General features: G+C 47.2%; 3 protein-coding genes across 3 annotated transcripts; 1 reads left to right on the plus strand and 2 right to left on the minus strand.

Annotated features, from left to right (window-relative positions):
• Positions 1-22,398: 22,398 nt before the first annotated feature.
• On the plus strand, positions 22,399-25,574 carry LOC123132551 (ALA-interacting subunit 3). Its single transcript, XM_044552382.1, has 8 exons — positions 22,399-22,743; positions 23,075-23,133; positions 23,243-23,317; positions 23,405-23,518; positions 23,700-23,770; positions 24,433-24,730; positions 24,957-25,246; positions 25,326-25,574. Exons 1-8 carry the CDS (start codon positions 22,659-22,661, stop codon positions 25,378-25,380), a joined length of 1,047 nt encoding a protein of 348 aa, XP_044408317.1. The 5' UTR covers positions 22,399-22,658; the 3' UTR covers positions 25,381-25,574.
• A 154-nt stretch (positions 25,575-25,728) lies between these two features.
• Positions 25,729-29,926, minus strand: LOC123132550 (ribosomal RNA large subunit methyltransferase I). The gene is made up of 8 exons (XM_044552381.1): positions 29,678-29,926; positions 28,517-28,742; positions 28,302-28,436; positions 27,744-27,966; positions 27,174-27,360; positions 26,798-26,982; positions 26,382-26,519; positions 25,729-26,051 (listed from the first exon to the last, which is right to left on the minus strand). Exons 1-8 carry the CDS (start codon positions 29,805-29,807, stop codon positions 25,923-25,925), a joined length of 1,353 nt encoding a protein of 450 aa, XP_044408316.1. The 5' UTR covers positions 29,808-29,926; the 3' UTR covers positions 25,729-25,922.
• A 3,276-nt stretch (positions 29,927-33,202) lies between these two features.
• On the minus strand, positions 33,203-33,879 carry LOC123132552 (histone H3.2). Its single transcript, XM_044552383.1, has one exon. It carries the CDS (start codon positions 33,779-33,781, stop codon positions 33,371-33,373), a length of 411 nt encoding a protein of 136 aa, XP_044408318.1. The 5' UTR covers positions 33,782-33,879; the 3' UTR covers positions 33,203-33,370.
• Positions 33,880-71,779: the final 37,900 nt, after the last annotated feature.

The raw sequence follows: 71,779 nt of genomic DNA on the forward strand, positions 1-71,779 counted from the left end.
CATACTTGTCTGCAATTCTAGATGCAGTAACCAATCTGTTGTCTCTCCTCTGTGGGCATATGTGGTTGTCAACAAGTGTTATGACTTGAAACCAATCATTTGAGCTCCTCTTTGCACCATAAATCAACCAAGGACACTTAGGCCAAGAACATTTTTCCCTAATCCTACCAGCCTCATCTTTTACAAAGCAAATATGCCTCTTCATAGCAAGGCCATACTTCACCAGTGCCCTCTTGAACTGACTTCTTCCCCTAAATGTCATGCCCAAACTAAATATTGGAATTGTAGCCTTGCTATCAAATCTTGGAAATCTAGATTTCATCCTAACTGAATTTCCATGCTCATCCTCATCATAACTGTATTCCTCACTGGAGTCCATGTATGGAGTGTCATTTCCTTCATCCATTTCGTCAAAAGGAATTAACTGTGCCATACTTTCTTTCACTTCCTTCTCTTCATCAAGTGGCAACTTCATTCTGATCTTTCTGAGCACTTCCTTAGCATGCTTTCTGAGCTCCTCTGCCTCATCATCTTCACCTGAATTGTCTTCATCTTTAGGGCACCAATCAAGATCTTCACATTCATCACTTATTTCATATGGTGCAACATCTACTGGAGGAACATTTCCAGTTTCAGGTTGCAATTCATCCTGTACGGCATACTCAGTCTTGTCACGCTCATTCCCATCTTCCTCTGAACTATGATCCAGGTCATCCTCAGCAGAGCAATTGTCATGTTCATCTTTCCAATCACTATCACTCTTCTCTTCTATCTTCTCTTCTTCAATTGCAGCATTAGTTTCCTCTTCCTCTTTCTCTCCAATATCAGACACACTGTTCTGTCCATCTTCATCAACATCATCTTCATAATTCACATACATATCCACAACCCCACAATCTGTGATACACCTATCCATGAAGAACACATTTCTATCAGTGTCCAGTCGTCTTAGCCCATCTCTAACATTTTTTCCAGGAAACAACCAGTAAAGCCTATGCTTCTCTGTTAGCTCTTCACCATGGTAGGCCATCTTTATATCTGCTAACTGATCCCTGACAGTAGCTAAGGATATATTGTACCTCTCAACAGATGTGAGTTGTATATTACCACCAACATATGACAATTGCTTGTTTGACTTCTCAAATTGGCCATTGTAAAAAAATGGATGCCTAACCAATCTAGATCACCCATTGCTTAGCCTACAGATTAAAACAACATTCAATCTTGAATTAGAACCTACATACAACAGCTAACTAGAGCAGAGAAAGTACACCAAGGGAAGGGGATTGGAGGGATGGGACTCACCTCAGTTCGTCTGCGCCGCCGCGAAATCAGACAGACCGCAGCAACCGCCGCGAAATCACACAGACCGCAGCAGCCGCCACCGCATCGACAAAGCCGTCGACCTAGGGTTTGAGGACGGGGGAGGATAGCGGCCGTGGGAGAAGGAACAGGTCAGGGAAGATTCACGGGTTGCACCGCCGCCGCCGCCACCACCAACACTCCGACCACCATTGCTGGTCGGAGTTCAGCGCCGCCCCGAGGGAGCCATCAACGGCGACATGGGGGAGAAGAAGAAAGGGCTTTCGGATCCAAAACGCAACAGGGAATGACAGTGTTTAACAGTCAACCTGACAAGTAGGCCCCACCACGGTCAAAACCGCCCTTTGATTGTGCCACATCAGCATCGAATGGAGACAAACCAGCCGGGGTGTTTTGTCCGGTTTGGTTTTGTTTGGGGTGTAAAAGGAGCCAAAATATAGATCAGGGGGTAAAGCGAACCACCCACTTTGTTCAGGGGAGTAAAATGGACTTTTTCGGTTTTGATTTATGTTGTAGACATCGCACATTTTGATTTCAGAAAAACTATAGCAAAAATTTAAAACACAAAACTTGTACTCCCTTTGTAAACTAATATAAGATCATTTAGATCATTAAAGTAGTGATCTACACAATATTATATTGGTTTACAGAGGGAGTACTTATTACTATGGTTCGCATGTGGCAATGGGAGCACCATAGGTTATGTTAAGCATAAATAAATAGAAAATGTTGGCAAACATACAAAAACCTAATTAGTATATATTGGGTTTTTAGGGTGCTTGCTACTATGAAATGTACTACAATCAAGGGAGGTGGCAACTTATATGTTATGTTTAAGCTACTATGAAGCAACTCATATGAGATAGTATAAGCTACCTGGTGGCAAAAAAAAAAGAAGTTGCTAAACTGATTTTCAAAAACCTGTAGTTCTTGCAGATTTAAGCAGAAAAGATGCATACACTTCTGAGCAAAAAAAAGTACATGTGGAAGTAAGCAACTTGCATGTCCTGTTTAGGCAAAAATGGTTTCCTGCTTAGGGAAAAAGTGCTCCAATATGTACTTTGGAATTTTGTAGGTGGGTCATGCAAAAACACATCGTAGACAGCTGGCAATTTGGTAAGGGGTGAGAAAAACACAGGTGTTCCATGCTTCCCTCGACGAAGCAATTGGTCACAGGAAAAATAATAATTTGAAATAAAGGAAAAAGTCTCCACGGCTGTAGACTGGAAAACATGGATTGCATCGTCACGCCCCCGACTACTACTACTTTTAAGTATTTTTGGAACCAAAAGAACATGCTCGGCACATGGCGGCCATGATTTGGATCCAACGGCGCGCAAGGTGCATGCTCGGGAGTGCCAGAAAGTGCAGCTGCATTTTTTAGAATTTAGGATACAAAAATTAAAAAGAAATATCCAACCCGATGGGTGTTCGATTGGGTCAGGTTACCCTATGGGTTCGGGCATGAGTTTGGTCCCAAACCCATCGGTAGGGTCGTGGGTGAGCGATCAACCCGATAATTGATTCGACCATGGGTCTGGGAGAGATCGACCCAACCAAACCCGACCCGATTGCCAGGTTGACGAAGGAGGGAGTTCCTATGTGACGCATTCTGCGTCAAAATGCTGCACTTTCGCACAGGCACATCGTCGCGGTGCACTGATTGGGCCGGCCCATTGCAGTGTGCTGCAAATACCAGGTGATAAATTGCAAAAATAGTAGGGTGTGATTACTGGTAATCGAACACAGCACTTCCGAGTTGCACTCACAGGGTACTAGCCACTAGGATGAAAAAGCTCAGTTGACCAAACTACAACGAAACTTAGAAGAACTAAAGAAAGTAGAAGACCAGCTCCAAAAAAAGTATAAGACTGTTTGAAAGACATACTTTACGATTTTCCAAATAGCAAAAACAAAACTTGAATGTTTTATCAAACGTGAACATTATTAGTTTTTTTTTACAAATTTTGAGAAAACTCAAACATTTTTCAACACATAAACGAATTTTGGAGACGCGAACATATTTTTTAGAATGGGAACATTTTTCAAACTACCCAAAAAACTGAACAGGAACAAGTTCTCAAATTTCAAAACAAAATTGGGAAACACAAACAAATTTCGAATTTCCCAAAGATTTTTTGAATTTGTGGCATTTCTTTAAAGCACAAACATTTTCTGAATCTTGAGAACAAATTTTGAAACGGAGAACAAATTTAGAAGCACGAACAATTTTTTAAAGCACAAACATTTCTTGAATCTTCAGAAAAATTTAGAAATAGAGAACAATTTTGGAAGCGCGAACAATTTTTAAAGCATGATCATTTTTTGAATCTTGAGAACAAATTTTGAAAACTCCTGAACAAATTTGGAAGCGTGGACAATTTTTCAAAGCACGAACATTTTTTGAATCTCGAGAACAAATTTTGAAATAGAGAACAATTATGGAGGAAGCGTGAACAATTTTTAAAGCACAAGCATTTTTTGAATCTTGAGAACCAATTTTGAAATAGAGAACAATTTTGAAAAATCCTGAATAAATTTGGAAGCGCGAACATTTTATGAAGTCTGGTATATTTTCTACATTTCGAAAGTTTTGAACGTTTTTGTGTAACGGGAACAAATTTTGAATTCGGAGAACATTTTTTTCGAAAACTGGAAATTTTATAAAAATACGAACAAAATTTGATTATTTTTAGTTTTTTTTCACAAAAGAGAAGAAAAAGAAAGAAAACAAACAAAAAAATCAGTAACATTTTTCGATATTGTCAACAAAATTTTGAAAATGTGAACACTATTTCAGAAATATGAACAAAGTTTGACAAAAAAGAACATTTTTGAAAATTCTGAACCATATTTGAACTTTTTGAAAAGCTTAAAAAGAAAAAGGAAAAATATTCAAAAAGAAAACGGTAAAGAAAACGTGAAAAAAGAAAGAACAGAATAAGACTATGAAGAAAAACCAGAAAGAACCAGTAGAAGGAACAAAAGTTTTTTGGAATTACCGCAAACTGGTTTTATGTTTGCCGTCTGTCGGGGGTTGGGTGCGACATATGCCAAATGATGGCTTATCATGGTGGGGGCGAGTAGAACGTCCCCGGTGCTTGGAAACGGGATGAGGCGAAGACATGCACGCCGGCGAATCTTACCCAGCTTCGGGGCTCTCCGGGGAGATAATACCCCTACTGCTGCTCTGCGGGGTCTCCGCATGATCACTATGGCAAAGTGTTTACACGATTGCTCCTAGAGCTGTTTCCTGAAGGTAGGAGAAGGCAAGGCTAGCTCTCTCCTTCCTGTATGGTCTGGTCTAGTGCTAATGGATTACAACCCTTTGCATGGGTGCCCTGGGGGTTTATATAGGCCTACCCCCCAGGGGTACAATGGTAATCCAGCTGGGCGCGGGCCCAGCCGTCAGTCTCTCTGGTCACCGTCTTATCCGCCGACTCCTGGGGCCCGCCGACTGGTGGGCCCCACCGACTGGCTCGGTACGGAGCCGACAGGCCGCGTCCGCCGCGGGCGGGTCTTGCCGGCTGCAGATTACTGTAGCCGTGCTTCTAATGACGCGGGCTCGGTCATGGGGTCGTGGCAACAGCTCCGTCGTCTGGCGGGCGATCACTGTTGCCATTCCCTGTCACATCTGGTTGATGGCGCGTGGGACCCGAGGGAGGAGCTGGCCGACTCCCGGGGGCCGACTCCCAATGAGTCCGACTAGTGGCGCACTTGTCGTCTTCTGGGGTTCCGCTGGCTGGTGGGACCCGCTGCCCCAAGGTCGTACGGAGAAGCCATCATGGGTGCAGGATTCGGTCCACCGGTGCTGATGGCAGGGCTGGCATGGCAACCGTGCCACGCCGCACGGAGATCTCCGCGAGTACGGCGTACTGTAGCCATGCCTGCCTCTGGAAAGGGGCGGGAGCAGGCTTCACTGTAGCCACTCCCCTGTCATGTCCCTCTTGATGAGGACAGGGGGTTTGTTGGAGTCGCGGGCCGACTCCCCAAGGCTGGCTTCTCGGGAAGCCGTCAGTCAAGAGTCAGCTTATCCTGAAGTCGTTTCTGGGACTCGTCTGCGAGTGGCTAGTCGGTTGCGATAAAGTCGGTGGAGATGTGGTAGCAATCGTACTTCTACGTCAAGAGCGTCTTCGCGGGGGGCGATTGGGTCAACCTGCCGGCCTTCGAAGCCGGCCCGCCGACTGGGAGATTGCCCAACTGGTCGTTCCAGGCCAAGTCGCTGACACCTGCGGGAGCCGGCACCGTCACACGACTCCGAGTGCTGACGCAGTCGGAGGGCCTGACTGGTCCGGACCTGCTGGCCGCCTTCGTGGCGCGCCGAGTTCTCCCGCTCCAAGGCCGCCCCCACATGATATGTCAAATGAGCGGGTGTCATGACCCGAGTCGGATGTGCACCAAGGACATGCCTCACGAGGAGGTGGCCTACATGGTGAACTACCTCTCGGACAGCAAGCTGCTGGAGGACTAGCGGTTCGGCAAGGAGCCGTACTCCCGCGCCAACCCCCCACCTACAGTGAGTTGCCCTTTCTTTCTTTCTTCGAGTTGTCTTCTTTCTTGCCAAGTCTATTTTGTGCGACCTGACCAGTCGGCTTTGGTCAGAATCCCCTCCTCCATCCACCAGCCGGCACCTCGGGGCCGGCCCGCGAGTTCCTTGCTGACCGGGCGGAGAGCGACGTCGACGACCCCGATCTGGGGGCGGCGGCTTTGGAAGACGACGCCGAGGGAGGAGGCGGCCCGCGGCTCGGGGCCAGTCTAGAGGACTGGCCTGACGATGATGAGGAGGTCGCCCCCCGCCCCCGGCCAGGAGCTAGCGATCCTGGTGCGGGCTCTTCTGCCATGCTGGGTGCTCTGGGCGGTGGAAAGAAGCGCAGGGCCGCGCCGACTTTGTTCGGCAGTCGGCCGAAGAAGCCCAAGAGTTCGGCTGCGGCGACCAAGCGGGACGAGGCAGCCGCGAAGGCCATCCGCTTCCGCAAGGAAGTGAAGAAGCCGCCACTGGTCTCCGCGTGAGTATTCCGTCTTGATGCTTTATTATTTCTCTGTAGCTTTGTCTGAGTCTTTTACTTGCTTCCCTCGCTTCAGGGCTCCCCTCACTCTTGAGAGGGTTGTCGCCGCCTCCGTCATGGGGTCAGCGGAGACGTCCACCACCACTCGGCGGATTGACCCCGCTGCTGACCTTCGAGAGGCGACGGAGCGGAATGCGCAGGAGAAGCGCAACGAGGAAGAGGCCGCCTGCCTGGAGAAGGTGGAAGCCGATAAGGCGGAGGCCTCCGCCAAGAAGAAACTGGCGGAGGCCAAAGCCGTCGCCGCGACGAAGCGGCAGGCCAAGGAGGCCGCGCACCGCCAATCGGCGGTGTTCGTCACCCCATTAAACTCTGCGCCGCCGCCTCCGGAGTTCACGGGGCAGACTGGGGAAGCCGACGGCGAGAACCCCATCCTGGAGAGGGAAGGCGGCGGCTCCTCCACGCCGGACGGGATCGTTCCGCCGCCGCCTCCACCGCCGTCTGGGGGCACGCAAGGCAAACAGCCGATGGACCCGCCGGTGCCGCCGACTGAAGACGAGGCCGTGGCGAGGCTACTCATTCGAGTCAGCTCGCCAACGCGCCACCGTCTTGAGAAGGCGACTTCGGCGCCACGCCCCCTGGAGACCGGCACCATCAGCTCGGCGATCCCAGACGCCGAAGCGACGAGCGCCGCGCCCATTGGGTGGGTGCGAGGAGGCGGCACAGGGCCGCTGAACTAGGCGCTTCTGGACATCCAGACGAAGCTATGAGCTGAGGGCGACGCGATCCAGAATTGCACCAAGGCATACCTAGCATCGCGAGCAGCCGTCCGGGTATGCTTTCTCCTTGGTCCTCTCTCTTTTTTTCTTGTTTTTGTTCCTCTCTGTGGGGGCGCGCCAGCGCACCCACTGGGTGTAGTCCCTGAGTTTCGGGCCGGCTGCTGAGCAGGCGGCCCGGAACTCCAATTGGTGAGTTCCGTGTACTTACTTTTGTTTGAAATATTTTGTCGCAGGACTACCACAACCTCCGTGTTACTGCCTTCAACCGTAATGTTGAAGAGCTGGGCAAGCGGACCGCCGACTTGTCGGAGAGCCAGAGTGAGTCCTTTTTCTTCTTTGCGGGGGCGCGCTGGCGCACCCACGGGCTGTAGTCCCCGAGGTTCGGGCCGACTGCTGAGCAGTCGGGCCGGATCTCCCCGACGACCTTCTTTACTGATGACTTAACGCCTTCTTTCTTCCTTCTCTTCAGAAGCCAACGCTGTTCTTCAACAGCAGCTGAGCGAAGCCAACTCCGCGTTGCGCGCCAAGGGGGAGGAGTGCAGCAAGCTCGCCACAGAGCGCGGTCTGCTGGCCACTCAATTGGCAGAGCAGAGGGAGCTGCTTGCGAAGACGCAGAAGGAGGCGGAAGAGGCGGAAACCGCCCTCCTGACCGAGTTCGTGAGCGAGCGCTCCTCCTGGACTGACAAAGAGGCAATACTGGCCTCCAGCTTCCATGAGATTGAAGACATTGTTGACGGTGAGTTTCTTTACTTTCTTTCTTCGAGCTGCCGATTATAAATCGTGCCGACTCCCGGTTTTTGACTTATTTCTTCGTTTCTTTCGTCTTGGCAGACTTCTTCCCTGGGCACTCGCAGGCCGCCATCCAAGCCATCGAGGCTGACCGTGAAGGTCGGAGGGCGGAAGGTGCAGAGATCGCCGCCGACGCCCCCCGAACCCTTGATGAGCATATCCTGAGCATCGAGGCTCGCCATCGGCCGACTCACCGGATGCTGCGCCGGTTCAACGTGTCGGCGCCCAAGCGATTGCTGCCCTGTGGCCGGACATGCAGGCTCCGCGCACCCCCAGTCGGGCTGCCGACTGGCTGGAGGTCGCGGCTGGTCGTCTTGAAGCCTGGAAAGGTTCTTCGGCCCGAGCTGGAGCGCGCCGGGCCTTGGAGTTTGTCAAGGCGTGGTATCCGGGGCTGGACCTAGACCGACTGGCCACACTCCGGTCAGAGGCCCAGCCGGAGCTGGCAGCTGCGGAAGATGCCCTCGTCAAGCATGCTGCAGCGATCGCCGAGTACACTGACACCAGCATCTTCGTCCCCGAGCGGTCTGAAGACGGCGAGGAGGTACCGCCAGAGTGGTTTGGGATGAACCCAAACTACGGCGAGGACTCGGCGGAGGTGATCGGTTCCAGCGCCGAGGAGGAAGGCGAGGCGGAGGACGGAGGCGAGACGGAAGAATCAGAAGACGGAGCAGACGGCCAGCCTCAGCTCGACCGTGCCTCCAGCAACGAGCCACGTGCGACCGAGCCGACTACCACCGGGGACGATCGAGCCGAGACTGCCCAGCCGGCCGCCCCAACGCCTGATGCTGTCATCTCCTCCGACCCTCCGAATCTGTCTGCCGCATCTTAGGCTGCCGCCTTATCTTTATTTTATCTGCTTTAGTAGTCTTTGAAGAACTTGTTAATTTGCACAATTCCACCCGCGGGGTGTATTTTGAACTTCTGCTCGAAGATTCGGCCAAGGGCCTATGCTATGTAAATATTTATCCGGATTCTATCTTTTCTTGCTCATTGCTCTTTTGGCCTTTTCCTTTGCCACTTTCCCTTAGTTGCCTGCCTTGCCAGTCGGACAGCCGCTCTGCAGACTGCCGTTGGACCAAATGCTTGGCTACTTTGGGAAGGTAAGTACTTAGCCGTTTTTAGAGTTTTTGAGCAAGTTGAATAGAAGGCGGTGAGCCGACTGCTTAATAGTCGGTTTTGCGAAAAGAAAAAAGGGAAGGTTGGAAGCCGTCTTAAGCTATGTTTTATGCTTTGAGTCCTTAGACATTTTTCATGTGAACGCCCATTCTACCTTACTCCTGTCCACCGTACAGTCGCTCTACGAGCTGCGGCTTCTGACAGGAGATGGCTTAGGCGCCACACACTACTTGTCCGGCTGCAGGAAGCATTTCATAGTGCAAGGCGGCAAGTCCCCGGGCCGACCTGTCGAGCCCGGTGCCAAGCGGCATAACAAAGAGTAATATACTCGTAGGCATAATTTTTATCATATAGACAAAAGAGGGCAGTCCCCGAGCTCGTCTCGGGGGGCCCGAAGCCTTGATACTTTAATACAAAAGGTAGCATGGTACATACTGCATCAACTGTAAAATCTTCGGAGGAGATTTGCATTCCATGGCCGCTCCGTCTCTTTGCCGGAGTCGTCCCTCTTGCGTGCTCGGGGCTTCTGAGCGTCAATCATGTAGTAGGAGTCGTTGCCCAGTACTTTGCTGATGATGAAAGGGCCTTCCCAAGGCGCCGACAGCTTGTGCTGGCCGGCTGTTCGCTGGATCAGTCGGAGCACAAGGTCGCCCTCTTGGAAAGATCTCGGCTTGACCTTCCTGTTGTAGTATCAGCGCAGGTTCTGCTGGTAGATGCTGGACCGGCTGAGTGCCAACAGCCGGCCCTCTTCCAGCAGATCGACGCCGTCTTGACGTGCTTCTTCTGCTTCCTCCTTGGTGTACATGGTGACACGCGGGGAGTCGAACTCTATGTCCGTTGGGATGACGGCTTCAGCACCGTAGACGAGGAAGAAAGGCGTGAAGCCAATTGACTTGTTTGGAGTCGTGCGCAGACTTCAGAGGACGGCTGGCAACTCGTCGAGCCAGCAGCCAGCCGAGCGCTCCAGAGGCTCGATCAGTCGGGGCTTGATGCCGGACAGGATGAGGCCATTTGCTCGCTCCACCTGGCCGTTTGACTGTGGATGGGCGACGGACGCTAGGTCCAGTCGGATGCCCTGTGTTGCGCAAAAATGGGCCAAAGCGCCTTTGGCAAAATTTGTGTCGTTGTCGGTGATGATGTTGTGTGGTATGCCGTACCGAATTGTGATATTGGAGATGAAAGTCACGGCAGTCACCGTTCAGTTTCTTGATTGGCTTCGCTTCTATCCACTTGGTGAACTTATCCACTGCGACAAGTAGGTGAGTTAAGCCACCTCGTGCCGTCTTGAATGGTCCCACCATGTCTAGACCCCAAACTGCGAAAGGCCAGGCAATGGGGATGGTCTTGAGTGCAGAAGCCGGCTGATGCGGCTTGGAGCGGAACTTCTGACACCCTTTGCATTTTTGGACCAATTCTTTGGCCTCTTCTAAGGCCGTTGGCCAAAAGAATCCGTGTCGGAAAGCTTTGATGACGAGTGCTCTTGAAGCCGCATGGTGGCCGCACTCGCCTTGGTGGATGTCTTTGAGAATTGCTTGGCCTTGCTCTGGCTCTACGCAGCGCTGGTAGACACCAGTGACGCTGTGCCTGACCATCTCTCTGTTGACTATGGTGTAGGCTGCCGCTCGACGTTGTACTTGCCGAGCTGAGGTCTCATCAGTCGACAGCTCTTTGCTCACCAGGAATTTGAGGATGGGCTGGGCCCATGAGGGTGCTGCTATTTCTTCGACTGCCAGAACTGCGACTTGGATGAGGGCGGTTGAGCTGGGAGGCGGCGGGTTGGAGTCAACAACCGCTTGCTGGGTTAACGAAGTCCCCGGGCCGACTGGCGCGGCTTTTGGACCGAGTTCTGGAGTCTTTGAGCCCGCCGCCGCAGTCCCCGGGCTGGCCTTGACTGTGGTGACTTTGGAGCCATCTGCCAAAATCCCCGTACCGTCTGCCGGGGCTCTGGAGTCGGATCCGACTTCTTCGGGAGGAGCCGGCACGAAGATGGAGTCTGATTCTGGTGAAGGCTTGACAGACGGCTTGAGGAGGCATTGAAGGGCGACGCCGGATGGTATTGCTTGGCGGGTAGAGCCGATTCGTGCCAAGGCGTCGGCTTGGTCGTTGTCGTTTCTTGGCACATGGAGGAATTCGCACCCCTCGAAATACCCACTGAGTTGCTGCATGAGGAAACGGTAACTTGCCATGTTTGCATCTTTGGCGTCCCAGTCGCCAGATGACTGCTGGACCACTAAGTCCGAGTCGCCATAACACAGGATCCGGCGAATGCCGAGTTCTTTGGCAAGCCGGAGCCCGTGAATGAGTGCCTCGTACTCGGCGACGTTGTTGGAGGCGGCAAAATGGATTTGCAGTGCGTATTTGAGCTTGTCGCCTTTAGGAGAGGTGAGGACGACACCGGCTCCCAAGCTGGCGCGCATCTTGGAGCCGTCGAAATGCATCCGCCAATGGGTGGAGTCGGGCGCTGGAGGTAGGTACTGGGTCTCGTTCCAGTCGACGAGAAAGTCGGCCAGTGCTTGTGACTTGATGGCGGTGCGGGGCTGGTAGTGAATGGTGTAGGGAGCCAGCTCTATGGCCCACTTGGCCACTCGGCCAGAAGCATCTCGGCTTCCGATGATCTCGGCAAGTGGGGCCGTGCAGACCACAGTGATTGGATGCTCTTGAAAGTAAGGCTTCAACTTCTTGGCGGTAAAGTGCACGCCATAGCACATCTTCTGGTAGTGGGGGTAGTTTTGGTTGGAGGCCGACAGTACTTCGCTCAGGTAATATACCGGTCTTTGGACAGGTAGTGCCTTGCCTTCCTTCTTGCGCTCCACTACAATGACCGTGCTGATTACCCGGCTGGCGGCGGCGATGTACAGGAGCATAGGTTCCTTAGGAGTTGGAGTCGCCAGAACGGGTGGAGCAGTCAGCATCTTTTTCAACTGGAGAAAAGCTTCGTCCGCCTTGTGGTTCCACTCGAAAAAAGTGGTCTTCTTCATGAGTTGGTATAAGGGGAGAGCTTTCTTGCCTAGCCGACTGATGAATCGGCTGACGGACGCCAAGCAGCCGGTGAACTTTTGCACGTCCAGCGGTCGGCTGGGTACCTCCATCCTCTCGATGGCCTTGATCTTTATAGGGTTGCATTCTATGCCGCATTCGGAGACCAGGAAGCCAAGGAGTTGGTCGGCTGGTACTCCGAAGACGCACTTCTCGGGGTTGAGCTTGATCTGGAATCGGCGCAGGTTCTCAAAAGTCTCCTTGAGGTCTTCCAGCACTGTTCCATGCTTTTCCGTCTTCACCACCATATCGTCCATGTAGACGTGGGCGTTTCTCCCGAGTTGCTTGAGGAGGCATTTCTGCATGCAACGCTGAAAGGTGGCGCCGGTGTTCCTCAAGCCGAACGTCATGGTGAGGTAGCAGAAGGCTCCAAACGGTGTGATGAAGGCGGTCTTCAGTTTGTCAGCCGGGTTCAGCTTGATCTGGTGATATCCTGAATATGCATCCAAAAAATTCAACAGCTCGCATCCGGCGGTGGAGTCTATCACCTGGTCAATTCTTGGTAGAGCAAACGGGTCCTTAGGGCAGGCCTTGTTGAGGCTCGTGTAGTCAATACACATTCGCCACTGCTTGTTCTTCTTTAGTACCAGGACCAGATTTGCTAGCCACTCTGGAAAGAATACTTCCATAATGAAGCCGGCTACTAGGAGTCGGGCTATCTCTTCTTCGACAACTCTTCTCTTCTCTTCTGATAGGCGGCGCAGGGGCTGCCTGACCGGCTTTGCATCAGATCGGACATGTAATTTGTGCTCGGCGAATTCCGTCGGTACACCTGGCATGTCTTTGGGGGACCATGCGAAGATGTCTCGATTCTCACGGAGGAAATCGACGAGCTTGCCTTCCTATTTGCTGTCGAGGTTTGCGCCTACGACAGCATACCTCTCTGGGTGCTCCGGATCCAAGGGTATCTTCTTTGTCTCCTTGGCCGGCTTGAATGAGCCCTCGGCCTCCGACTCCTTCGGGTTAGGCGACACCTCTGGCTGCTTGCCGGCCATCGCCACAACCCATTCAAGGAGCCGCTTCTCGGTTGCGATCACCAGGGACTCGGCTAGCCGACTGCTCTCAGCCGCACAAGCAGACGACTTCCGGTAGTCGCCGGCTACGGTCAAAATTCCCCTGGAACTAGGCATCTTCATTTTGAGGTAGGCATAGTGGGGGACCGCCATGAACTTGGCCAAGGCGGGTCGGCCAAGTAGTGCATGGTATGGGCTCTCAAGGTCCACCACCTCAAACCAAACCGACTCTCCGCGGAAGTGATCTTTGTCTCCAAAAAGGACGTCCATCAGGATCTTGCCGATTGGTGAGCAGGAAAGCCCAGGAACAATGCCGTGGAACACAGTCCGGCTGTTCTGAAGCTGTCTTTGCTTGATTCCTAACTTCTCCATGGTGTCTTTATACGGGATGTTGATGTTGTTGCCTCCGTCTATCAGAACTCGCGAGAAACGAGCAGCTCGTCTATCCGTGGCAAAGGTGGCATTCAGGACCAAGGCATAAGAGCCCGGACTCGGCATCACCTCTAGGTGATCAGCCATGTTCCAGCTGATAGGTTTTTTGGACCAGTGCATGAACTCTGGCGTCTCTGATGCTACTGCATTCACCTCTTGTCTCTGCAGCCGCCTGCTGTGTCGATCATCAGCCATACTGGTAAATACCACATAGGCTCCATGTTCTTCGGGGTATTCGTCTTGTACTGCGCCGACTGGCCTGACAGCCGGCTGCTGGGGCGGAGGCGGCGGCGGTTGCCCAGCAGGCGGGGGAGGTAGGAGGTCGTCTCCTTTGGCGATCCTGGTGAGCCAGTGGCACTTCCGGATGGTGTGATTCGACGGCTTCGCGCCGCTATGGAACTTGCAAGGACCATCCAGGGTTTGCTCGTACGAGAAGGCCGGCAACCAGTTGGGCTTGCCACCTTTCTGTCGCTTGGGTGGAGGCTGCCCATCCGGCTGCTGGGCTTCGACTGTCGCAACCTGCCGGCTGCTGGAAGCCGGCTGCGGGGCCTTGCGCTTGTGGTCGCTCTGCTGTTGCCGCCGACTGGCATCTCTTGCCGGAGTTCTTGGAGCTTGAGGGGCCACTTTGCCAGTTGTGCTAACTTGAATCTCCACCTTCATGGAGGAGTCGGCTGTGGCATACTTGTCTGCTATGATCAGCAGCTCGTCCAGGGTTTCTGGCTCGTCGCAAAGGAGCTTGTGCTTGAAGAGGGTGCCTTCTCTGCACCCGGTGGTGAAGTACTCGATAGCATGCACCTCGTGCACGCCCTCGCAGGAGTTCCGAAGCTCGGCCCAACGCGTGAGGTAGTCGCGAGTCGACTCGTCGGGGCCTTGCATGCACAAGGAGAGCTGGCGAGGCTTGGGAGGACGCTTGTACGTGCTGGTGAAGTTGCGAACGAATGCTTCGGTGAAGTCAACCCAGCTGTTGATGCTACGGGGCTTCAGGCTGTTCAGCCATGTCCGGGCCGTGCCCTGGAGCATGAGCGGAACGTATTTTACGGCGACACGCTTGTTGCCATTCGCTATGCTGACAGCCGTGGAGTAGTCGACTAGCCAGTCTTCCGGCTTCACGGAGCCGGTATACTTGGGCGTGTCTCTTGGGAGCGTGAACCCTTTGGAAAAGGGCTCGTCTCGAATGCGGGGCCCGAAACAAGGCGGACCCAACTCGTCTTCTTCTTCCAATGCCAGGGATCGGTGAAGCCGGTCGATCCGGTGGCGGGCGTCGTTTTCCCCGACTCCCTCTCGACGGCCAAGGCGGTCGCCAAGAGTCAGATGATCAACAGGCGGCGGGGAGACTTGCCTTTCCTTGCGAGGAGGAGGAGGCGGATAGTCATCCCGTCGTTCTACTGCTCTCGGGCGGCTGTCTCGGTCGCGCTATATGGTAATGTGAGTCCGACTATGGCTGATGGTCGGATCCCTGTCCTTTCTTCCTCGGGCGCCGCTAGTCGGCGTTCGAGACGTCGTGCCTTGGTCTCGGCGAAGGTCGTCGTTTTGCCGCTGCGGCGCCTCTGTGCGGCAGCCGGCCTCGTTCTGCGCAGCAGCCGCGTCGAGGAGCCGTTGGACTCGCTCCATCATCAGACGACGCTCTTCGCCCTTAAAATTGTCCAGCTCGTCCGCCGCCACCTGGGCAGCTCAAATATTCTCCGCAGGCGTAGCGTACACAGGGCGACTTGCCCCGAACAGGCTGGCGATGGCTACGCCGCGCTGCCGGACCGCGCCGAGACGGCTGGGCCCAGCTGGGGCTGGCGAGCCGCCAACAGCGCGATCCATCTCCCGCTGGCAGGCTTCTGACAAGCGTCTCATGCTAGCCAGCTTCTTCGCGCCTTCGACGAGCTGAAGGCGGCGCGCCTCCAACGTTTCCGCGTCAGCATCTTCCAGAATGGGCGCAGTCAGGTCTTGTAGCGCTGCGCCAAGTGGGTCATGCGCTCCTCCGCCGGGAGGCTCGTCATGACTAATGACGAGCACCTCGGTGACGGTGCTTCCGTCGCTCTCCGCGCGAGGGAGAGGCTCGTCATTGTAACACCCTCGATGCGGCTATATCTCCTACGTGTCGAAGCACGACTTAGAGGCATAACCGCATTGAAAGCAATGTCGCAAGTAAGGTAATCTTCACAACATCCCATGTAATACATAATAAGGGGAAAGGTACATAGTTGGCTTACACTCGCCACGTCGCACAAAGTACATAAATAGCAATACATCATCAAATACACTCATGGTCCGACTACGGTACCAAAATAAAAGATCAACCCAACATGCGACACGGTCCCGATCGCCCCAACTGGGCACCACTACTGATCATCAGGGAAAGACACATAGTAACGGCGTGAGTCTACGTCGAACTCCCACTTGAGCTTAAGCGCGTCATCTAGAACGGAATCATCAGGCCCTGCATCTGGTTGGAAGTAATCTGTGAGCCACGGGGACTCAGCAATCTCGCACCCTCGCGATCAAGACTATTTAAGCTTAATAGGTAAGGCAAGGTAAATATGTGGAGCTACAGCAAGCGACTAGCATATATGGTGGCTAACCTGTTCGCAAATGAGAGCGAGAAGAGAAGGCAAAGCACGAACGAATAACTAGAGAACAACCTATGGCAAACATTACTCCAACACCGTGTTCACTTCCCGGACTCCGCCGAGAAGAGACCATCACGGCAACTCACACAGTTGATTCATTTTAATTAAGTTAAGATTCAAGTTATCTACAATCGTACATTAACAAATTCCCATCTGCCCATAACTGCGGGCACGGCTTTCGAAAGTTCAAATCCCTGCAGGGGAGTCCCAACTTAGCCCATGACAAGCTCTCACGGTCAACGAAAGATATACCTTCTCCCGAGACATTCCGATCAGACTCGGCATCCCGGTTCTACAAGACACTTCGACAAGTTAAAACAAATCCAGCAACACCGCCCGAATGTGCCGACAAATCCCAATAGGAGCTGCACATATCTCGTTCTCAGGGCACACTCAGATGAGCTCTCCATACAACTAAAACCAAACCTCAAGTTTCCCCGAGGTGGCGCTGCACAGGACTCTAGTTTGGACCAACACTTAGAGGAGCACTGGCCCGGGGGGGTTTAAATAAGATGACCCTCGGGCTCCGGAAACCCAAGGGGAAAAAGAGGATAGGTGGCAAATGGTAAAACCAAGGTTGGGCATTGCTGGAAGAGTTTTATTCATGGCAATTTGTCAAGGGGTTCCCATTATTACCCAACCGCGTAAGGAACGCAAAATCCGGGAACATAACACCGATATGACGGAAACTAGGGCGGCAAGAGTGGAACAAAACACTAGGCAAAAAGGCCGAGCCTTCCACCCTTTACCAATATATAAATGCATTAAGATAACAACATAATATAGTGATATCCCAACAAGAAAAATAATGTTCCAACAAGGAACAGTCTCCAATCTTCACTTGCAACTAGCAACGCTATAAGAGGGGCTGAGCAAAGCGGTAACATAGCCAAACAACGATTTGCTAGGACAAGGTGGGTTAGAGGCTTGGTTCAACAATATGGGAGGCGTGATAAGCAAGTGGTGGGTATCGCAGCATAGGCATAGCAAAAGAGCGAGCAACTAGCAAGCAAAGATATAAGTGATTTCGAGGATATGATCATCTTACCTGAAATCCCGCAAGAAAGAAGAACGAGTCCATGAAGAAGATAAACGGGCGTAGTCGAACGGATCCTCACACACACAACGTTATCGGAACCAACCCGAAGAAGCAACACCGGAAATAAGCAAACAACATAGTAAACAACCAACACATCAACATGGCATGATGCACATGCATGTCCGGTTTAATGAAGCATGGCATGGCAAAGTGCACAAGCAACCCTACAAATTAAGTGGAGCACAATATGCAACCGTTGCATATTGACGAAACACCACATTCAAGTTATTTAGTTCGATCTTGTTTATGTACCCAACAATATTAAATGTTGTTAAACATGGCAAGAGGGTGAAGCAAATGAAAACTACCTATCTAGGCAAGTTTAAATGAGGCCGGAACAACAAACAACAAGTCTAGAAAACCCTCATATGCATATACTTGGTTATGGTACTGTTCTGCCCTAAACGTAATTTTAGAGTTGTTAAACGTGCTAGATGAGTGCATCATGTTAAACTAGGCATTTTCCTACCCCATTTACATATAAAGTTTATTAAATTTGGAGCTGCGGTTGAATAGTTATGAATTAAAGTATTTTAGCATGACATAGGAGCAAATTATATGTAACCAACATTTTAAACATATTAAACATGGATGAAAATGACATATTATGAAACTAGAGGAAAAACTAAGCATATTTCATATATAATTCATTTTAGTCCGATGCACGAATTGTGAGTTATTATATGCATGTTATGCAAGGGGTTTTCTGTAAATCTGCGTTCTCTGGAAAATTAGCTAAAATGTTCTGCGGAAAAAAACATGTTACAGGCCAAAACTGGTCAGCCCAACAGAAGGAAAAAAAGGAGGCACCGGGGGTTCTTCACCTAGTGGGCCTCGGCCCGGCTTGGCAAGGAGGCCAGTGACACTGGGCCTTGCGCTGCACAGGGGAGCGGCTGGGGCGGCTGGACCACGCGCGGTGTAGATCTGGCGATTAACTGGATCGGGTCAACGAAGACGATTAGGAGCGGGGTCAATCGAGCTCCTCTGCTTGATGCGTGCAGAGCGAACAGAGGTCGCCGGCGGTTGCTTGAACTTGGCGAAGGACGACGCGATGGGCAGTGGCGGCGGACCAAGGCGAAGTAGGGGAGGTCCGGCAGAGGATGCAGAACCCGGGCGGCGCGATTTGAGACTCCCAACGGCGGCTGGTGCTGCAAGGGGACGGGTGTCCATGGAGCTCGCTCCTTCTGGTTCGGTGAGGTACGACAAGGCGGCGTGGTTCCAAGACTTGCGACGCAGACGAGTTCCGGACGGTCGAGATCCCACTGGAATGCGGTAGGGCGAGGTTGGAGCTCCTGGACGGTGAGGACTTGGCGTTCGAATCCATCGGATCGAGACGAGGCGAGGGCGGTGCTATGGCGTTGGTTCTTCTGCGAGGAACACAGGGAAGAGAGGTTAGAGACCAGAGGCAAGAAGAACGGGAGGAAGCAGGGTGCGAGGAGGCCCGGCCTGGATCTGGCGGCGCACAGGGAGGTCCTATAGGCGCTGTTGCTCATCACCGGCGGGGACGGCTGGCTCCAAGGAAGACCCGAGAGGGAGGGGATCCAGACGCGGTTCCTACCGATCCAAAAAGTGAGGGAGGCTGCGAACGGTTGGGTGGATCGATGGATCGAGGGGAGATGGCGGGTGGTTGGTGCAGGGGGAATGAGAGGATCCTGAGGTGGGGAATGAGAGCATGCTTGGATACGTTTTAGTCCCATGACTAAAAGTAGTGGGACTAAAACTTGCTAGTCTCACCCATGCTTGGATCCAAATACTAAAGAGACTAAAATCTAGTTATTGAGCATTTATTATCCTCCAAACCCTCCAATCCAGAACTAAGGAGAGGAATTAAATGAGGAGAGAGAGAGCTAATACATATTTTAGTAGGTTTCCCATGACTAAAAGATTTTGGCCTCAAGACTAGTCCTAACCTCTTTTTAGTCAGGGGTGCTTGGAACTTTAGCCTCTAAAAGAGACTACTTTTAGTCAGACTAAAAATAGTCCCTTGTATCCAAGCACCCTCTGAGTGCGGCGGCGGCTAGGAGGATCCCTAGAAATTAGGGATTTGGTCTGAAATTGGACCAGGGGTGGACTATATATATACATCACGGATTAGGTTAGGGGCTATCTCGACCCTACGATCGCAATCGGACGATCACGGATAAAATAGCTAGGGAGTCCAATTGAGATGTTTTGTAGACGTTTGGGGATGATCCGGACCCAACGGTGATGACTGTCCGAGTCGGGTTCGGGTGAGTTTCGGACACGCGCGAGGGGTCGATGCACTGTGCAAACAGGGGTAGGCTGGCCTGGCGGTCGGTAGTGAAATGTGTAGAGAGGCTTGGGCTGAGAGGAGAGGAAAGAAGACAGCCCGGCAAGCGTTTCCGGAGACCGAAAACGTCCGACGATAGACCGGCTATACTGCCGCTATAGTTATCCATTGGGGCATCAAACGATCTTCGGATGCGATGAAACTTGACAGGCGGTCTACCTACACTATAATAAGACCACACGTCAACTCTCATCCCATTCCGAGAACATTTTCCGGCCACTTATAAAATACTATTTCGGACTTGTCGCGGGCGCGTGCAAGTGTGTCTGGGCTCAGAACAGACAACAGACGAACTGGGGGAACCCAAACGAATACAAGTTTTGAAAACATGATGATGCAATGCACATGATGACATGACAAAGATGCAACACGCAAGCGAATGACATGGCAAGGATAGCGAATAACTGGAAGACACGCGGCACATCGGTCTCGGGGCGTTACAGTCATAGACCACCACATTAGTGGGGAATGCGTCGAGCGACGCGGTGTCGGAGTCGACCAGCATCGGGTCGGTGGAGCCTACAGACTCCAAGTCCACGGCAGACTCGCCGGAGACGTGGAGTTGGTCGAGGAGGCCCGCGAGGAGGCTCTCGGAGCCGCTCATGACTGCGTTGGATGCAGGTTCGTCGGAGAGGCGAACCTCGCCGACAAGTTCGGCGAGGCAGCTGGCTACGCAGGCGATCTCAACGCCGTGCAGCGTGTCGGCGCAAACTCCGTTTGGCGTGCCTGGCTGGCTACGCTCGCCAGGGAGGAAAAGGGTTCCCGTCCAGAACAGGTCTCCGGACGGCGGTGCACCAGGCCCCACGGTGGGCGCCAAATATCGGGGGTTGGGTGCGACATATGCCAAAGGATGGCTTATCATGGTGGGGGCGAGTAGAACGTCGCCGGTGCCTGGAAACGGGATGAGGCGAAGACATGCACGCTGGCGAATCTTACCCAGCTTCGGGGCTCTCCGGGGAGATAATACCCCTACTGCTGCTCTACGGGGTCTCCGCATGATCACTATGGCAAAGTGTTTACACGATTGCTCCTAGAGCTATTTCCTAAAGGTAGGAGAAGGCAAGGCTAGCTCTCTCCTTCCTGTATGGTTTGGTCTAGTGCTAATGGATTCCAACCCTTTGCATGGGTGCCCTGGGGGGTTTATATAGGCCTACCCCCTAGGGGTACAATGGTAATCCGGCTGGGCACGGGCCCAGACGTCAGTCTCTCTGGCCGCCGTCTTATCCGCCGACTCCTGGGGCCCGCCGACTGGTGGGCCCCGCCGACTGGCTCGGTACGGAGCCGACAGGCCGCGTCCGCCGCGGGCGGGTCATGCCGGCTGCAGATTACTGTAGCCGTGCTTCTAATGACGCGGGCTCGGTCATGGGGTCGTGGCAACAGCTCCGCCGTCTAACGGGCGATCACTGTTGTCTTTCCCTGTCACATCTGGTTGATGGCGCGTGGGACCCGGGGTAGGAGCTGGCCGACTCCCGGGGGCCGACTCCCAACGAGTCCGACTGGTGGCGCACTTGTCGTCTTCTGGGGTCCCGCTGGCTGGTGGGACCCGCTGCCCCAAGGTCATACGGACAAGCCGTCGTGGGCGCAGGATTCGGTCCACCGGTGCTGATGGCAGGGCTGGCATGGCAACAGTGCCACATCGCACGGAGATCTCCGCGAGTACGGCGTACTGTAGCTATGCCTGCCTTTGGAAAGGGGCGGGAGCAGGCTTCACTGTAGCCCCTCCCCTGTCCTGTCCCTCTTGATGAGGACAGGGGGTTTGTTGGAGTCGCGGGCCGACTCCCCAAGGCCGGCTTCTCGGGAAGCCGTCAGTCAAGAGTCGACTTATCTTGAAGTCGTTCCTGGGACTCGTCTGCGAGTGGCTAGTCGGTTGCCTTGCTGCCGACTTCTCAGAAGGCGGCTCTTCGTCCTGGGGTCTTGAGGGACGCAGCCTGCCCCGATGTCTTGAAAGGTTCTGGGACTCGGGTTAGCCTACTCGTGGCCCATTACTTCGACATCGTCGCTTTTAGTTGCTTTAAGTTTAGCATTGTTTTTCTTGCACATCCAGGAGAGCGGTGGCTACCGCGGCGTGTACCTCTACAAGAGGTCGTTGGTTCGATCCCTAGAGCGACTATTTTTGCGGTTTTTTAATCTGGCGAAGCGAAACCACTCAAATGGGCCGGCCCAGGGTGAGTTGTGCCCTGTGTGAAGCGGCGACTACTTGCCGCAGTTAGCGGCGAATAGGAAATTCCGACGAAGGACGGCCAAACGCAACACTCCAGAACGCTCGCTTCGGTTGGCTGGGCAGTCGCCCTATTGGGCCTCGGCCCATCCGGAATTATTATTTTTGTTTCCATGACTTTTTGACTTTTTGTTTCGCATGGATGAGTTTTTTTGGCTAAAAAACATGAATGACATTATTATTTTTCACATGTGATTACCATGTTTAGCTGGATTATGCCGAAAACAAAAATGTTCCCATGGATTGCTTTTCTACAGCCCTAACTTTTAAGAATAATACCGTACGTGCAATCACCAAGAAATGTCTACTAGTACTTGTATTCTTCGTGTAGTTAACACTTTTATCACGCGTGTTATGCTCTCCGTGTTGTTCTAGTCCCATATACGCGTCACCATGGCCCCTTGTAAGATCCACGAAGCACACAGCCAATCCCACGTACCCGCCAAACCCCTCCAACCACTCCATCCAACCCACCCGTTACACTACGCATCCAACCCGACCCGAAAACCAGAAACCATCAATCAATCAAGCTTAGAAAAGAGACACCAAGGAGGAAAAATTAGAACCATCTTCTTGGCTTGACCAGTTCAGCCTCCCCATTGGTCGCGCCCGCCGGCTGGGCTCAACGCGCCCGCCACGACCGCCAACTCTTCTCCCCCCACGAGTCAAACCGCCCCGTCTCCCCCTCTCCCTCTCCCTCCCTCCTTTCCTTGTAACCTTCGTAAGAGGAACAGCGGCAGCAACAAGAGCGCCAGGCCAGGCCAGGCCAGCAGACCATCCCCCCTCCCCCATTGCCGCCCGCGGAACCTCGAGCGCGGGACACGTACGCGCAGGAAAAGGCGCGCGCATTTCGGCTGTCGGCGGGGAGGCTTGTTCGCCGGCGGCGGCGTTTCTTGGCGGCCGGGCCGGTCGTTCGGCGGGATGAACAGCGGCGACGCCGCCGGGTCCAGCTCCGGCGGATCCGGGGACGCGGGCGCGCCCAGGAGGGCCTCCAGGAAGCCCAAGTGTGAGATCTCGCGCCTCTCTTTCTTCTCCTTTTGGCTGGGGTTTGGTGGTACAATCGCTTTTTCTCTCTGCAAGTCCAATAAGATGCAATCCTGTGAAGTTTAATATGGTTACTCACTTGGCTACGCGGCCTGGGCGTGGAAAGCTTGCTCATCATCCTTGCCCCATGTGTTGAGAATAGGAGAGTTGACTTCCTTTAGAGCCGGAGCTTGAGCTTCGACTCATCAACCAAATCCTGCAATCCAAAACCACATGCTCGGTCAAATGAAGTTTAGGTGCAACTGCCAAACTTGCTGCCAAATTTATTCATATCTGCTCTTTCGTGTAAGCAGATTCCAAGTTTACGCAGCAGGAGCTCCCAGCTTGCAAGCCAATCCTTACTCCAAAATGGGTAGGTTGACAAGTATTACATCTTTTCTGGCGTGAGTTAGCTTTTGCTATAAAGAGATCATATGTAGGATCACCTCACCTCACAAATGGTTGCACTTGTGTTTATGCAGGTCATTTCGGTGTTTCTTCTTGTCGGTGTCATTTTTGTCCCGATAGGTGTTGCTTCGTTGCTAGCTTCAAATAAGGTATGCTGAATATGGCCTATTCTGATTCAACCACATATATGTACACCATCTTTTGTTAGCTAACGTTTGTTGGTTTCTTTGCCGTAGGTCGTTGAGATTGTTGATCGATACGATGATGCGTGCGTCCCGTCTAATGTTACTGACAAGCTTGCCTACATCCAGAACTCAACGATATCTAAAACCTGCCAAAGGACACTCAAGGTAATGAGCTTAGCTGCATGCTTCTATAGGTCTAATCGTTGGAATGGCACAGTAAAAACCACTAGGCATTATCGTGTAGCATAGTGTGTGATGTGTCAGTTAATTCACAAATATGTATCTTGGTTTAAGAATCAAAGTAACCCTTGTCTGAAACATTTCTTCGTTGTATGTTGGTCTCCAGGTCCCGAAGGATATGAAGCAGCCAATTTTTGTGTATTATCAGTTGAATAACTTCTACCAGAATCATAGGAGGTATGCACTGTGCTTTGCGAGGTTACCAATATGTCAAAGACGTTGAAGTAAATACAACGGGTCTTTGGCTCAAATGTGTGTCCAGTTTTTGCTCCAATAGCATTGAAAATGAATAAAATGAAGAAAAGAAAAAAGCATTGTCAATAATGTTAGCTCACAAATGGATAGTGATTATGCAAAGGAAGGCTTGAACAGCATAAGCTTGAAGTGGGGGTAGGATTTTAGAAGGAAGAAGAGTGGACTAAAATCTGGAAAGGGGAACTATAGATGAGAAGTAATTCATTGTTCTTGTTTATCAGATTTTTGTTTTGCTGGAAATTGCTTGTCTGACTTGACCCTAAGAAACTTGTCTAAACTACTACATGGAATATATGTACACTAAAATAAACCCAACTATCAAGGAAATTATTTAATATTATGTCCACTTTCCAACTAATGTTGCGTAGGCCTCCCACATAATTGCATGAAGAAGTGCCTATAGCCACTACTAATGGCACCTACTGATTGTTGTCCGGATGGCTAAAATGTTGGATATTGACACATCGACATGCAATTTTAGCAGTTAAAGCTCTTTTTTTACTTGCTCAAACAGTTTTTTTGTACTTTGTTTTCCTAGGAGCCTTATACTTTCCCTGCTTACATATCACATTTTTCACATTCAGATATGTTAAGAGCCGGAATGACCAACAGCTAAGAGATGCTAGTAAGGCAAACGAGACCACGCTTTGTGACCCTGAGAAGACCAGAGATGGAATGGCTATTGTTCCATGTGGTCTGATTGCATGGAGCACATTCAATGATACATATACCTTCCAACACAACACTAACAACATATCAATCGACAAGACAGACATCTCTTGGAAGAGTGACAGGGACCACAAATTTGGAAGTGATGTCTTCCCAAAAAACTTCCAGAAAGGTCCTCTTATAGGTGGAAAAACACTCAACGAATCTATACCGGTATGCTTTTGGGTTTCAATTTCACTCAGTATCATAAGATTATTGTTGCATATGTGGTTGACAAGCAATAATTACTCAGGTATATTATGGCTGTCCAATTTAAAGATAAACTGACCTCAGCACGATCATTTTCCATTAGATAGACCAATATATGTTCTTTGAGCAGCCAAAAAGGATAACATTTTGTGCCCCTGAAAGTTACTTATTCTACCTGTCTGCTGTGCAGCTGAGTGAGCAAGAGGACCTTATTGTTTGGATGCGAACTGCCGCGCTTCCTACATTCAGAAAACTGTATGGTAGGATACGTGTTGACCTCAAAGAAAATGACACCATTACTGTTACGCTGGACAACAATTACAACACATATAGCTTTGATGGCAAAAAGAGTTTGGTGCTTTCTACTTCAACTTGGCTTGGTGGAAAGAATGATTTTCTTGGTCTTGCATATCTCACTGTTGGTGGACTCTGCTTCTTCCTGGCATTTGCATTCACCTTACTCTACTTGATAAAACCAAGGTTAGTGGCTTATAAGCTCTCGTATGCCGATCATATTAAGTTGTTACATCGCTGATCTTTTTTTCTGGTCTCCATGCAGAAAATTGGGAGATAACAACTACTTGTCATGGAACAGAAACTCTGCAGGCCACTGATACACTCTGAAAGTTGATTTCCGCATTCAACATCTTGGTCTTATGGTTAACTTGTATCTTTGTACGAAAATAGCAATTTTTGTGTACGAGCTGTTGTCAAAGTACGTGTATCAAGTAGACTTGTGTGTATGAGCAACACGAAAGGGTGTACATTATTATACTGAAATATAGATACACGGTTCTTTTGTTGAAAATTGCATTCTCGAGAGTGAAGATGAATCTGTGGACTGATCTTCATCCCTGTTCAGTGCTGTCAGTTTTAAACAGGTGCATTCTGTTATTCCACTTGATGTATTTTTGCAAAGTAAGTTTTCTTAGAGCATTCTTGCATGTTTTTTTGGAACTCCATAAAGAATAATGATCTGCAATATACGCTGATAAGATAATCATTGAAGGGTTACAAGATACATATGTTCTTGTTCGGAAAATTTCTACACCTAACCTTTATGACTAAAATAGGACATCAAACTAGGGGCACAACTTCAGAAATCAGCTCTTCGGAAATGGTTACTGGTCAGTAGAATGTTTTGACTGTCCCTTCTTCACATTACTCGGAGTAAGTAATTGCTGAGATACTGGCCTTCAGGATATGAAGGGTCGATGGGATGATCGCAAGCTGCTCCTGCTTGACGTAAAACCGTAACCTTTCGACCGGCCATTGATGCAGCACCCTTTAAGTTGGAAGCAAGATGAATTATCATCAACGCGGATAAACAAAAGGGAATTTGCAATGGAATATAGACAAGCTGATTGAATTAACTTTTGTTTTTTACCACCTAGTACGCATGCCAATATGAAAAGAAACTAAAAGGGCCATGAATATTCATCGTAAACCTTCTATGAGTTTTCAGTTTGACATGCTGGAAGACATTAAATTGGATCAATAATACAAACTCCAATTGGCACTGTAATAAAATTCTAGATTTGAGTAAATAGGACCCAAGAATCCATGTGACAAGGTGTACGCTGAGCAGTTCTGCAAGACGGGCAACATAAAATACCTGAATGGTTTTAAGGAAGAGACCACTTTGGGTCATAGCTCCAGAACAGGAGCATGTCATGAGTAACCCCCCTGGCTTTACCACTTGCATTGCAAGAGCGTTCAGGCTTCTGTACATACCGGATGCACTTTGTAGCACCTACAAATACAACAGAGAATCCCCCTTCACTTACATAGAGCAATTGTGGGTTCAAGACTTCAAGTGTACAGACAGTCTGTGAGCCGGATAAAGGGTTTTGCTGATGTTCAGGGTAAATACTAAAGAGCAAGAGTTAGATGCCTACTGAGGCATGAACAAATGATTCATGAACCTTTTGATGTATAACATGCTTCAGAACTTCACATGATCACATCAAAGATGAAATGATGATCAAGCCAAATTAGCAACTACAAGCAGATGCTTCATGGGATGTATACCTTCTTTCGAGGTGCCAACTTTGGAGGATCCAGGATTACCAAGTCCCACAGCTCATTTCTTGAGATAGCACCTTTCATGAATGTAGTTGCATCTTCTTTTAAGAACGAAATTCTCTCAGCATCAAGCTTATTTAGAAGAATATTCTCATTGGCAAGATCTAGTGCAGATCCTGATGAATCAATGCCTGAAAATGGTACTAGTCAGATTGTCGTTTTTACAAGCCAAACCTGTAGAGTGTTATAAAGTGATACTAAAAAGGACACACTGTTGTGGGTTTTCCAAATGAATGATACAACTAGACTATAATTCAACTGTGATGAACTCTCAGAGCATCTGAACAGAGGACTAAAAGGTCCACAGCTTACAGTACTATACCAGTAACATTTGTTGCACCGCCCTTGGCTGCACTAAGAGCAAAACCACCACTGTAACAGCAAAGGTCCAGAACCCTCTGGTCCTTCGAGAGTGTGGATATGAAGTGGCGACTTTCCCGTTGATCTGCATAAAAACCTGTCTTCTGCCCCTCCATAGAGACTAGATAGATGATGCCATTTTCCATAACCTGGATGTAAGAAAAGCACACGTGTTGGAACTACGAGCAACACAAGTATGCAACATAGCAGGTAGAGAAGATTGACAAATACTGCAAGTAAAGCTATTGCAATGCTCTGTTCAGTCCCGCACAACCGCACACACTGTCAGTCTCTTTACACTAGCTGTAGTTGCTAACTTGCTATATTAATTGAGTAGGACAAACCCGGTTCAAAAAGAATATGGCAAAGGCAAAAATGTACTCGAATTGAAGCTAAACCTCCTCGCATTTTTTTTGAAGCTGAACCCTATTACCGTGACTTGCTAAAAATAGATACATTGAACCATAATTTGTAAAATTTTAAAATCAAACTTCCTAGCTTCCTTTAAAAACATTTAAGTCAGCAGGCTCACCTTCACAGTTCCAGAGTATGAAGAGGGTGCAGGTTCTTTTTGTTCTGACATATCTAATCCTTCTTCTTTTAGAATATCAGTTGATGACCTCCACTTTATATGGTTAACATCACTAACTTTGCTAACAAGGGACTGGATTTGTTGCCTATATTTCTCAACCCAAGCAGCAGATGAAGCAATTACAGCAACATCAGCAAATATATCCACTATCAGACCAGATAATCTGCATTTCAAAACATTGAATATTGATAGTTACACTACTATGCATGAATACAAGAATGAGACAACAGGCAAGGTTTCGGAGAGATAGAAAAATGCAAGTCATTCAATGCTCAAGATCAGTATTCTCTGCTGCACATGTCGAAAATACGCAGGGCAATATAACTATCTATTGTTTATACAAAGATATCAAGATACAAAGTTGAACTATTTGGAGACCCATGTGTACTAGAAGTAAAAAATGGTGCTGAATGCTGAACTAACCATGCTCCTTTCAGTGATGGGTATCAAGGTGGTTTCTTTGCTAACTGAAGTATAGCAATGGAGAACAGTATATACCTGTCGCCTTCACTATTGATGAGACGGTAAGCATTTGTATTAGTTGAGGGGAAACCCAAACTACCCCGTAAATCCACCGCAGAACAAAGTCTTTCTTCGAGCAGTCTTTCCATATTTAATGCAGAGGCTGGATCTCTGAGCAAAACAAGAATAGGGGATATTCAGCACAAGCTCTCAAAATCTCAATAACCATAGAACCTCAACAATTGTGTCACCTTTTTGCCTCTTCTTCTAGTTGCATTAGCCGAACACAAAACATAGACACGGAGTTATAGACACCCCATCCGATAGGTTTCTCTGACCCATCAGCTACCAAAACAACATCACCAGTTCTCGGAGGAGGGCGGCCAATTATTCTATCAACAGAACCACTGTACACCATTGGACTCCCGTCTCGGAATATCTGAGTCTTGCCCTTCTTTAGTACCACTTTCGCCAAACCTAAAAAAGGTGCTTGGATGTTAGTATATACTTCGGTTCGAGCGAAGGAAAGAAAGAAGTCCCTACTGGCCATAACCTATGCTTAACCCAAACAAGCGGAATGGGAGATGCTTGATTAATTGATTTCAGCGTTGTGGATGAAATCTAGCCAGCTTTTTGGACAAGGTCCATCATTCCACTTTGTGGTGATGCATGCCACTATTTCGTGAAACTAATTTAAACAAAGGATGAACCGTTTTTAGGAGACTGTAACTACTATCGTTTCTAGCTGTTGTTATTACCTATGTTTTTAAAGCGTCCCTAAGGCGACGCCTAGGCGACGCCTAGGCGTCGAAGCGCTCCCCCTCCGCTTTGGAAAATCGACCGCTTTGGGCGCCTAGGCGTCCAAAGCGCCCGCCTAGGCGTCGCCTAGGCGCCAAAGCGCCCCCCCTCCCTAAGGCGGTAAGGCGTCGCCTTAAAAACATAGGTTATTACCATATAAATGTCCCTTAGGGGAAGTAGAACTTTTAACAGTTGACAACCTCTGGCTTGGAGGATTATGAGCAAGTAAAATTAGCAATATAGGTCCTCATAACAGGCCATGAAACAATGACCAAACATTAACAGTTGTTTACCACTCGCTACAACTGTATCAAGCAATGAGCGTCCAAGCTCAGGAAATGGACGCATTGGCAAACGGCCGGCCCATGACCAGATCGAAAGGCAACACGGGAAACAAATGCGCAGTTCACTTGGTCGTTTCAACAAACAGCTCGTCGCCATGGCGCTCCCATTCGCCGCCACACGTAGGATAGAAGGGACGAGCACAAACTTCGCTGCACGGGATGAGCAGAAACGAGCGCCTCGGCGGGGGAGAGGACCACAGTAAATCCGTTCGACAGAATGCCGGCAGTGACTAGGCGAGCGCAGGCGCGAGATGAGTAAAGGACGTGGACCTTTGCGGTCGGCGGCGAGCTCTTCCAGGGCGGAGGAGGAGGAGGCGACGGCGGAAGCGGGCCTCGCGAGGCGCGCCCTGACGAGGGCGGGTACAGACGCAGGAGCCGCGGCGCCGCAGGCGCGGAGCATCGCGTAGCTCGTGCTGGCGCTGCGTATAGCAGCCGACGTTCGCCACAAAGTTAACCGAGACTTGTGGATTGGTATTTCCTCTTCAAGTTGCGCATCTTGTGTCACTGCGATGTGGGGCCTTCATCGAGGCCAGGCCACTGAAGAAGTGAAGAGTGGAACGCTCCCGTTCGACTCGCTGCTTCTTGTCGGGGGCCAGTCGCGAGCGCCGCCGCAGCCGCCGCAATCATCGACGCCAGAGCGTCTGCGTGCGACTCTTTGGCGACGACGCGGCGGTCTGCACTTCGTCGGGCCACCTTCTCGGTAACCGCGCCGCCCTTTCTCTTCCTTCTCTATGCTCGCGTCGCGTGTGCTCGGTTGTCGGTTTGCGTCCTACAGTATTGTTTTTTGGGGGCACTGCCGCACCGCAGAGGGTCGCGCAGCTATTGTAGAAGTATGATTTTGTGCTCGTCATTGCAACTTGATTGTTGTGACCATGCATTGGTGGATTCACAGTTGCTCGGAGGCCTTGTTCTGAATTTGGTTTTCTGAACGTGGACTGGTTGGAGGCAATACATCATGGCCCCTAAGGTTCAGACATCTAACTACACTAGGGTGTATAGGTTCAGTGGCAACTTCTGAACTAGAACAGAGTTGCTGGTACAATGGTAACTTCTGAGATTGTTACTTGCTTGGAGATCAAATATGATTTTGTTATTTGCTATGGCCTATGGTTCTCATTTTGTATATTTACTTGCCCAGTTCGTCTTGGCTTCATGGATTCATAACACTTGCGGTGTTACTGTCCTTTATGTTGACATCCTCTAGGAGTATATTTATCTTTGTAGACACAATTGGTATCAATCTCGAAGTTTAATTTTTCTTTTTGGAGTCATCTTTTGTTGCCAGCTTCATTTTTTGTTGCCAATGCATGCATCCGAATGTGTAACTTTAATCAATAAATTGCCTGCCATTGCCTAGTTGTGCCTTTGTGTAATTTAGAACATTTCTTGCTTGATAAGGTTTGTGATGCTTAGTTTCAGTTCTAATTTTGGGATATAACAGTAGCATCGGTTGCATGACCTTGATTTGGTCATGTCTCGCCCCCCCTGCCATTTAATGTCAGTTTGAACAAATCAGTGGAGCAATGTGTTGTATGCATATCCGCTTGCTGAGCTTTCAGTTTGATGCAACATTGTCCCTCCAGATAAAATTGTAATACTGTGACTGCTTTTCCCATATTCCCATAAATTTCTTGTTGATAGAATATATCATATATTTGCTACAGACAGATTAGTTGCATGCATAATGTCCAAAGAAATTTCTTTTCTATGCCGTGAAATATGTTATTCTGTTTCATTCTTTACCACCAAGTAGTAGCTGAACATTTTTATTCCTGGAAATGCTACCTGGCCCTAAAATCTTGATATACGGTTAATTCCATGGTTCATGCCACCTATTTATGTCTGGCAGGACTGGCATAACATCCGAGCTTGCAACTTCATGGTGTCAAACATGGTACCCATCCGGCATTCCTCATGATGCATGAAAGGTTACAATGGTGAAGTGCAGGCCCGTATGGCAAGCATGTGCAGAGTGTGCGATTGCACAGGGCCCCTAAAAGTTTGAGGCCCCCAAAATTATCTTAAATATCATTTAATAGTACTAATCAGAAAATAATCAAGAAATGGTAGATTTGCAGTGCAACGTTCCACTTTCCAATGCCAACTAGTAGTTCCAAATTCCAAGGCCAACAAATACACAAGCGCACACATTTCTTTTCAACCCCTCTCTCTCTATTTTAAATGATAGTTAATCGTATTAATCAATGCTCATTGGGATTATAACTTTTTTCCATGCAGCATACTATCTGGAACTACTACTAGTAGTACAACAGAGTATTGTTTTCCGGTCTCCATTATCCTGGAAACAATTTATTGCACAAATAAAGAAATTCGAGGGAAGCAATGGATTCATATATGCTCCGCTCTCATCCATTAGTTTTTCTTCTCCTCATGTATCGCCCTTGCATTATTATAGAGAATATTATGTTTATAGTAGTATTCCAAATAAGTAGTAATATAATGATTTCATAATTAGTATTTCTATATATTTTTAGGTGGAACTAGTATTTCTTTTTAAAAGGCCTAATTTTATATATCGCACCGGGCCCCCGAATTTTCAGGTACGGCCCTGGTGAAGTGGTATACTACAATGAACTCTGCTGAACAACAGCTTAGCTGAGGTCAGGAAGAAGTTTCAGGATGCGTTGATCATGTACCCCAACAAGCACACTGTAATGTTTGAACTGTTCCAACATCCAAATGCTCATGTTAAGTTCGGTTAAATATTGTCCTTGCAGATTTGCTTCATATTTACATTTAACAGCAAAGTTGACTGGTCTGGTGATGATCTCAGGGCTAGTGTACGGGGCTAGAGCTTCCTGTGGATATGATGGCAGAACTTACTGTTTCAATCAACATGCTTGTCGTGGAAACAGTAAGGTAGTGAAGAGCGGAGAGCATGTGGAGAAGAGAACGGCAGAAGCAGCAAAGAAGATGATAGCCTATATAGTAATCAGTGGGTCCTTTTCGTACCCACCTTTCGATCTTTCAAAGCTCTGCAGCCCATAGGCATCATCAACTAGTTAGATATACAATGTTGCTTAAAATGCTATCACAGAATTTATCTCTTGCAGATGATTGATCAAAATAGCAGTGCGGATGTGCTGGGAAATGATCAGGTTTGAACTTCAAACCTTGATGAAAGTTCAGACTCCGGATCACAGTTCACTCCCAATTCCCAAATGAACGAATTGCAGTTCCTGCAAACACATTCCAGCTACTCATTCACAAGAACCGCAGTTGGTTCAACAATTTTTGTGGCCTTGATGTTAATCCATATTCATAATTTGACAGAAAAAAAAAACATGGTAAGCAGCAAGCACAAACCAGAAGCAATCCAGCAGACCGTATTTCAACCTCAATCTTGGATTCAGAAAGCCTAATATTCAGACTAAGTAAAAATTCACAAGATGAAGATGTATTCTGAAATAGAGTATAAGCAGATGACTTACACTGCAATCTAAGAACTAGTTACCCTTACAATCTAAGACAAAATATACTGTACTACATTGTACCAAAAGAATGGTGAGTATCATGCTTCTCTTGTAGGCTTATAGGAAGTGAGGTTTGTATCAGACTGATTTAATCACAACATCGACGCCAAACTGCAAATAAATTACAACTCCTCTTTCACAGGCTCTGGTTCAATATTTTTGCCAACCCACACAGAAATCACCCACACCAGCCGCAATTTTAATTTTGAAGTAGATCCATTCGAAAGATGCATTCAGATTACAGAACGCCTGACAGACAAACTATAGCCAGTAATTCAGAGGGTGGAGACAAGCACAGAAATAAGAGAATAATTCAGAGGGATTTTATCTCATCCTGGTAGCCATATTTCATCGATATAAGTAGTACATCGAAGCACAGCAACAAGCCAGTTACATAGGAGCGACGCACACATGGAACACGACGGGAACAGGGAGCCTAAAACACCTAGCAGTGCGGCGAGCGAGGCGCCTAGGCGCGCTCCCCGCGGATGCGGCGGGCGAGCTGGATGTCCTTGGGCATGATGGTGACGCGCTTGGCGTGGATGGCGCAGAGGTTGGTGTCCTCGAAGAGGCCGACGAGGTAGGCCTCGGCGGCCTCCTGCAGGGCGGAGACGGCGGAGCTCTGGAAGCGGAGGTCGGTCTTGAAGTCCTGCGCGATCTCGCGGACCAGGCGCTGGAAGGGCAGCTTGCGGATGAGCAGCTCCGTGCTCTTCTGGTACTTGCGGATCTCGCGCAGCGCCACGGTGCCCGGGCGGAAGCGGTGCGGCTTCTTCACGCCGCCGGTCGCCGGGGCCGACTTGCGCGCCGCCTTGGTCGCCAGCTGCTTCCGCGGGGCCTTGCCGCCGGTGGACTTGCGCGCCGTCTGCTTCGTGCGGGCCATCGCGGGGGGTGCTGGGGGCGCTGGGATGGGAGATCGGAGAGGCTGCTCGGGTGTTTTGAAGTGGAGCGGGGGAGATTGCTTTGCGGTGTGGAAATGGAGGGGAGACGAGGGGGAATAAATAGGAGGCGGATGGATTTGGTGCTCGGAGCGCGGATCCGGAATTCGGCCGCGGGTGGGGGAGGGGAGACAGGAGCCGTCGGATGGCGTATGAGTGAAGGGTGCCGATCGATTTTGTAGGCGTCGCGCGGATCGCGATCCGTGGGCGGGGACTGCTGGCGAATGGCAGACTGCCATCTGGCAGCTGCTTCACGTCTCGACGCGGCCACACTGCTCACGCGGCTACGCGGGCCAACTCAATCACAGTAGGACTGTAGCAGTATGGCCGTCCCAGCACATTGCTCTAACTTTTCATGGCTCTTTAATTCAAACGAATTCCATATGTTTTTTAGGATTCAGATTCATAGGGTTTTTTTCCATATATAACCTGTTTAATTTGTATGATAAATCCTTAGGAAAACTCCTAAGAATTGCTTTGCAGTCCATTTTGTAGGGGGGTTTCATCCACTCAAATCTCTTGGTACAATTCATTTGTTTTTCATGTGGAATCAAACGTTTTTTTTCAAAAATTTCATGAATTCCTAATCCTATAGAATTCAAGCTGACACATAGATCCAATTGTGCATTTTTCTCCTTTACTGTAATGAGTGGGGGTACGTTGGTCCGCTCAGAGCAACTCTAGCAGACTCCGCAAAACGTCCGGCCCGCAAAAATTCCGGCGAGTATGCGGGTTCGGGCCAATTTTCCGGCCAGAACAGAACCCGCATACTCGCCCGGCCCGCAAAAAATGTTGCCGCAGCCCGCAAACCGCACGCCCTGAGCACTATAAGTGCGGTTCCACGACCCTTTTGCGGGTTCAAACCATATCCCCTCGCCGCCGTGAGCCATCCGATTCCCCTTTCCACTCTCTCAATTTCTCGCCGTCGGCGACCACCCGCCCCGCCTCCAGCCGCCATGTGGGGGCGAATGTGGAGTTCCAGAAGCGGCTCTGGCAGCAAATCTGGCCGTGAGAGGGACTCGGAGCGCGAGCGGCGCGTCCGGTCGACGGCGCGAGGAAGCACGGCGCCCGGAAGTTTACCAACCACGGGATGTCGCCGCCGCCGAGCTTCAACCGCCACGAGACGGAGGAGTACGACCGTCGGCGCACGTCCTTCTCCTCCGCGAGGTCTTCCTACGCCGGATCCTCCTCGTCCTCCGCCGCGGGCTTCCTCCCCGTGAAGAGGGAGTGGTCGGACGAGGAGGAGCCGGAGCCGCCCGCACCGTTCGCCTTCGTCCCGGTGAAGGAGGATCCCGAGGAGCCCGCTCTGCTCGGCCGCCGCGGAGTCGTCGGGCCCGAGGACTACGTCGCGGACTTCGACGCCGTCGCCGCTGTCATCGTCGAGCGAAGCATGCGCGAGGAGGAGGAGCGCTGGCGCCATGCCAAGGAGCTCGAAGCCCTCGAGTGGCGGCAGGCGGTCGCCGACAACGTCGCCGCCAACGAGAAGGCTGACGAGTGGCGTCGCATCCGCACGGAGCAGGCGGAGAAGTACGTCGATATGTGCAGCTCCGGCGAGGAGGATTGAGCGTCCGGCTCCTCCACGGCGTCGTCCAGTTGCCGCGACCTCGCCGCCGTCAGATCCGACCCCCTAGTACTAGTTTAACGTAGTATGTAGTATAACTATGCTTGTAGTTTGTTGATCATATGATAAACTATGTTTGTGCAATTTCTTCCGCGAAAGTGTTTTTTCAAATTATGCAGGTTTAGATACGGGTTCTTCTCGGCCGCGCATGTTTTTGACCTGCAAACGCGATCTTCGTGAAACCACAAACACGTTTTGCGGGTCGAATTTTTGGGGGGTCTGCTAGAGTTGCTCTCAGGCCCTGCCTTTCACTTGGGGGTACGTTGGTATGTGTTGTCTCTAAGTCTTGGTCATGTTGAGGTCTCTGACATTGGTTGTGACGCGGCTTGGTGCTTCGTGAGGGCATCTCCAGCCGTTGTCCCCCCAGGAGGGGCAAAAAATCGCCCCCTGGGGGCGCACCGGCGCTAAACCGCGCACTGGGGGCGTGATGCCCCCCAGTCGCGGCCCCCCACGGGTTTTTAAAAAGGTCAAATACGGCACAAACACGACTCAAATTTAACGCAAACATCGGCGAGTTCGTTCAAATTTAAACATACTTTACAAAAAAGGGAAAAACTACCGCGGGCTACCCCCGCCGTCTCCCTCGCCGCCCGCCCACGCGGTTCTACATGCCGAGGAGGCGGTAGAACCGCGTGTAGTCACCGCCGTCGTCGTTGTCGTCGTCGCCCCCGCCTACGCCTCCGTCGTCCCTGCTGCATCCCTTTCCCGGTTGGCGCGGCGGGTTGGACGGTCCGGGGGCGTCGTCGTCGTCGTCGCTGTCGAGGACCACGATGCCGTGCTCGTCCTCGCGCCCATGCTTGCGGGCGGCGATCTCCTCCAGGGCCCGGCGCTGCCGGACCATCTCGTCGCGGAGGTAGTCGTCCCGCGCCCACCGCAGGGCGTCCTCGTCGAAGAAGCCACGCCGGGCTATCTCCTCGTACTCCGAGGGGAGGCCGGGCTCCGGCTTGGGCTCGACGAGGACGAAGCGGCCGGTGGGGGAGGCGTTGTCGCCGATGCGGACGCCGGAGCTGCGGGTGCGCGCGCTGACAGGCGTGCCCTGGGGCTCCGGCTTGACGGGGCGAAGGTGGAGGCAGGGAGAGCCGCCGGACGAGGAGGAGGACCCCCCGGTCTCCATGCGCCTCGGGGTCCAGGAGCTTCCCCGGCGGCGTGAGAAGGACGGGGGAGTGGGGTACTCGAGGCGTGGCGTGTTGCCGCCCTCAATATACTCGAGGACGGCCTCCAACGTGCGCCCGGGCACGCCCCACCACCGACGCCGGCCGGCGGTGTTGAGCCTGCTGGAGGGCACGACGCCGTTGGTGGCCTCGAGTTGCTCGGCATGACGGCGGCGGAAATAAGGCTCCCAGAGCGGGCTGTCGGGGACGTACCGTGGCCCCTCCCTCGCCGCACGCGGCAGGGACGAGCGGATGCGTGCGATCTCCGCACGCCGCGCCGTGCCGGTGGGTACCGGGGGCACCGGCACGCCGCCGACGCTGATCCTCCATGCCCCGGGCACCCGCATGTCCGGCGGGACCGGGTACTCAGCCTCGAAAAGAAGGCGAGCCTCGTTCTCGTGGAGATGGCGGCAGCCGAAGCCGTTCGCCGCCGCGCCGTCGCCTGGGAAGCGCTCGGCCATTGGTGTGATGAACTGGAGACGGCGAGAGAGAGGAGAGGGAGGAACGACGACAGCGAGAGAGTGTGAGATCGCCGAGTGCGCTGGGGTGCGTCTTATGTAGGCCGAGGCGCCGCCCGTGCGCGTGCCGCCGTGTGTACGCGTGGCGGGCGAGGGAGGGCGAGGGACGCGCGTCATCCGGTCTTCACTGCGCCGCCCGTGAGGCATCAATGGCGTAGGCTGACCGGCGCGGCAGCGCGGCAGCTTTGGCATTGATTCACCGCGGGAAACGAGGCGATGAAGACGACGAAGGGCCGAGAAGAGAGCCGTGTCGCTGACGTGGCGGGCCCGCGGCTGTTTCGCGCCAAAACAGTTCGCCCCGGCGCCCCCGGGCGCCCCCGGGCGCCCCCCAGCGCGTCGGGTTCGGCCTAGGTCCGCCGGCGCTGTTTTCGGCCCAGGCCGGCGAAAATCGGGCTCCTGGGGGCGCGACTGGACCGATTTTTCGGCGCCGGCACAAAAAAACGCCTGGGGAGGCTTTTCTGGGGGCGCGGCTGAAGATGCCCTGACTTGTCTCGTTGTCATTGGCATGAGACTAGATCAGGTGTTGTATGTATCGTAGTACGCGTGATGGTCTTGTTCTTCTAGATATTGCGCCTCTGTCAACTAAATTTTGATCGGCTACATGTTCATGTTCTTGTGCTCGTCATTTTCGTTGGCATGGAACTCATGTGGGGGGAGGGGGACGGGGAGGGGGACGGGGACAGGGACGAAAGTTTACTTCATACCAAAAATCTAACTCATGGAACCCGCCAATATTTTTTTTTTGTAAATGTTTAAATAAAATAAGAAAAAATAGATGTGTTTATTTTCACACCCAAATGCTACCTGCAAATGTTTAGTAGAAAATCTTAAGCATTTTCACATGTGCGAAAAAACAAAATCGAACGCCAAATGTTACACTTAATCTTTTTTTTTCACCAACGAATCACTGTTATCCCGTTTCGCTTGAAAAATATCAAGCATACTTGTAGACTAACAGATTTTAATATACTATTTTTTTTAATTTACTATTCATCTGGGAGCATATATGCTTCCAAGAGCCAAAACGGCCCTCCCGCTTTATGCTCCCCCAAAAAAGCAAGCACACATGTCTTTATCCTGGTCATGACATTGCTCGGTTGAGCTAGTCTCTTTGGATTTCAGAGCATATATTGCATGGTTCTTTTTTTTCAATAACCGAACCACCCTTGTCATTCGAATCACCCTTATTTTCATCAAAATTATCAATTTGATAAAGGTTCCTCTTCTTGCCTTCATATAGCCCTTGTCGTAGAATAATCATGAGGTTTTCCCTTTTATAGTTGTTCCCGTCAGAGAACACTACGCTTGTTCCAATGGGTTATACGCCTTTCTGTCGATGTCAACTCATTGTAGAAAGGATTGCCCCCCAATGCTTTTACTTCTATGTTTCTGTTTACTCTGATTGACTGAAGTCAGATTTTATAAAGTTTGGCGAAGTTTATGGGAAACAATATGGATATTTATAATAACAAATTTATATGATGTGTTCAATGACGAATCTAATGGTAATAATTTTGATGGTGTATATATTAATATATTTTTATAGAAACTTGGTCAAACCTAATATGTAGAGTAATTAGAATGGATGGAGTGCACTCTTTCGGCAACGAGATATCAGTGTTGTCGAAAATTTGTAATTTGTGTAGGAGGTGTATAATATGCCACGGTACTAAGGGAAGGCATATGTGCTCTGAAAAAAATTAGTTATCCTGTGATGACCGTCATGAAGGTGCAAAGTCAAATTATGAGTTCCAACAGTTGCATGTAGTGCAAAAAATAGTGACATGAGGTGTAGCCCATGACAGTTGAAGGTAAATAACAAAATGGTTGGTAGTGGCATCGAAACTCCCCTTCTAATCCTGAGCTCATTTGAGATTGGGATGAATAGTAAATTCTGGGAAAAAAAACTATTTTGACAAATGTTCCCGGTGCTAGGAAAGTTTCATAGTGAAACTCAACCCTCAAAAAATGTTATTTTCGAAAAGCATTTTGGATATATTTTTTCATGACTTCCACGAATATTATTTCAGGATGAAAGTTTTCAAGCACTGAGAAATTTTGTCAAAGTTTGCACAAAAAATCAGAATTTTTCGATTTTTTACTATTTTTTTATTTTACAGCTCATTATGGAGCATGACTAGATACTCTGCGTCCGTAGTGGCATGGCCAATATTCCTCGTCCATTGGCAATGTTTGGACTGACATATTCTGAGTTAATTGCCCACTGATAAAATGGCGAAACACCCTTGCATGCCACTGAAGCTCCTAACATGACTTGTCTGAAATGGTTAACTGAATTCGGGGAAAAACCGTTTGAGAATAGTTTTGATGCTGAGACACAATCTGGTAAGAAACATTCACCTAGAGACAACGATAATGATAATGATGATATTCATGTAGATGCTCAACCACACAATGATAAAGAACCTGATAATGATGTTGAGATAGAACCTGTCGTTGATCTTGATAGCCCACCTCCTAAAAATAAATGCTATGATAAAAGAGACTTTGTTGCTAGAAAACATGGTAGAGAAAGAGAACCATGGGTTCAAAAACTCATGCCCTTTCCTCCTAAACCATCTAAAAATAAGGATGAGGAAGAATCTGAACGCTTTGCTAAAATGCTTAGGCCAATCTTTTTACACACTCCATTTGACTGATATTTTGAAGATGGCCCCATATGCTAAACACATGAAAGGTATTGTCACTAATAAAAGAAAAATACCTAAAGCTGAAATCTCCATCATGCTTGCAAATTATTCTTTTAAGGATGGAGTACCTAAGAAACTAGAAGATCCATGAATACCAATTATACCATGCTCCATTAAAATAAATTATATTAAAACCGTTTTATGTGATTTGGGAGTCGGTGTTGGTGTTATGCATTTCTGTTTATACACTTTATTTGAATAAACTCACACCTACTAAAATATCATTGCAAATGGCTGACAAATCGACTACTATACCTGTCGGTATTTGTGAGGATATGTCCGTTGTGGTTGCAAACATTACTGTCTTAACAGACTTTGTTATACTTGATGTGCCCGAGGACGACAATATGTCGGTTATCCTTGGTAGACCCTTTTTGAATACTGCGGGGGTTGTTATTGATTGCAACAAAAGTAAGGTCACTTTTCATATCAATGGTAACAAGCACACGGTGCACTTTGCGAAGAAACGATTTCAAGTGAATGCTATTAATATTATTGAAAACACTCCGACAATTACTATTGGAAGTTTTCAACTCCCTCTTCCTTCTATCAAATAGAAATATGAAACACTTATAATTGGTGAGATGCATATCCCCATTGAGAAACTTGTTCTTATGAAAAATGAACTTCTTTGGGAGGAGTTCTTCTAGGAGGAGGTCCTCGGAGGGATCATCGAGTGAGAGCTCGGTACGACATGCGTATGTTGAACCTAGAGCAAGTTCGGTGCGTATTACTGACACCAAGTCAAGTCGGTGGCCGTGCAACGAGTTCATGATAGGTGTGGAAATTAAAGAACAATTTGATCAGTATATTCAGAACACCAGCTTACCGCCTTCCAAGAAGATAAGCAGCCCCAACACTATAATCTCACTTATTCGTTCACCGAAGAGTTTCAGTTTCATCCCGCACTTCCAGAGTTTCATTTCACCTTTATGATAGAGCCTATAATATGCCTCTAGAAAGATTTTTGTGAAGCACGCAAAATTCCATATTGGGGCTCGCTAGATGAACCACAAAAATTGGTTCTGCTATGTTCCTGGATAGTCTTTGCAATGGTGAGGATAGAGGAGTCACAAAATCTAGGATAAAAAGTATTCAATTTCCCTCTATTTGTTACTTTGTGTTGTTTAATGGCAAATGCATCATGGGTAAACAAGACTGTAGTACACTTTGTGTTCCTAACTTGAGCATTATCCACACTGCTCTAATGGGCATCAAACAATGTAATCTTGGGGCAATCTTTGCACAGAGACTGCAACACAATGCGGGTAGTGGTCATTTTTATGGAGGAATTTATGCCTCTCGCGTAGCTGCAAGGCTAGGAGTCTCACTTAGGCCTAATGATCCTATACTACCCAACAAATATTTAGACTTTGAGGCAATGCGACGCCATGATTTTATTAAGGACGGAGCTCAAAACCATGAATATAACCTAGTATTCGATAAGATTCGTAGTGTCTATTTTATTTTGCTTGTGCCTACTCTCTTTGACTTTCAGAGTAAACAAACACATTACATTTACGAGAGCGAGGCACGCGAGTACAACACATCAGTAGAAGCCGCTCGTCTGGCTGAGGAGGCCTCACGGAGAGCCTCCATGAGCTACCAATTTGAATATTATCCGGACCAACGATGGTGATTACCAGGCTAGGCTAAAGCCTAAATTTGGGGGAATACATATTTCTCACTGACATTACATTCATGTTCACACACTTCATTCCAGATGTCGGTGTTCATCCTCTTTCATTGTATAATCCATGTTAGTTTGATTTCCTTGTTTTCTTCTTGTGTGTTTGAAAAACTTTGAGAAAATTTAAAATTATTTCTCGCTTCTTTTCGTTTTCTCTTTCTAGTTTAAATTATTTGTAGTATTAACAGAAAACCAAAAAAGATTTCCCGTTTCTTCTTTTGCTTGTTCGTAGCTTTCCCATATAAATAGTTTTTGTCATTTTTGTTTTTATTTTGTTAATTTGGTTTCTTCTGAAAAACTAAAAACTCCAAAAATATTTGAGTGTGTTTCTTTGAAATTATTTTCTTTTGTTGAGTCATTGTAAGGGGAAGACCACGATGAAAATGTTGAGCGGCTCTCATATGCATTATTGTTGATCTAACAAAGAGCCATATTTTTTTGTCTTCTCCTTTGAATAAAATGTTTGCAGTTTCCAGCTTAGTACATGGCACTCTTGCATTGTTACTATTTTCATATCATTCGGTCATGTAAGTGAAAGACAATAATGACAATATTTGATGAAGTGACTGTGGCAAGGAAAAGCGGGTATGAACTCAAATTGTTTTTATTTTTGCAAATATCTTTAACTCAATATCCATGATTCAGCATATTATGATTAAACATATTTATGATGACAATTAGGGATTATAGTTGTTCATGCCATGCTTAAGTAGCTAGGAGTGGATAATGATTTATCTTGGGTGTCAACATGCATTAAAATGGTTATGATGTAGTATGATGATATGGTATCCTCCTCTTAATGTGTGGATTGGCCTGGCACATGTTCAAGCATGTAGTTAACTCAAAAACCAACATAGCCTTCATGATATTTATGTTCATGGTGCTTATATCCTACTCATGCTAGTATTCAATGTTAATTATTCACAATGCATGTTTATGACCGTTTTTACTCTCTAGCTGGCCACTTCTCAACCTGTTTGCTAGCCTTCGCCTGTACTAATCGGGAATGCTGCTTGTGCATCCAAATCCTTGAACCAAAGTTATTCCAGATGAGTCCACTATATCTACCTATATGCAGTATTACTCTGTTGTTCCAAGTAAATTTGCATGTGCCACCTCTAAATATTCAAATGAACACCTTTTTTTATGTGCTCGTACCACTCATGGAGCGACAGGGGGCAGTCAATATCTTCCATGCTAAGCAGGTTATTCTCACGATATTGCACGAGAGGGGCTGGTAATCAGGATGGCCAATCCCATGTTTAGAATTGCAAATAATAAAACAAACTCCCCTGGAAAGTTGTTGGTATGGAGGGCACCCGAGGATTCGACTAGCCATGGCTTCTGTTTGTTGGTGGAGGGGGTAAATTTTACTTTATCACTTGGGAACCGCCGCTAATTTGTTTAGCATGGAAGATATTGAAAAATCGGTCGTAACATTGATAGGAAAGGCATACCTCCCAAAATTATTTTTTTTCTCTGATTTAAAGCTTTGAGCTCTAGCACCTCTGCAATAATTGCTTTCCTCTGTGAAGGGCCTATCTATTTGCTTTTATATTATTTTACTTTTATTGTTGAGTCATCACCTTCTCAAACAAGCACCAGTCCTGAGAGCACCATTGTCATTCTCATGCATTATGTATAGTTAATGTGGTGTACATCATGACTAGATATCTTCTACCATGAATTACAATGTTTAGTCGCTGCTTGAACTTTGGAGGTGCTTTGCATTTATATTTTGCAGTCTTAGAAAGGGCTAGCGAGATACCATGTTGTCATATTATTTCATGATTGTTTTGATAAATGTTGGCATTTGAGATATTTTAATATTTCTCGCTAGTTGATTATGCCATTGATATGAGTGAATATAATTTCTAAGAGTTATCATTTGCATGGTTAGTCATAATCTTTGCTGAAAACCTGAGTATTATTTAAGCATATATATAGATACAAGAACACAAGAGTTCGTAAAAAATTATTTATCACTTTCAGTTTGTCAACTGAATTGCTTGAGGACAAGCAATGAGTTAAGCTTGGGTGAGTTGATACTTCTCTATCATATCTACTTTTCCAAACACTTTTCCTCTTGTTTTGGACTCTAATTTGGATGATCTAAATGAAACTGACCCGGACTGGTGCTCTTTTTAGCAGAACTATGATGGTGTTGTTTTAAGTGCAGAAATAAAAGTTCTCAGAACTGGACGAAACTTTTTGGAGATTTCCTATGGAATAAAAAAATATTGGAGCAAAGACCCACTAGAGGGGGGCACCTGCTGCCCACGAGGCACTAGGGCGCCTCACCCCCTAGGCACGCCCTGGTGGCGGCTCCGGTAACCATAATCTCAGCACTATAAATTCATAATTCCTGATAAAAAATAAGAGAGGAAGTTTCGCCACGTTTCACGATACGGAGCCGCCACCACCTCCTGTTCTTCATCGGGGGGAGATCTGGAGTCCGTTTTGGCTCCGGATAGGGGGATTCTGTTGGGGAACGTTGCATGGAAAACAAAAAATTCTCTACGCACACGCAAGATCTATGCATGGAGATGCATAGCTACAAGAGGGGAAGAGCATCTACATACCCTTGTAGATCTCTAAGCGAAAGCGTTTATCATGCGATTGATGTAGTCGTACTCTTCGTGATCCGATCATGATCCAACCGATCTAGTGCCGAACAGACAACACCTCTGAGTTTAGCACACGTGTGGCTCGATGACATCTCCTCCTTGATCCAGCAAGCAGGAGAGGAGAAGTAGATGGGATCTCAACCAATACGAAGGCGTGGTGGTGATGGTGGTGGTGGAGCACCGACAGCGCTTCGCTAAGCGTCGCCGGGACGAGGCGGTGGAACTACAGAGTAATGAGAGAGAGAGGGGCGCCAAGGGCTTGTTGTATCCTCTTGGGGCGCCCCCTTCCCTCTATATATAGGTGGAGGGGCATGGGAAATAGCCCCTCCAAGCCCTAGGGTGCAGCTAAGGGGGAGAGGACTTGGAGTCCAGGTCCAATCCTATTCCTATTAGGACTCCTTCCTTTTTTGCCTTCCCTAGCCACATGGGCATTTGAGGACTTGGTGCGCCTAGCCCAATAAGGCTAGGGCACCTCCCCGCAGCCCATGCTAGCCCTTGGGTCCTGGTGGACCTGCTGGGGAATGTAGTAATTTTAAAAAGTTCCTACGCACATGCAAGATCATGGTGATGCATATCAACGAGAGGGGAAGAGTGTTGTCCATGTACCCTCATAGACCGTAAGCGGAAGCGTTATTACAATGCGGTTGATGTAGTCGTACGTCTTCACGATCGGCAGATCCTAGTACCGAAAGTACGACACCTCCGCGATCTGCACACGTTCAGCTCGGTGACGTCCCACGAACTCACGATCCAACAGAGTGTCGAGGGAGAGCTTCATCAGCACGACGGAGTGACGACGGTGATGATGAAGCTACCAGCGCAGGGCTTCGCCTAAGCACTATGACGATATAACCAAGGTGGATTATGGTGGAGGGGGCACCACACACGCCTAAGAGATCAACGATCAACTTGTGTGTCTATGGGGGTGCCCCTGGCCACGCATATAAAGGATGGAGGGAGGAGGAGGCTGACCCTCATAGGGCGCGCCCAAAGTGTGTAGTCCTACTAGGACTCCCTAGTCCTAGTAGGATTCCACCTCCCACATGGAATAGGAAAAAGGGAAGGGAGAAGGAGAAGGAAGGAAGGGGGCGCCCCCTTTACCTAGTCCAATTTGGACCAGTCCATGGGGAAGGGGCGCGGCCACCCTTGAGGCCTTTCTCTCCTTTCCCATATGGCCCATTAAGGCCCAATACGAATTCCCGTAACTCTCCGGTACTCGGAAAAATACCCAAATCACTCGGAACCTTTCCGATGTCCGAATATATCCTTCCAATATATCGATCTTTATGTCTCGATCATTTCAAGACTCTTCGTCATGTCCCCGATCTCATCCGGGACTCCGAACAAACTTCGGTCATCAAATCACATGACTCATAATACAAATCATCACAGAACGTTAAGCGTGCGGACCCTACGGGTTCGAGAACTATGTAGACATGACCGAGACTCATCTCCGGTCAATAACCAATAGCGGAACCTAGATGCTCATATTGGTTCCTACATATTCTACGAAGATCTTTATCGGTCAAACCGCATAACAACATATGTTGTTCCCTTTTGTCACCGGTATTTTACTTGCCTGAGATTCGATCGTCGGTATCTCAATACCTAGTTCAATCTCGTTACTAGCAAGTGTCTTTACTCGTTCCATAATGCATTATCCCGCAACTAACTCATTAGTCACATTGCTTGCAAGGCTTATAGTGATGTGCATTACCGAGAGGGCCCAAAGATACCTCTCCGACAATCGGAGTGACAAATCCTAATCTCGATCTATGCCAACTCAACAAACATCATCGGAGACACCTGTAGAGCACCTTTATAATCACCTAGTTACGTTGTGACATTTGGTAGCATACAAAGCGTTCCTTCGATATTCGGGAGTTGCATGATCTCATAGTCATAGGAACATGTATAAGTTATGGAGAAAGCAATAGCAACAAACTAAACGATCATCGTGCTAAGCTAACAGATGGGTCAAGTCAATCACATCATTCTCTGATGATGTGATCCCGTTAATCAAATGACAACTCATGTCTATGGTTAGGGAACATAACCATCATAGATTCAACGAGTTCAAGTAGAGGCAAACTAGTGACACTTTGTTTGTCTATGTATTCACACATGTACTAAGTTTTCGGTTAATACAATTCTAGCATGAATAATAAACATTTATCATGCTATAAGGAAATATAAATAACAACTTTATTATTGCCACTAGGGCATATTTCCTTCAGTCTCCCTCTTGCACTAGAGTCAATAATCTAGTTCACATCGTTATGTGATTTCACACCAATAGTTCACATCTTTGTGTGACTAGTTCACATCTTCATGTGACTAATACCCAAAGGGTTTACTAGAGTCAATAATCTAGTTCACATCACTATGTGATTAATACCCAAAGAGTGATCATGTTTTGCTTGTGAGAGAAGTTTAGTCTATGGGTCTGCAACTGAAAGTGTAACTATCCCTGTGTGGTTTTGCTAATTCCTAACAACATATAACTCATTGAACTAATGCTACTTAAAGATAAACATTTCAGGAAAGCTCAATGATTGGCATGACATGGATGAGAAAAGTGGATCCCTCAAAATTCTAAGGACAAACAATTGGTTCAAGCTCAAAGCTCAGGACTCTACATCTTTTCATTTTAAGTGATCCAAGATCACATTGAGTCCATAGAAAAAGCCAATACTATTAAGAGGGGATGAGGTGTTGCCTAATGGCTTGCTTGCTCAAAGTGCTTAGTGATATGCTCCAAAGTCCTCAACCACTTTCTCACATCCACATTTGTCCCAAACCAAAAGTCAAACTCAGCCCCACCGAAACTTTCTATCCGGCGCCACTGAGTTCAGTTGACATAGCCACTGCCAGAAACCCTAGTCTTTTCGGTCTCACCGATAGGGATCTCAGTCTCGCGAATATGGGATTGTAATCTCTCTGTTTCCCTTCGTAACGTTTCATTCCAACCGAGATGAGTGATCGGTCCCACCGAGATTGCAATGCAAACTCTCTGTTTCCCTTTTGTAACGTTTCGGTCCAACCGAGATGAGTGAATCGGTCCCACCGAGTTTGCTTGTCCAACTCTCTGTTAGTCCATTACCAAAATCGGTCTCACCAAGATTACGTTATGCCCTAACCCTAACAAAATCGGCCCCATCGAGTTGACATGTCGGTCCCACCGAAAATCCTAATGTTCACATTTTGAACTAAATCGGTCTGACCGAGTTTTATGATTCGGTCCCACCGAGTTTGGTGATTTATGTGTAACGGTTAGATTTTGTGTGGAGGCTATTTATACCCCTACACCCACTCTTCATTCATGGAGAGAGCCATCAGAACATGCCTACACTCATAAATTTTCTGAGAGAGAACCACCTACACTTGTGTTGAGGTCAAGATATTCCACTCCAACCACATAAATCTTGATCTCTAGCCTTCCCCAAGTTGCTTTCCTCTCAAATCATCTCTCCACCAAATCCAAATCCCGTGTGAGATAGTTGAGTGTTGGGGAGACTATCATTTGAAGCACAAGAGCAAGGAGTTCATCATCAACACACCATTTGTTACCTCTTGGAGAGTGGTGTCTCCTAGATTGGCTAGGTGTCACTTGGGAGCCTCCGTCAAGATTGTGGAGTTGAACCAAGGAGTTTGTAAGGGCAAGGAGATCGCCTACTTCGTGAAGATCTACCCAAATGAGGCAAGTCCTTCGTGGGCGACGGCCATGGTGGGATAGACAAGGTTGCTTCTTCGCGGACCCTTCATGGGTGGAGCCCTTCGTGGACTCGCGCAACCGTTACCCTTCGTGGGTTGAAGTCTCCATCAACGTGGATATACGATAGCACCACCTATCAGAACCACGACAAAAATCTCCGTGTCTCCAATTGCGTTTGCACACTCCAAACTCCTTCCTTTACCTTCATATGCAATTGTTTTACTTTCCACTGCTATACTCTTAGAATTGCACGTGTAGGTTGATTGCTTGACTTGTGCTAAGTTGCTAAAATCTTCCTAGAACTAAAATTAGGAAAAGGCTAGATTTTTATTTGGTCAAGTAGTCTAATCACCCCCCCCCTTTAGACATACTTTCGATCCTACAAGTGGTATCAGAGTTTTGGTCTCCATTTGCTTTGATTTCCATAGCTTTTAGTGGTCATAGCCTTGGTTTCACAACCTAGGAGAGTATGGCGTTGATGTCTACTACACAACCTACTTCTTGTAGACGTTGTTGGGCCTCCAAGTGTAGAGGTTTGTAGGATAGTAGCAAATTTCCCTCAAGTGGATGACCTAAGGTTTATCAATCCGTAGGAGGCAAAGGATGAAGATGGTCTCTCTCAAGCAACCCTGCAACCAAATAACAAAGAGTCTCTTGTGTCCCCAACACACCCAATACAATGGTAAATTGCATAGGTGCACTAGTTCGGCAAAGAGATGGTCATACAAGTGGTATATGGATAGTAGATAAAGGTTTTTGTAATCTGAAAAATATAAAAACAACAAGGTAACTAATGATAAAAGTGAGCACAAATGGTATTGCAATGCGTTGAAACAAGGCCTAGGGTTCATACTTTCACTAGTGCAAGTTCTCTCAACAATAATAACATAATTGGATAACATAACTATCCCTCAACATGCAACAAAGAGTCACTCCAAAGTCACTAATAACGGAGAACAAACGAAGAGATTATGGTAGGGTATGAAACCACCTCAAAGTTATTATTTCCAAGCAATCCATTGGGCTATTCCTATAAGTGTCACAAACAGCCCTAGAGTTCGTACTAGAATAACACCTTAAGACACAAATCAACCAAAACCCTAATGTCACCTAGATACTCCAATGTCACCTCAAGTATCCGTGGGTATGATTATATGATATGCATCACACAATCTCAGATTCATCTATTCAACCAACACATAGAACCTCAAAGAGTGCCCCAAAGTTTCTACTGGAGAATCACGACGAAAATGTGTGCCGACCCCTATGCATAGGTTCATGGGCGGAACCCGCAAGTTGATCATCAAAACATACATCAAGTGAATCATGTGATATCCCATTGTCACCACAGATATGCACGGAAAGACATACATCAAGTGTTCTCAAATCTTTAAGGACGCAATCCGATAAGATAACTACAAAGGGGAAACTCAATCCATTACAAGAGAGTAGAGGGGGAGGAGAAACATAAGATCCAACTACAATAGCAAAGCTCGCGATACATCAAGATCGTGCCAAATCAAGAACACGAGAGAGAGAGAGAGAGATCAAACACATAGCTACTGGTACATACCCTCAGCCCCAAGGGAGAACTACTCCCTCCTCATCATGGAGAGCTCCGGGATGATGAAGATGGCCACTGGAGAGGGATTCCTCCTTCGGCAGGGTGCTAGAACGGGTCTAGATTGGCTTTCGGTGGCTATGAAGGCTTCTGGCGGCGGAACTCCCAATCTATTGTGCTCCCCGACCGTTTTAGGGTATATGGAGATATATAGGCGAAAGAAGTACGTCAGGGGAGCCACGAGGGGCCCACAAGGGTGGAGGGCGCGCCCCCTACCTCGTGGCTTCCTCGAAGCTTCCTTGACGTGGACTCCAAGTCTCCCGGGTTGCTTTCCTTCCAAAAATAAGTTCCGTGAAGTTTCGGGTCAATTGGACTTCGTTTGATTTTCCTTTTCTGCGATACTCTAAAACAAAGAAAAAACATAAAACTGGCGCTGGGCTCTGGGTTAATAGCTTAGTCCCAAAAATAATATAGAAGTGTATAATAAAGCCCATAAACATCCAAAAGAGAAGATAATATAGCATGGAGCAATCAAAAATTATAGATACGTTGGAGACGTATCAACATCCCCAAGCTTAATTCATGCTCGTCCTCGAGTAGGTAAATGATAAAAACAGAATTTTTGATGCGGAGTGCTACTTGGCATAATTTCAATGTAATTCTTTGTAATTGTGGTATGAATATTCAGATCCGAAATATTCAAGATAAAAGTTCACATTGACATAAAAATAATAATACTTCAAGCATACTAACTAAGCAACTATGTCCTCTCGAAATAACATGGCTAAAGAAAGTTCATCCCTACAAAATCATATAGTTTAGTCATGCTCCATTTTTGTCACACAAGAATGCTCTCATCATGCACAACCCCGATGACAAGCCAAGCAATTGTTTCATACTTTAGTAATCTCAAACTCATAAACCTTCACGCAATACATGAGCGCGAGCCATGGATATAACACTATGGGTGGAATAGAATATGATGATGGGGGGTACGTGGAGAAGACAAAAAGGAGAAAGACTCACATCAACGAGGCTAATCAATGAGCTATGGGGATGCCCATCAATTGATGTTAATCCGAGGAGTAGGGATTGCCATGCAACAGATGCACTAGAGCTTATAAATGTATGAAATCTCAACAAAAGAAACTAAGTGGGTGTGCATCCAACTTGCTTGCTCACGAAGACCTAGGGCACTTGAGGGGCCCAATGTTGGAATATACAAGCCAAGTTCTATAATGAAAATTTCCCACTAGTATATGAAAGTGACAAAACAAGAGACTCTTTATCATGAGGATTATGGTGCTACTTTGAATCACAAGTGTGGCAAAGGATAGTAGCATTGTCCCTTCTCTCTTTTTCTCTCATTTTTGGGCCTTCTCCTTTTTTATGGCCTTTCTCTTTTTTGGGCCTTCTCTTTTTTATGGCCTTTCTCTTTATATATATATATATATATATATATATATATATATATATATATATATTCCTCACTTGGGACAATGCTCTAGAAAATGATGATCATCACACTTCTATTTATTTACAACTCAATGATTACAACTCGATACTAGAACAAAGATGACTCTATATGAATGCCTCCGACGGTGTACCGAGATATGCAATGAACCAAGAGTGACATGTATGAAAGAATTATGAACGGTGGCTTTGCCACAAATACTATGTCAACTACATGATCATGCTAAGCAATATTACAATGATGAATGTGTCATGATAAACGGAATGGTGGAAAGTTGCATGGCAATATATCTCAGAATGGCTATGGAAATGCCATAATAGGTAGGTATGGTGGCTGTTTTGAGGAAGATATAAGGAGGTTTATGTGTTAAAGAGCGTATCATATCACGGGGTTTGGATGCACCTGCGAAGTTTGCACCAACTATCAATGTGAGAAAGGGCAATGCACGGTACCGAAGAGGCTAGCAAGGATGGAAGGGTGAGAGTGCGTATAATCCATGGACTCAACATTAGTCATAAAGAACTCACATACTTATTGCAAAAATATACAAGTCATCAAAAACCTCGGCACTACGCGCATGCTCCTAGGGGGATAGATTGGTAGGAAAAGACCATCGCTCGTCCCCGACCGCCACTCATAAGGAAGACAATCAAATAGCACCTCATGTTTCAAATTTGTCACATAACGTTTACCATACGTGCATGCTACGGGACTTGCAAACTTCAACACAATAATTTCTCAATTTCACAACTACTCAACTAGCACGACTTTGATATTATTACCTCCATATCTCAAAACAATCATCAAGCATCAAACTTCTCTTAGTATTCAAAACACTCATAAGAAAGTTTTTACTAATCTTGAATACCTAGCATATTAGGATTATTTAAGCAAATTACCATTCTATTTAAGCCTCTCAAAATAATCTAAGTGAAGCATGAGAGTTCATCTATTTCTTCAAAATAAAACTACCACCATGCTCTAAAAGATATAAGTGAAGTACTAGAGCAACAACAAACTACTCCGAAAGATATAAGTGAAGATCAATGAGTAGTCAAATAATTATGCAACTATGTGAAGACTCTCTAACATTTAATAATTTCATATCTTGGTATTTTATTCAAACAAAAGAAAAATAAAATGACGCTCCAAGCAAAACACATATCATGTGGTGAATAAAAATATAGCTCCAAGTAAAGTTACCGATGAACGAAGACGAAAGAGGGGATGCCTTCCGGGGCATCCCCAAGCTTAGGCTCTTGGTTGTCCTTGAATATTTCCTTGGGGTTCCTTGGGCATCCCCAAGCTTAGGCTCTTGCCACTCCTTATTCCATAGTCCATTGAATCTTTACCCAAAACTTGAAAACTTCACAACACAAAACTTAACAGAAAACTCGTGAGCTCCATTAGCAAAAGAAAGTAAATCACCACTTGGGTACTGTAATTAACTCATTATTTATTTATATTGGTGTAATATATAATGTATTCCAACTTATCTATGGTTCATACCCTCCGATACTACTCATAGGTTCATCAAAATAAGCAAACAACACATCGAAAACAGAATCTGTCAAAAACAGAACAGTCTGTAGTAATCTGGATCAAACGTATATTTCTGTAACTAATAAAATTCTCAAATAAATTTCTGGACGTGAGGAATTTATCTATTAATCATCTGAAAAAAGAATTAACTAAATATCACTATCCAAATAAAAATGGCAGCAATTCTTGTGAGCACTAAAGTTTCTGTTTTTTACAGCATGATCAACAAGACTTTCCCCAAGTCTTCCCAACGGTTCTACTTGGCACAAACACTAATTAAAACATAAAAACTCAATCATAACAGAGGATTGATGATTAATTTATTACTAAACAGGAACAAAAATCAAGGAACAAAAATAAAGTTGGGTTGCCTCCCAACAAGCGCTATCGTTTAATGCCCCTAGCTAGGCATGATGATTTCAATGATGCTCACATAAAAGATAAGAATTGTAACATAAAGAGAGCATCATGAAGAATATAACTAGCACATTTAAGTCTAACCCACTTCCTATGCATAGGGATTTTGTGAGCAAACAACTTGTGGGAACAAGAATCAACTTGCATAGGAAGGTAAAGCAAGCATAACTTCAAAACTTTAAGAACATAGAGAGGAAACTTGATATTATTGCAATTCCTACAAGCATATATTCCTCCCTCATAATAATTTTAAGTAGCATCATGAATGAATTCAACAATATAACCAGCACCTAAAGCATTATTTTCATGATGCATAAGCATAAAAATTTTATTACTCTCCACATAAGCAAAATTCTTCTCATTCGGAATAGTGGGAGTATCATAAGAGACTCGAATACTATAAATTGTTTCCACATTAAAAGAGTAATGTTCAGAAAAGGGGTAATCATAAACATGAAAAGTTTTATAAATATAATCACTACTTTTTATAGCATAAGTATCATCACAATAATCATCATAAGTAGGAGGCATGCTATCATCATTATAAATTTGCATATCAAAACTTGGGAGACTAAAAATATCATCTTCATTAAACGTAGCATCCCCAAGCTTGGGACAAACATTAATTGCAGCAAATATATTCTCAAAAACATCATCTTCATCAAACATAGCATCCCCAGGCTTGGGCCTTTTCATATCATAAGCATAATCACTCTCAACATTAATAGTATGGGTAGCACCAATAGTATAGCAATTATCATATTCTTCCAAGCAAGTGCCAAAAAGATTTTCAAGATCATAAGAAGTATCATTATCTTCCACAATTATATTTTCATGATACACAATAGTAATAGGAGCAACATTATTTGGGGGAAATATCTTTTTACCTCTCTTCTTTTTTCTTTTCTTCTTCTTCACCACATCATGTGTGGGTTCAATCCTCTTTTTGGAGCACCTTATTAATGAGATTGGTTGAATAGGAGGCTCCTCCTCGTTACCTGATTCATCATAAGAAATAATAGGAGGATATTGGGAAGTCTCTTCCCTTTCATTAGTATTCTCTTCATCTTCTATTTGTTTTCTTTTCTTTATGTAGTTGGCAATATAAGGATTTTCAATACAATTAACCGCACAATACATATAAATTTCCTCTAGATCAAAATGAAGAACTATATCAAGGGCAAATTTTGGAATATCCTTAGTTATACATTTGATTTCTTCATAGCCCATAAGCAAACTAAGTACATTATAATGCGCAAGGGAAATCAATTCATCACAATTTTTGGACACGATTAGATCATGAAACAATTTGCATCGGATAGCTAAATGACCCTGTTCATTGCAAAGTCCACAAGTACGGCCAAGAAAATTTAAATTTTCAGCACAATCATCTAGCCTTTCTTGCAACAATTTAGTTTCTAAGTACTTATGCCTCTTGCAATATCTATCTTCCCTATTTGGTGTGTACTTACAAACCCAATGCACTCCACAAAAATTGACATGTTTATAGGAGACATTTTCATCATAACTAGTGCAATCATCATTAGTACTATGGATATTCAAGGAGTTTGTACTAACAACATTGCAATCCTGCTCATTATTCAAAGATTTAGTGCCAAACATTTTAATGCATTCTTCTTCTAGCATTTGAGCACAATTTTCCTTTCCATCATACTCACGAAAGATATTAAAAAGATGAAGCATATGAGGCAAACTTAATTCTATATTTTTGTAGTTTTCTTTTATAAACTAAACTAGTGCTAAAACAAGAAACAAAAAGATTCGATTGCAAGATCTAAAGATATACCTTCAAGCGCTAACCTCCCCGGCAACGGCGCTAGAAAAGAGCTTGATGTCTACTACACAACCTTCTTCTTGTAGATGTTGTTGGGCCTCAAAGCAGAGGTTTGTAGGACAGTAGAAAATTTCCCTCAAGTGGATGACCTAAGGTTTATCAATCCGTAGGAGGCGTAGGATGAAGATGGTCTCTCTCAAGCAACCCTGCAACCAAATAACAAAGAGTCTCTTGTGTCCCCAACACACCCAATACAATGGTAAATTGTATAGGTGCACTAGTTCGGCGAAGAGATGGTGATACAAGTGGTATATGGATAGTAGATAAAGGTTTTTGTAATCTGAAAATATAAAAACAGCAAGGTAACTAATGATAAAAGTGAGCACAAACGGTATTGCAATGTGTTGAAACAAGGCCTAGGGTTCATACTTTCACTAGTGCAAGTTCTCTCAATAATAATAACATAATTGGATCACATAACTATCCCTCAACATGCAACAAAGAGTCACTCCAAAGTCACAAATAGCGGATAACAAACGAAGAGATTATGGTAGGGTACGAAACCACCTCAAAGTTATTCTTTCCAATCAATCCGTTGGGCTATTCCTATAAGTGTCACAAACAGCCCTAGAATTCATACTAGAATAACACCTTAAGACACAAATCAACCAAAACCCTAATTTTACCTAGATACTCCAATGTCACCTCAAGTATCTGTGGGTATGATTATACGATACGCATCACACAATCTCAGATTCATCTATTCAACCAACACATAGAACCTCAAAGAGTGCCCCAAAGTTTCTACCGGAGAATCACAACAAAAACGTGTGCCAACCTCTATGCATAGGTTCATGGGCGGAACCCGCAGGTTGATCACCAAAACATACATCAAGTGAATCACATGATATCCCATTGTCACCACAGATACGCACGACAAGACATACATCAAGTGTTCTCAAATCTTTAAGGACTCAATCCGATAAGATAACTTCAAAGGGGAAACTCAATCCATTACAAGAGAGTAGAGGGGGAGTTGAAACATAAGATCCAACTATAATAGCAAAGCTCGCGATACATCAAGATCGTGCCAAATCAAGAACACGAGAGAGAGAGATCAAGCACATAGCTACTAGTACATACCCTCAGCCCCGAGGGAGAACTACTCCCTCCTCATCATGGAGAGCTCCGGGATGATGAAGATGGCCACCAGAGAGGGATTCCCCCTCCGGCAGGGTGCCGGAATGGGTCTAGATTGGCTTTCGGTGGCTACGGAGGCTTCTGGTGGCGGAACTCCCGATCTATTGTGCTCCCCGATCGTTTTAGGGTATATGGAGATATATAGGCGGAAGAAGTACGTCAGGGGAGCCACGAGGGGCCCACGAGGGTGGAGGGCGCGCCCAGGGGGGGTCGGCGCACCCCCTACCTCGTGGCTTCCTTGAAGCTTCCTTGACGTGGACTCCAAGTCTCTCGAGTTGCTTTCCTTCTAAAAATAAGTTCCGTGAAGTTTCAGGTCAATTGGACTTCGTTTGATTTTCCTTTTCTGCGATACTGTAAAACAAAGAAAAAACAAAAACTGGCACTGGGATCTGGGTTAATAGGTTAGTCCCAAAAATAATATAAAAGTGTATAATAAAGCCCATAAACATCCAAAACAGCAGATAATATAGCATGGAGCAATCAAAAATTATAGATGCGTTGGAGACGTATCAGGCGTCTAGCGAGGGAAATTACCACCATAGAGGTCCTTACTTTGATGGTACAATTTTTGCTAGTTGGAAGCATAAGATGAAAATGCATATTCTTGGACATAACCCCGCCGTTTGGGCTATTGTGTGTATTGGCTTGCAAGGTGAATTCTTCGATGGGAGAGAACCAAACCGTGAAGCTACCGCGGAAGAGTTGAAGATGCTACAATACAATGCTCAAGCTTGTGATATTCTCACGGATTATGCCCCGAAGAATTTAACAAAATTAGCCGTCTTGAGAATGCAAAGGAAATTTGGGATACTTTGATTGATATGCACGAAGGTACCAAATCTGTCAAGGAATCCAAATTGGATGTGCTTCAAAGTCAGTTTGACAAATTCAAAATGAAGGATGGTGAAGGCGTCGCTGAAATGTACTCTAGGCTTGCGCTCATCAGAAATGAGATTGTCGGCTTAGGAAGTGATACCGTGTGCACATTGATCCATCATCAAGAAGATCCTAAGAGCCTTGGATGGAAAATATGATACCGTGTGCACATTTATCCAAATGATGCCCAATTACAAAGATCTCAAGCCAACAGAAGTTATTGGAAGAATTATTGCTCATGAGATGTCACTCAAGGATAAGGAAGAGCTTCACAACAAGTCAAGTGGTGCTTACAAAGCCTCGTGTGATGCTCCCACATCACCAAGTGAGAAGCAAACCTTCAATGAAGAACTGAGTCTAATGGTGAAGAACTTCAACAAGTTCTACAAGAGTAGAAGCAAGGAAAGAAGTTCCAAGTCAAGGTCCTACAATGACAAGATCTTCTAGTCGTGAGCGTAATTGCTACAATTGTGGAAGACCCGGACACTACTCCAATGAATGTACGCCCCCCTACAAAAGAAGAGAATATTCTCCCAAAAGAAGGAGTAGAAGAGAAGAATCACCATCAAGAGAGAGAAGGATTAGAGATGATCATTATGAACGAAGACCCTCTTGGAGAAGCAAGGACTCGGAAAGGAAGGACAAGTCATCAAGGAGCTACACAAAAAGAAGACATCAAGCTCATATTGGTGAATGGGTATCCGGTTCCGACTCCGACAATCACTCCGAAAGAAGTTATCACTCGGACTCCGAATATACTCAAGATGAAGGTGTTGTCGGACTAGCACTTGTGACAACCAACTCCTATGACATATTTGACTCACCAAATGAAGGAATTGGGAGATGCTTCATGGCTAAAGGTCCAAAGGTAACACACCCCAAGTATGTTGATTTCAATAGTGATGAAGATGATTTGCTAGGAGATGATGATTTACTTGTTGACAACTCTAGTTATGAAAACTATGATGAGCTTGCTATTAATCATGATAATCAAGATAAAACGAATGACGATGATAAGAAGGAGATTGAGCGTCTAACTAAAGAACTAAACACTCTTAAGTTAGCTCATGAAACTACCTTGGAAGATCATCGAGAACTTTTAAAGACTCATGATAAGCTATGCTTTGAAAAGCTCAACCTTGAGCAAGAACATGAGTTTTTAAAGGCAATCAATGATGATCTTCGCAAGAAAAGTTCTTCTTATATTGCCAAGCGTTTACTCTTGTATACTTACATGCCACAAGTTAAATCTAGCAACAAGAACAAGAAAGATTCTTCATCTAGTAGTAACAACAATCATGCTAAATCCAATGTTGTTGCTTCTAGTAGCTCTCTTGATTCCACTAATGACTCTCTTAGCCAAGTTACACTTGAGCAAGAAAATAGCTTATTGAAGGGAATTATAGAGAAAGATGTTTACAAGAGCCTTGCCGGAAGTAAGCAATTTGAGGAAATTGTACGCAAGCAAGGAAGACACCGGAAGAATCAAGGTGTTGGTTTTGAACGAAAGTTCAATGCCAATGGAGTTGAGTGGGAAGAAGATAAATACCCCAAGACAAAGTTTGTTCCTCAACAAGAGAAGTATGATCCTACTTCTTTCAAAGGAACACAAGCTCAAGATGATCTTCCACCACAAGACCACAAGCAAAAAGGCAAGGACAAGCTTCAAGAGGAGATTGATGCATTCAAGGAAGCACCCAAGGCTTGGTCAAATGGATTCCCAAGACTACATCAAGTTCTACTTCAAGTATGACTACAACCCCAAGGATTCCCATCAAGATGGTGTGGATCCCGAAGAACAAGAATTAGAGTTCTTGAGGGTGACTCCGCCAACCTACTTCACTCTTATAATTTTGGCAAGGACAAGTGCAAACAACTTTCATATCTTGCACTAGTTCAAGGAGTCACAAACCCTCTTGTTGGTAAGACAAGGGACAAGGTAACCTAATGCTTCCATGGACATCATCTTCTGTACACATCACTCTATGTATATGGATATCCTTGTTTGTTCCTTGTGGGACTAACCCATGTAGGTATTGAAAGTGCAACTCACTCCAAAGGATTGCTCCGAATGATCTACATCAACATTGAGGATCCACATCTTCAACACCTACATGAAGTCATCATTGACAAAACCCAAGGTTAGTTGATCCCTCTTAGGGAGGATATCACATCTAGGGGGAGCTTTACTCTAATCAATTGAGTTAAAGCAACTCTAATGGTGTGAGTACAACAATGCTCTATGTAAACGTGGTAACCCCACTTGTGCTTAAACGATGAGTATGACCTATGATCAAATGTTCTCATTTGACTCCCAAGTCAATATACTCATATATAGATGACCTAGTCATCGCCAATTGCTTGATAGATGCTAGAGTGTTTGTGCATGCTTCATCACATATTTCATTTGCCATTTTAATTGTGTGAGCATGTTGAATGCATATTTTTCTCATTCGAGGACATCCATTTGTTGCTTTAATTATTTTTTCTCTTTTGCCAAATGGATGGACAATAATGCCTAAGAACTCCCTCTATCTATCTATGCTTTTCTCATCTCAAACTCTATTCATGCTACATCACAAAGTTTGATCAAGTCAGATTCGAACCACTCTGTGTGAGGAGCACTCGGAGTTCTCGATTTGTCATAGACTTAAACTTCCAAAACCTCTTTGTGCATTTCGATTTGACCGATTCATCTTTTTCGGTCCTACCAAGATCACTTAGTTGATCTAGGTTTTCAATCTCGGTGCAACTGATTAGAACCTTTCGGTCACACCGAGTTGCAGTAACTGCCTGCAGTTTTGCATCTCGGTGCCACCGATTTGTTCCACTTGGTCACACCGACAGAGTTAGGTTATATATGCTGACAGGCCAAATTTTGGAAAGTTTTCCGAAACCCTTCGCCCGCGCATAACCTACTCTGCCTCTTCGGGTCTCCGGATCATCTTCTCGCCGCCAGCGACATCCCGCCGCTGGTCTCCGCCGCCGTAGCGAACACTCGCCGCATTAGGGTAAGTGTTCGATCCCTTGTGGTGTCTTTTTCACTCCGATTCCTAGCACAAGGACAATGCCATGTTTCTTGCCACGATTGAGACTCATTCATCCAGCTAAAACTTCCTTAGGTCTAGATTGATTCGAAAATTTTAGGGTTAGCTCTCCATAGAACTCATCTCGGACCGACCGAACTGTAGAAATCGGTCTCACCGATTCGGCCTTGGCCATTGCACATGTGCTCTTCGGTCTGACCGAAACGCGCAAGTCGGTGTGACCGAGTTCAAGATTCAGTGAAACCCTAGCAATCTCGGTGCCACCAAACTGTGACTCGGCCCCACCGAGTTCACTAGTTTAGGTTCCAAGTGTTGCTTCGGTATCACCGAGTTTGTCAATTCGGTAGCTCCGAGATCACTTATGCAGAGAAATAAAACTAAACTTTTTGACTCAATTGTTTTGCAAAACTCATGTACTTTGTGATGCTCATCTTCTCTACCTCATCTATAATCTATTCACAGGGTCTACTGACAGTTTGCATGCACGATGTCCGACCAAGGTGATAGCCAGAACAAGTCTGAATAGCAGGTGCAGATGAGTGAGGGTTCTGATCCCTCTAGCAGCTATGATGAGGGCAGCAGGAGCACACTAAGTAACTTGCCAAATGCAGATACCAGGACAAGGAAGAAGAAAACTTCTGATTTAGAGGATGAACATTATGTGGCTGTTGAGGATGAGGCCACTTCAAGGAAAAATGTGTTGAAGAAGGAGTATGGCACAACTGCCACAACAAAGCCAGGAATGAAAACAAAGGCTCCAGCAAGAAGAGTTCCTATGTCTAAGGCCAGAGCATCCACTGCTGAAACCTCCAAGCCAACTGAAGAGGCAGTTGGAGAAGGGAAGAAAAGGAAGGAAAGGGTCAAGAAGACCACTGCCATAGTGCTTGGCAGATCATCAATAATGAGAGGTTCAGATGAAGAGGAAGAGGATGCTGCACCAGCACCCAAAGCACAAAAGCTCATGGGAGATGCAATCAGATCAGGGGCTACTCCATCTAAACCTAAAGTTGCTCCCAAGGCTACTGCTCCAGCTCAGAAGCCTAAACCCAAGAGAAGCACTAGAAACATTCCCGCTGAGGAGAAAAACAAGGCCCCAGTGCCTGAAGCTGCTGCTGAAGAAGAAGATGACTCAGTTGTGTTGAGGAAGCTGAAGCCCAAGATCCCTGACCACAATGATACACACCCTATGGCAGAAAACGTGAAAATCAGGAAGGATGCAAGACTGAGGTTATGGAGACAGTCTGATCCATATGCTGTCAGGAGGAGGATTGCTGTGGACTACAGATTTCACACCAAGGAACAACAAGACTTTTATGAGACAATCCTGCTTGAAAAGAAGCCCATTGTGTGTGACATGAGATGGGTTGACTGGGAGTACATCAAGGAGAATGAAGATCACTATCCAGGTGTATATGACAACTTCAAGGCATGTGGAGTTGATACCTTTGTGGCCCAGAAGCTTCACCAAGTGGAACGACGAGCTGATCATGCAGTTTTACTCCACTGCCCACTTCTACCCAGATGGAAAGATCATTTGGATGTCCGAAGGTACAAGGTACCAATCTTCTATTAAAGAATGGGCTCAGTTGATTAATGCCCCAGAAGAAAATGAGGATGAATTGGATATTTATGCTGAGAAGAAGAAAGACCACAACACAATGGCCAACATGTACAAAGAGATCCCAGATGCTGCTTTGGATACTCACAAGTTTGAATCTATCCACTTCTTGTTGTCTGGTCTGCCTACTATAAATTGGATCCTCAGACACACATTGCTACCCAAGTCAGGTGATCACAAGATGATCAGAGGACATGCCATCAACTTGCTACATTTGTTTGATGTGCCTCAAAAATTCAAAGTCATGAGTCAGATTGTGGAGACAATCAAAAGGACAGCAGCTGATCAGAAGAGGAGTTGTGGGCATGCCCCACAAATTCAGGAGCTCATCAACTCAAAGATGGGCACATGCAAATATCTTTTGGATAAGGAGCACCTGCCCATCTACCCTGAATTTGAAGACAACACTGTTGTCATGGATGAAAATGAACCATCTTCAGCTCAAGCACATGAGAAGAGAGAAAAAGCAAGGGCAGAGAAAGCTGCAAAGATGCCAAGTGTTGAGGAGGCATCTCAGGTTTTCCTGAAGAGCAAGCAAGATCAGCTTGGATATCTGATCCAATCCACCTTGAGGATTGAGAAGGGCTTGGCCACCCTGACTCAAAACTAGGAGAGCTTGGAGAGGATTACAGAGACCAAATTCTATGATCTTGATCTGAAGGTAACTGAGATCCAATCTGCAGTTGATCAGCTTCAGGAGGAAGCAGAGGATAAGAAGGGCAAGTCCACTACATATGCTTTTTCTAGAGTACCCAGAGGACAAAGATCTGCTGCAGTGCCCATGACAGATACTTGAGCTTCAGTGTCAGCACCAGCAACCACAGCTCCAGTGCCACCTCCAGCAGCCACTCCATCAGCTCCAACTACTTCATCGGAAGCCTTCATCCTTGGAGTTCTCTCTACACCACCTCCTGAAGATCAAGCTTGAGAGTCGTTTAACACTATGCATTTTTGAACTTTTTGGTAACTTGTTGCCAAAGGGGGAGAAAAATGTATAGATCATAGGCTTCGAGAGAGAGTGTTTTTATCTCTCTTGCTATTTTGGTTGAACTTCTTTATTGAGTGCTTGTGTGAGATACTTTATGTCTTTGTGAGATACTTGTTGATCATGTGTTTGATCATATGCTACCTGTTGGGAATATAGCTAATCGGTAAAGACCCGCCCAGGAGGGGCCGGGTCAACCCCAACGGCGGGTTACAAAAGGAGCCCCGTAATATTCAAGGTGATAGTTATTAAGACTTGTAGAAGGCCTAAGCCCAGAGGCGGCTTAAGGCCCAATATTATAAACCGATGTGTGTAAGGAAAGTCTTGTAAAGAAAGGCATGTAAAGAAGTCACCGAGCCGGACACGTTTATGAACCGGACGGGACTCTGTAGGCCACCAGGCGTCAACCTGTGTATACAAGGGGACGACCCAGTGGCGGCTTAGGGCAAGAAACAAGATATCGATAACCAAGCCGGCGGATTAGCCTCTTGGTGATCGAAACCCCAGCAATTCCAACACAACTAGACGTAGGATTTTACCTTCATCGTAAGGGGCCGAACTAGTATAAAACCTCTCGTGTCCTTTGTCCTGATTAACCCCTTTAAGCTTCCTAGTTGCGATGGCCCTACGACTAAGTCCTTTTGCTAGGACATCTGCCGTGACAATTCCATGACAGTTGGCGCCCACCGTGGGGCCAGCACATAGTGGATTTGAGTTCTTGAAGGGCAACTTCGAAGGGCTCAAGGGATACGTTGTGGGCCGGATGACCAAGAGTTGTCGCGGCAAGCTCTACATCGACGACGAAGGCTGGGCCTCGAGGCTGGCTCAATTGAGTATGGGTACCGGGTCCCCTTCGGCGGAATTCATGTCTTCATCGGTCGGATTGGCAAATCAGGCCCTGAGCCGGACGTCTGCACCAACATCATCGATATGGCTCAGCGCGCGAGACCCGCACGGGCCCGACCCGCCGTAACGCGTGCCTTTGTGGGTTGCATCCATGGAGGTGAATACTCGGACGGATCAGTGGATGACGGTGACACGGCCATCTGTTCTGATGCTACGTCATCAACATGCGAGACATATTCTTTGTATCAGCTGCAGGATGGCATGCTTGGGGGCTGTTCCAATGGCAGCAGTATTCCGGACCCCTCTGAGCCGCTGAATCGAGCCGGAGTCTTCATGGCAGGCACTCAGCCCGGGCATAATTCCACAGCCACAGCAGCAACAACCACCGGGTCGGCAGCGGCCGGGTCAGGAGACCCCGCGCCCCCCGGCTCAGATACTAATGGACCTCACGGATAAGCTGACGGCTCTATTGACTGCCGTAGTGGAGTCGGCGGATAAAGTTCAACATGACGCGGAGGTGGCACGGGTACACGAAGAGATGGCACAGGCCAAGGAAAATTTAGCAGCAGAAGAGGTCAGGATGGCCGCGGAGCGGGCGGCTTTGGACACGCGGGCTCAACAGCTTCAAGCGGAGACTTTCCGACTCTCGGTGGATCTGAACGCGTCAAACGAGGTCATGAGAAGAAGGCATCAGAAAACTCAGTCACGACTACCTCTGACGCTCGATCCTAGGAACCTTTTCCATACACCCGGGACCGGTCCAAGTAACCCGCCGGAGGCAAATCGGATCACGACACCCGGAGCACCGGTTCAGCCGCGGGCCATGGAACCACCTCGCATGTATATCGCTCCGCCTTATTATGCGCCAACACCACCGGGTCACTTCTCCAATCCTTTAGAAAACCTCATTGCTGTGTCGGCTCGTTTGGAGGCTCTCCCGATGGAAGGTGACTCTCCGACAACAATCGAAACACGAAGGGTGAGAGAACTTCTTCAGACGGCTCTGGCGCAGCAGGACGCGTACTCTTACAGTCAAGACAGAATCCATTCAACCCCTCATCTGAGCCAGAGCCCGAGCTATAGCAGTCATATGGACTCAGCTGATATGTCAAGTAACGCTCAACGCCGCAACCGACCGCACATGCATGAGCTAGTATAGGCTGGAGCCCTTAACTTAGCGGATCAGGAGAGGATCCGACATGAGGCGGAGTGGGCGGTTCAACTGGCAGCTGAGCAGGCGGCTCATCAAACTTTTCCGGCTTATCCAGCAACCTCTATTGAGGCAGGAGTAGCCACAAGAACAGGAGGTGTCCCTTGTCTGGTACCGGCTATACGTAATGAGCGATTGCCAAAGACTTCAAGGGGCCTCGCAAAGTGCCTAATTACACGACCGACTTGTAGCCTGGGGCCTGGATTGAGAGTTATGAGATGGCGATGGAACTGTTGGAAGTCAGCGATGAAGCAATGGCTAAGTATTTCACTATGATGTTGGATGGAACGACTCGCACTTGGTTGAAAGGATTGCCCCCCAATTCCATCGGCTCATGGGCGGAATTAAAAACCCGGTTCATTCAGAACTTCAAGGACACATGCAAACAACCTATGTCAATCATGGACCTGACTAATTGTAAGCAAGAGGAAGGTGAGTCCACAACCCATTGGGTGCGTCGGGTCAAGGAGATAATACATTCATCTGATAAGATGGATGCCGGCTCGGCAGTCTTAATGTTGGAGAAAAATTGCTGTTTTGAACCTCTAAAGCAGAAGCTGGGGCGGCTCAAGCGTGACTGCAATGACATGGGCCAGTTGATGGCGGCCCTGGTCAAGTATGTTGATTCTGATAGTACCAAGGACCCCGTGTCTGATGAAGAAAAAACAGGGAAGGGAAAGAAGGACGGCAATGGCAAGGGTCACCAGCATAACCCGACAAATCAAGGAGGTAAAAAACGTAAGGCTGGAGAATTTGTGGCTAATACCAATGCACAGGGCAACAATCAGCGGCGCAAGGGTAGGCAACCCCCTCGGTCAGGCGGGTCAGGTCCCACCCTCGAGCAACTATTGAATGAACCTTGTCCAAGACATGACACCCGGGAGAAGCCAGCCACCCATCTGTGGAAGGATTGTACAATTATGAAGGCATTTAAAAATTCAAACACATTTGATGGAAGTCACGGGCCTGGCGGCGGTTCAGGTGGAGGCGGCTTTCATAGCCTGGGCGCCGGTTCAGGTGGATGCGGTTTTCACGGTCAGGGCCATACGGGTAACCAGGGAGGTTATAATCCACAACCCGACCAAGGTAATCAGTAGCAACAGTCCAGATATCAGAGCAACCCAAAACAGTTGAACAGTGGGCAATACCATGTATTTACCGCTAGTTTATGCAAAAGGGACCAGAAGCTTCATAAAAGGGCTGTCAATGCCGTTGAGCCGGCGATTCCACGTTATCTAAGGTGGTCAGAACAGCCTATTGTGTGGAGCAGAGAAGATCATCCTCCCCGGGTTGATAATCCGGGTCACTTAGCCTTGGTAGTGGCACCTCAGGTTGGTGGATATAAGTTCACTAAAGTGCTCATGGATGGAGGCAGTAGCATCAACATCCTCTACTATGAGACGTTCCGACGGATGGGGTTGACTGATAAGAGTCTTAAGCAATCCAACACTATTTTCCACGGTGTTGTACCTGGAAAATCGGCATACCCAGTTGGTAAGATTAAACTGGAAGTAGCCTTTGGGGATGAATATGATTCCAGAGTTGAGAAGTTAACTTTTGAGGTGGTTAAGATCAAAAGCCCATATCATGCTTTGTTTGGACGGCCGGCTTATGCCAAGTTCATGGCTCGGCCGTGTTATGTATATCTATAGCTCAAGATGCCGGGTTATAAAGGCACCATTACAGTACATGGGAGCCAAAAAATAGCCCTAGAGTGTGAAGAAGGAGATGCCGCTTATGCTGAGTCTGTTTGTGCAACAGAGGAGTTAAAGTTTTATAAAGTTAATGTTGACCCGGCAGACATGATGTCTTTAAAGAAGCCAACAACTGAGCATGAACCGGTGTTAAAATTCAAGTCAGCTGATGACACCAAAATGGTCGATTTTGTGCCTGGCGACTCATCCAAGCAGTTCATCATCAGTGCCAACTTGGATCCAAAATAGGAAAGCACGCTCATCGAGTTCATCCGTGAGAACCGGGACATCTTTGCATGGAAACCTTCTGACATGCCGGGTGTCCCGAGAGAACTCGCTGAGCACACTCTTAACATTGATCCACAGTTTAGGCCGGTCAAGCAGTTCCTTCTGTGGTTTAACGAGGAACGACGCAAGGCCATAGGAGAAGAGGTGGCCCGGCTCTTGGCGGCCGGGTTCATTGTGGAAGTTTTTCACCCAGAGTGGTTGGCTAACCCGATGCTTGTACTCAAGAAGAACGACACCTGGCGTATGTGTGTGGATTACACCAATTTAAACAATGCTTGTCCAGCTGACCCTTTTGCTCCCCCTCGTATTGATCAGATCATTGATGCTACGGCGGGTTGTGGGCGTTTGAGTTTTCTGGATGCGTATTCAGGTTATCATCAGATCAAGATGGCAGTCAAGGACCAGGAGAAGACAACTTTCATCACTCCGTTTGGAGGATTCTGCTATGTTTCTATGCCTTTTGGGCTTAAGAGTGCCCAGGCGACTTATCAACGGTGCATGCAGAATTGCCTTCACAATCAGATTGGGCGTAATGTTCATGCTTATGTGGATGATATAGTGGTGAAGTCCAGAAAAGAGGAAACCTTGGTAACAGATCTGAAGGAGACTTTTGATAACCTCTGGGTCTACAAGATGATGCTTAACCCGGCCAATTGTGTTTTTGGAGTCCCAGCTGGCAAACTCTTGGGTTTTTTGGTGTCTAACAGAGGTATTGAAGTTAACCCGGAGAAAATTAAGGCAATCGCCTCCATGGCCAAACTGGTGTGCATCAATGGCGTTCAACGACTGGCGGGTCGCGTTGCTACTTTGAGCCGGTTCATAAGCCAGTTAGGGGAGAAGGCGATGCCTTTGTATCAGATGATGAAAAAGACGGATGATTTCGTTTGGAGTGATGCTGCAAACTCTGCTTTTGAGAATCTGAAGAAACAGCTTACTGAGCCGCCGGTTCTTGCTGCTCCAGTTGAGAAAGAGCCACTATTATTATACGTAGCCGCTAACTCACGAGCTGTTAGTGTGGCAATTGTGGTGGAGCGCAAGGAGGCTGGCAAGGAACATCCGGTTCAACGGCCGGTTTACTACGTCAGTGAGGTGCTGATTGAATCTAAACAAAGATATCCACATTGGCAGAAGCTCGTGTATGGGGTGTTCATGGCAAGCCGGAAGCTCAAACATTACTTTTAGGGTCACCCAGTCACTGTGGTTAGCTCTGCTCCTTTGGGAGACATCATTCAAAATAGAGAAGCTACTGGACGAGTCGCCAAGTGGGCCATTGAACTTGGGTCTCATGGGTTGAAGTATGTGCCACGTACTGCGATCAAATCTCAAGCACTGGTTGATTTTATTAATGACTGGACAGAGATGCAGATGCCAGAGGAGAAACCATACAACACGCATTGGACGATTCACTTTGATGGATCCAAATAGTTGGAAGGCTCGGGGGCTGGGGTTGTTTTAACTTCCCTCGAGGTGATAAGTTTTGTTATGTGTTGCGACTGATGTTTCCTTGTACTAACAACGCAGTAGAGTATGAAGCCTTGCTCCATGGTCTTCGAATGGCTAAAGAGATGAGCCTGAGCCGGGTCCGGTGTCTTGGCGATTCAGATTTGGTGGTTCAACAGGTGTCAGGCAAGTGGGATTCCAAGGACCCTCTCATGGCGGCTTATCACCGTGAAGTTGATGCTGTTGCAGGACATTTTAAAGGTTATCAGGTGGAACACATTGACCATAGGAAGAACGAAGCGGCTGATGCTTTAAGCCGGTTGGGATCTCAGCGTAAGCCGGTGCCACCTAACACCTTTTTGGATGTTTTGCATAACCCGTCTGTTCAGTTACCTACAGAGGAAGATTTAGCCGTTCCTGACCTGGAGGCACAGTTGGTGGCGGCTCTTCATGTCATCCTAGATTGGACAATACCATTTTTGGCTTACATGACCCGGGGTGAGTTGCCAGAGGATGAGACCCTGGCCCGACATATAACCCGGCGGTCCAAATCAATGACGATTTCTGGCGAAGAGTTATACCATCACAGCGTCACTGGAGCGTTTCAGCGGTGTGTTTCTCCTGAAGAAGGCCAAGAGATACTTCGTGAGATCCATGAAGGGGATTGTGGTCATCACGCTGGGTCAAAGTATCTTGTGGCCAAAGCTTTTCGTCATGGTTTTTACTGGTTGACGGCTCACGCTGATGCAGAGGATCTGGTTAGTAGGTGTGATGGATGTCAGAAATTTGCACGACGAGTGCATGTGCCAGCTCAAGAGTTGCGGATGATTCCAATCACTTGGCCATTTGCGGTATGGGGGATTGACATGGTTGGACCTTTCAAAAGGTCTAAAGATAAAAAGACACATCTTTTAGTGGCAGTTGACAAATTCACAAAGTGGGTTGAGGTAGAGCCAGTGAGTAAGTGTGATGCAGCCACAGCGGTTCAGTTCATGAAAAAGGTGATCTTTCTCTTTGGTTTTCCACACAACATTATCATTGACAATGGCACTAATTTATCCCAAGGGGCTATGGAGGTGTTTTGTCAACGTGAGTGAGGGAGTCCTGGATTAGGGGGTGTTCGGGTAGCCGGACTATACCTTCAGCCGAACTCCAGGACTATGAAGATACAAGATTGAAGACTCCGTCCCGTGTCCGGATGGGACTTTCCTTGGCGTGGAAGGCAAGCTTGGTGATGCAGATATTCAAGATCTCCTACCATTGTAACCGACTTTGTGTAACCCTAACCCTCTCCGGTGTCTATATAAACCGGAGAGTTTTAGTCCGTAGGACAACTTCATCATACAACAATCATACCATAGGCTAGCTTTTAGGGTTTAGCCTCCTTGATCTCGTGGTAGATCTACTCTTGTACTACCCATATCATCAATATTAATCAAGCAGGACGTAGGGTTTTACCTCCATGAAGAGGGCCCGAACCTGGGTAAAACATTGTGTCCCTTGTCTCCTGTTACCATCCGGCCTAGACGCACAGTTCGGGACCCCCTACCCGAGATCCGCCGGTTTTGACACTGACATTGGTGCTTTCATTGAGAGTTCCTCTATGTCGTCGCTTTCAGGCCCGATGGCTTCTTCGATCATCAACCACGATGCAGTCCAGGGTGAGACTTTTCTCCCTGGACAGATCTTCGTCTTCGATGGCTTCGCACTGCGGGCCAACTCGCTTGGTCACCTTGAGCAGATCGAAAGTTACGCCCCTGGCCATCAGGTCAGGTTTGGAAGCCTAAACTACACGGCTGACATCCGCGGGGACTTGATCTTCGACTGATTCGAGTCACAGCCAAGCGTGCCGCACTGTCTCGATGGGCATGATATAGCTCTGCCGCCAAACAGCGCCTTGGAGGCCGCACACGCATCGGTTCCGACCATCGATTCGGAGCCCACTGCGCCAATCAAGGATCAGCGGTTGGACGCTGCCTCAGGGGCTGCGATCTCAGAGGCGATCGAGCCAAACTCCAGCCCCGCACTCCGCATGGCCCGTGACTCCGAGGAGCCGGATTCCTCTCCGAACTCTGAGCCCCCCGCGCCCTCGCCGATCGAATCCGATTGGGCGCCGATAATGGAGTTCACCGTCGCGAACATCTTTCAGCACTCACCCTTCGGCGACATCCTGAATTCTCTAAAGTCTCTCTCTTTATCAGGAGAGCCCTGGCCGGACTACGGTCAGCAAGGTTGGGATACGGATGATGAAGAAATTCAAAACCCACCCACCACCCACTTCGTAGCCACTGTCGACGACTTAACCGACATGCTTGACTTCGACTCCGAAGACATCGACAACATGGATGATGATTGATGTCTACTACACAACCTTCTTCTTGTAGACGTTGTTGGGCCTCCAAGTGCAGAGGTTTGTAGGACAGTAGCAAATTTCCCTCAAGTGGATGACCTAAGGTTTATCAATCCGTAGGAAGCGTAGGATGAAGATGGTCTCTCTCAAGCAACCCTGCAACCAAATAACAAAGAGTCTCATGTGTCCCCAACACACCCAATACAATGGTAAATTGTATAGGTGCACTAGTTCGGCGAAGAGATGGTGATACAAGTGCAATATGGATGATAGATAAAGGTATTTGTAATCTGAAAATATAAAAACAGCAAGGTAACTAATGATAAAAGTGAGCGTAAACGGTATTGCAATGATAGGAAATAAGGCCTAGGGTTCATACTTTCACTAGTGTAAGTCCTCTCAACAATACTAACATAATTGGATCATAAAATTATCCCTCAACATGCAACAAAGAGTCACTCCAAAGTCACTAATAGCGGAGAACGAACAAAGAGATTATGGTAGGGTACGAAACCACCTCAAAGTTATTCTTTCCTATCAATCCGTTGGGCTATTCCTATAAGTGTCACAAACAGCCCTAGAGTTCGTACTAGAATAACACCTTAAGATACAAATCAACCAAAACCCTAATGTCACCTAGATACTTCAATGTCACCTCAAGTATCCATGGGCATGATTATACGATATGCATCACACAATCTCAATTCATCTATTCAACCAACACAAAGAACCTCAAAGAGTGCCCCAAAGTTTCTACCGGAGAATCACGAGGAAAACGTGTGCCAACCCCTATGCATAGGTTCCCAATGTCACGAAACCCGCAAGTTGGTCACCAAAACGTACATCAAGTGGCACGTGGTATCCCATTGTCACCACAGATATCCACGGCAAGACATACATCAAGTGTTCTCAAGTCTTTAAAGACTCAATCCGATAAGATTACTTCAAAGGGGAAACTCGATTCATTACAAGAGAGAAGAGGGGGGAAGAAACATCATAGGATCCAAATATAATAGCAAAGCTCGCGATACATCAAGATCGTATCATCTCAAGAACATGAGAGAGAGAGAGAGAGAGAGAGATCAAACACATAGCTACTGGTACATACCCTCAGCCCCGAGGGAGAACTACTCCCTCCTCGTCATGGAGAGCACCAGGATGATGAAGATGGCCACCGGAGAAGGATTGCCCCCTCCGGCAGGGTGCCAGAATGGGTCTCAAGATGGGATCTCGTGGATACAGGAAGTTGCGGCGGTGGAATTAGGTTTTTGGATCCGTCTTTGGTCTAATGGGGGTACGTAGGTATATATAGGAGGAAGGAGCACGTCGGTGGAGCTCCGAGGGGCCCATGAGGCAGGGGGCACGCCCAGGGGGGCGCCCTCCACCCTTGTGACCTCCCAGGAAACTTCTTGGAGTAGGGTCCAAGTCTCCTGGATCACGTTCGGTGAGAAGATCACGTTCTCGAAGGTTTCATTCCGTTTGGACTCCGTTTGATATTCTGTTTCCTCGAAATACTGAAATAGGCAAAAAACAGCAATTCTGGGCTGGGCCTCCGGTTAATAGGTTA

The sequence above is a fragment of the Triticum aestivum genome, chromosome 6A (genome assembly GCF_018294505.1).
Source record: "Triticum aestivum cultivar Chinese Spring chromosome 6A, IWGSC CS RefSeq v2.1, whole genome shotgun sequence".
Lineage (NCBI taxonomy): Eukaryota > Viridiplantae > Streptophyta > Magnoliopsida > Poales > Poaceae > Triticum > Triticum aestivum.

Bases quoted from the DNA above. Each gene is read 5' to 3' on its own strand.
- LOC123132551 (XM_044552382.1), top strand. From the start codon at position 22,659: ATGAACAGCGGCGACGCCGCCGGGTCCAGCTCCGGCGGATCCGGGGAC. The intron at 23,134-23,242 runs GTAGGTTGACAA...GTGTTTATGCAG, and splicing joins CAATCCTTACTCCAAAATGG to GTCATTTCGGTGTTTCTTCT. The intron at 25,247-25,325 runs GTTAGTGGCTTA...GTCTCCATGCAG, and splicing joins CTCTACTTGATAAAACCAAG to AAAATTGGGAGATAACAACT.
- LOC123132550 (XM_044552381.1), bottom strand. From the start codon at position 29,807: ATGCTCCGCGCCTGCGGCGCCGCGGCTCCTGCGTCTGTACCCGCCCTC. The intron at 28,437-28,516 runs GTGACACAATTG...TGTTTTGCTCAG, and splicing joins CTAGAAGAAGAGGCAAAAAG to AGATCCAGCCTCTGCATTAA. The intron at 27,967-28,301 runs GTATATACTGTT...TTTGAAATGCAG, and splicing joins ATCAATAGTGAAGGCGACAG to ATTATCTGGTCTGATAGTGG.
- LOC123132552 (XM_044552383.1), bottom strand. From the start codon at position 33,781: ATGGCCCGCACGAAGCAGACGGCGCGCAAGTCCACCGGCGGCAAGGCC.